Source organism: Micromys minutus, assembly GCF_963924665.1.
Source record: "Micromys minutus genome assembly, chromosome: 7".
In the NCBI taxonomy this organism is placed as follows: Eukaryota; Metazoa; Chordata; class Mammalia; order Rodentia; family Muridae; genus Micromys; species Micromys minutus.
In genome coordinates, this window is record NC_137976.1 from 73,869,446 (window position 1) to 73,940,605 (window position 71,160).

At 48.9% G+C, this 71,160-nt stretch overlaps 1 protein-coding gene across 1 annotated transcript; it reads left to right on the forward strand.

The window, feature by feature from the left end:
• Nucleotides 1–2,401: 2,401 nt before the first annotated feature.
• Nucleotides 2,402–57,223, forward strand: GNB1L (G protein subunit beta 1 like). The gene is made up of 7 exons (XM_080918842.1): nt 2,402–2,422; nt 34,742–34,882; nt 35,289–35,414; nt 38,322–38,484; nt 42,487–42,585; nt 46,463–46,678; nt 56,918–57,223. The coding sequence occupies exons 2-7, from the start codon at nt 34,758–34,760 to the stop codon at nt 57,167–57,169; spliced, it is 981 nt and encodes a 326-aa protein (XP_080774968.1). The 5' UTR covers nt 2,402–2,422; nt 34,742–34,757; the 3' UTR covers nt 57,170–57,223.
• Nucleotides 57,224–71,160: the final 13,937 nt, after the last annotated feature.

The following is a 71,160-nucleotide window of genomic DNA, read 5'->3' on the forward strand; positions in this document are numbered from 1 at the left end:
GGTGCCTGGTCTGAACCACCACGGTCCAACTCGTTCTCGAAATTCTCTTCCTTTGGTGGTTTATTACTGCCTGTTCTCTGCCTCTGTCCCGGGGTATTTCTGTACCCCAAAATCCCACACAAACACAACTCTATAGCCCAATAGCTTTTCATACAGGTTTATATGTTCGACTTTCAATCTGCAAACCCTCTACACAACAAAATTGCATCAAATAGACAAAGATACAAGCTGCCCTTCATATAAGATGATAGACCTTTAAAATCCTTAATGTTCATAGCTATTTAACACCAATTAGTAACACCTGGGTCCAGCTGGTCCTTGGGAAACTCCATGTTTCCATGACCTTCCCCCTCCGTCCTCTGACCTCCTCAGGCCTCTCAGCCCTCTCCACCCCGTCCTGCCCAGTCACTGGCTTTCCTTTATTTTACTAATTAAAATGGGAAGGTTAAGTTGGAGTCAGTAACTAGGCAGCCCTTCTTGGGGAAGTGGAATTAACATTAAAATACAACAGCTTCAGGACAATCTACACTATTCAAGTGCAGTCTTGGCCTTCTCTGCAGGCTTTCAGTCAGCCCTTAAAAAGAAGGCAATGCAGGTACATGCTAGAGCATGGGTGGACCTTGAACATTTATGAAATTAAATGCATTCACAAGTGGACAACATTTTTGTGAGATACATGGGGTACACAGTCAAAGTCAGACTCAGAGCATCGGGAGCTCAGGGTTAGGGGTGAGGAGTCATGCGATCAAATAGTTCTGGAAACGGGGGTAGGGGTGGTAATAGCTGCACAGCCTTGTGAACACGTGTATTAATGTCACCTCTGCTCTGCCTTACAATGGTTACTATGGGACATGAACACTGTCCTGAACATCTGAGGTGATGCCCAAAAATAAAGCCCAAAAGGTAATTTGGAAAAAGGCTTGGTGGTGTAGTCTTTTGAACAAGCCTACAGTTCCCTCTCTGTTAACTGGCCAAGCTGCTTGGGGCCTGAGGGTGATCGGAATTTACAGAAACAACTCTTCCCTCCAGGGAGGAAGTTTAAATTATCAGGTCAATTAGGAAAGATACAACTGAAGAAAAAAAGCCAAGTTTCATTCACACTTCAAGGAGGTGTTTCCTGGCTGGGTGCCACTTTTATTGCTTTTGGCCCAGGCTACTGAAAGGCCCACAGACCCTTGGAAGGTACAATGTGATCTTTGATTCCAGTATCAAGGATCAAAGCGAGTGAGTTTGGGTGTAAATGCAGATAACATTTCAGAGATCTTTCATGAAAGGAGTCACCAGAGCAGAGCAAACAGGGAGGTGGTGTGTCATGCGTATGCTTGCTTTCAGAAGTATTACTATGCAGCAAAGCCCTCTGTTCCTGGTCCAAGGCCCATCTAAACACACGTCCGGGTTGTGGGAAGGATGACACCACAAGAACACCGAGGAGCTACACGGACGAACCATGCACAAGCATGTGAGGGGCACATGGGCTCCTCTCCTGGACCCTCTAAAGTGTCAGTTCTGTGCAATGCGCTGGCCTAAGAGGGGTAACACACACACACACACACACACACACACAAACACCACCCCACACACAGTCACACAAACACACCCCACAAACACACAAACACCACCCCACACATTCACACACACACCACACAAACACACCCCCACACATATTCACACACACACAAACACACACCACACACACACACACACACAGATAAGCCACAGTTCTTGTTTGCTTGCAGCTGCTAGACATTCAAGTGTAGGGAGAAGACTCAGACACACACACAAAGACACTGACACTTGCCACTCAGGAAGATATACTCCCCAGGCCTGAAGGCTCAGCAGCCACTCAGTACCGGAGGCCTCATGACGCCCTCAGGCTTTAGACCCACGCCGGCCGTGGGCAGTCCTCCAAGACTGGGAAGGCACGGGAACCGCCCCTACTCCGGTGGGACCCAGAACTCCCAGCGCCTGCGCATGAGGCCTCTCTGCTTAGTACCCAGCGCGCGCTCCCATCACCCCCTGCGCCGGCGCGGTGTGGACGTCCCCGAGACTGAGGCCTCGCTGCTCAGGGCGCAGGCGCGGCGGCCTGGGCGTGCGCGCGCAGCCCCGCGAAAGGCTAACTTAGGGCGTGCGGGGCGCCGGAGTGGGCACCTCGGGGGTGGCCGCGCTAGCCGAGGGGGCGTGGCTGACAAGGCGACCGTAAGATCCCAGGAGCCAGCCGGGTCACGCTCGCGTCTCCGCGGCGGGGTCTGTGCGGCGGGGCGAGGTGGGGCGCCCGGGTGGAGGCTCTGTCGTGAGGAGTCCCGCCCCGCTCACCTGGTCTCGCTCTTCCCTTTGCAGGTGGCTGTGGGATCCTGGCCTCGGAAGGACGCCCCTCTGCCTGGAGTTCTCAGCGGATCTGGCTGCGTCCCTGGCGCATTCTCTGGTAAGTGGGCTTCATTTTCCGGGACTCCGAACGTCCTGCATGGCGGCTTCTGGCGGAAGGGCGGGCGGTGCAGGTAGTCTGTCCTCCACTCACAGTTTGACTTTGGGCAAGTTCTGTTCCCGGGTCTCCTGGGTCTCAGGAGGAGAGAACTCAGCCAGCGTATTAGCTATTGCCTGGCCTGCGGAGGAAGATTACTGTCCAATCCGGGAAGAGGAGCGAAATTACCTAGTGCCAGTCTGGAATGGCGGAGAGAAGCGAGAGAGTTCAACAGACAGATATGCAGAGGACCACATGGGATGATCATGAGGCTCAAAGTTAGTGACTGGCGCAGGGTTAGGAAGAAGCAGAAGTTGGCTGCCTCACTCAGGGTAGGGGCTCTTCTTCTAGGTTGCCAGGGTCACTCAGGCATGCACGTGAGTCGGCAGATAACATCTAAGGTTTGAAGTTGGGACAAGAGGTCTTGGTGCCATACTGGCCTCTGGGCATGCAACATGGTGTTTGTGGGCAGCCTAACTTTGGGATTAGGGCCTGGCTTGTGGGCACTACTTTTACTCACTGAGAGACTGCATTTGGCTGATAATTTATGGTGTGAATCCCAGGTCAAGGCCTGTGCTTTCAGGCGTGAGTCAGGGGTCTACCTGGGATGTGGTAAAAGTAGGTGCTGGTGGTGCTGACTGCTGAGTGTTGCAAGCCACTTTGGAGGTGCTGGTAGAAAGATCAACCTTGCTGTACCTGTTTGGAGAAACGGACTCTGGGTTGGGGGTAAACACATGGAAAATCAGGGTATGAAGACATATGCAAAAGTTGGTGCTCCTAGGAGAGTTTTGGAGAGTTGGGCTATGTGTATCGGGATGAAGCAGAGAGTTGAGAGGGGGGTCTCAAGTAGTGGGCTTCTCTCACTAGAGAGACTGGAGCAGAGTGTGAGAGCCCCAGAGGAGGGCTCCTTGTCCCCTTTCCTTGTGTGGCCTCTGGTGACTACAGCTTGGATTAAGGGTGGGTTCAGCCATCAAAAGGAAGTTTCTAGGCTCAGCCCAGGTTTTGGTGGTATCACCAGGAGACCTCCGAGTGGAATCTCGGAATTTCACTTTTGGCAGGGATGAGGAGGAGGGAAAAGTGTGCATGATTGGGCAGCTTTGCCTGCAGGTGGTCTCTCTGGAGATCCTGGGAGCAGGAGGAAACAGATAGGCAACCCGCTCCTGTCAGGGGTGCCTGGTGCTGTATGCAAGGAAGTTTTGGTGTGCTCTGTTCTTAGCAGTTTATAGTGTTCAGGCAGCTAGAAACCCACTCATTCCACTCTGAAGGGTGGTCCGTAACCTTCAGAGTGGCCTGTTGCTAAGCTTGTCATTGCAACCAGGCTCTGCTCCTCTGCTGCTCTTTACTAACCGGTGTGTGACTGCACACACGTCACTTTGCCGGTCTTCTTGGCAATGAGAATGGCACCCAGTTTGTGGGTGGTGTGTGGTCAGCATTCAGTACAAAAGGAACAAATGACAGTTGGACAGTCACTGCCCTAAAATTTCCCGATGTTCTGACCTGGTCCTTGCTACGATGGACAGCATCTGTCATTATACCTGGAAAGTCACAGGCAGCATTTGTCCGTTTCCAAGTTCCAGGGCCTGCCCCTGGGTCCCTCCCCCAATTTAGAGCAGCTAGTCAGGTTCCTGAGGGTTTTCCGCCTGCTGCCTCTTCCTGCCAGTCAGGTGATGGTTGAGCCTGGTTCCTGCTCTTCCCACCTTGTTTTTGGACAGATTTCCTTGGATGATGGCCTGCATCTGACAGCCCCTCTACTCTTACTGGCTCAGCTCCCCTGGTCCTCAACACTTACCTGGAATAGCAGTCTGCCACATGCTGCCCAGCTGTTCCTTGGCCTATTCCGTTGTGCCTGCCTCTGTCCACACCAGATCTTCTGTGGGCACTTCTTCCTTTGCTCCTGGCATGCTTCGTGGCAGGTGTCACTGTCAGAATCCTGATAATCCTGATGGCAGCCACTTTCACCAATGCACATCCTTGGCAGCAGATGGATGGTACTTCAGGACGTGACCCCTTGGCGGATTCCTGGATTGAGAGGCCCTGCTGTGGGAACCCCATGTGTGCGTGCACCACCGTGGAGCGGAATAGTACAGCTAATCATTCTGGCAGCAAGCCTGAGGAAAGGAGCCCTCCAGCTGGATGCATACCAGACCCGTGGCCACTCAGGACAGCCGTCCACTGGGTTCCTGACTCTGCCCTTTGATGGTGCTCCATCACTACTAGCTGCTATTTTGGCTCAGAGCCTGGGTGATTATGTGTCTTCCACTTTGAACACTATTAGGACAATCTCAGCTCTGTCTCTGAGAGCCTCAATTGACTGATAGACCTAGCTTGGGCCTGGGTCGCCCCCTACTACAATAGGTACCTTGCCTGATGATTATGAACTCTTCTGCCAGGATCTGTGTTATTGAAGTTACTCAGAACAGTTTTGTTGAGTACCATGCCACTGTCTGCTGCCTTCCACATCAAGCCAGCCACCAGTGGCCCCATAGCTGCCCACAGTAAGGCAGTACTTAGTTAGCTGCTCTCAGTATCCCTAGCACTTAGTATGGGTACTCCACTCTCTTGAGGCTCCTTTAGCTCCTCCCTCTAAGCTCTGTTGGTTGAGGTCTGACCCTATATCCAGAAGTGCCTGGTGTCAGCAGCAGCTGGCTAAGGAGAGCTCCCCGGGACCCTGAGAGTCCCGGTCCCAGTCATTAGTATAGTGCTGAGGCCACTTGTCTCCCATCTAAAGGAGGCAGCCCCCAAACTTGTCTCAGTACCTTTAAAGTGTGTTTAACTCCTCTTCTTGGAAGCTAGAACCAGCTTATCAGGAGACCTTAGAACCTCAGAAAACAGACTGGGAGTTGTATGTGGGTGCCCCATGGTGTGTGAACAGTGTCCCAGAGATCCCATAAGAGCCAGCCACCCTGCTCAGTACTCTAGCCTGGCAGCAGTCCCCTTTGAGGCCATGCATAGTGAGGGAGGCTCCCCAGCTCCCAGACAGAACAGTGCTGTCTGCAGGTGACTCCACCTACCCTGTGGCTGGATAGCTAGACAGAAAGGCACATGACCTCTCCCTGCTGCTACAGGATTCGGGCCTGTGTTGGGCTCCTAGCTGAGTTCCTGCCCCACACCTGGAAGTGCTGTTGTACCTGGCCAGTTTTACAGGAAAGGCTCTGTGGTCAGTCATCAGATTATAGCACTGTGCACAGATGCTGCCCCCACACATAACCTTGGTGTTTCTCCACCTCTGTCGTGCTCTCTGTGACTTCTGCTGCTTAAAGGAAGCTGTTGCTCCTTTGAAAATATTTTGGTTGTTTTGTTGTTGTTGTTATTGTTTTTGAGATAATGTTTCACTAATCTTGTCTGGAACTTGATACATACCAGGCTGGCATTGAACTCTCAACCCTCTGCCTCTGCCTTCTGAGTGCTGGTCTAACTCTTTTTCTTGTTTTTAAATGGCATATCTATGAAGTATAATATAATTGGATATATAGATTATACCCAATCTGGTGATTACCGTTTCCTTTTGTAAATGTTGATACTGTTTGTATGGGATTGTATTTGCACTCCTCTCATGGTCCCTTATAAAAGATAAAATATGTTTTTGTCAGTTCTTAAGCGCATGCTGTGCTGTGGAAGGTCTAATCTTCTGTCTCTTTCTGGTCTTTCCTGTCTTGTTACCATTATTTGCCTTCTGCTGCTGTCAGATCAACTCTGATAGTTTTCGAATACAGATACAGATGCCTGTGGCATTTGTCTCTACCTGTTTAGTTCACTTCACAGTGCCTTTGGTTCCATGTTGCTTGAATTTGTTTCTTGTTTTGTTTTTTTTTTAATGGTTAAATAATACCCTATTGTATGTGTATACTGTCTTTAAAAAAACCACTCAATCTGTCACTGCCCAGTTTGGTGGATTTCATTTCTTGTAAGCAGTGCAGAAGCAGCCATATTTACCCTTCTGACGATGACATCTTGGCTGATAACCACACTTCCTGTGGCTTATTTGAAGCCCTGGGCAGCTGGGAGGTTTGAATGCAAGAGGTTGGTTCTACTCTAGTTGTTGCTCTTTTTACAGGGCAACGTTCTCACTATACCCGGTTATGCTGAAACAAAGAAGCCCCTACCCAACCCCTGCTCTGCAGAGTACACACAGGCACACGCACGCAGATTGAGCCTCTGTGTCTGTCTGGCGTAGATATGTATCTCTGGAAGAGGCATTGCTGATCTCAGTTGACTGCTGAGTGTGTGGTGGCTGCGGACAGTTTTGTGTGTGAACAGAAATTCTGCTCTCAGTCAGCGGAGCCCAGTGTCACAGGTGTGCGGTGGTTCCCGGTGGAGCCTGTGACGGTGACAGTCTGATGGGAAGAGCTGAGTTGAAGGGGAAGGAATGCCAGGTGTTGGGTGGCCTTGGGATCTGACTTGAGAGCTTTAGGTAGCAGATGGGAATGTGGGGCCTGGGATCGGAATGAAGAAAGACCAGTTCTGCACAAGGGTGAGTTTTTAATGAGAACTGAGCGTGCAGGCTCCTTTGAGCCAAACTGGTGTGAGGGCAGGGACACAGCTGCCCAGTACTCACTTAGAAGTGCTTAGACAAGAGCATCACTCTTTCAGTTTTACAGCTGTGTCTAGAGGAAACCTTTCTAGACACTTAGACAACCATAGTTTGGAAATACAGCTGGCTACTCTAGGACAGGCCATGATGAGCAAACATTTGGTGAGGCTTGGAACACGTTGAATTGCTTACTAAGATGCTTTGGGTACCGGTGGTTTATTTGTGGTTATTTCAAAGCACAGAGCCCGTGTACATGAAACAGCTGGCAGGTTGGTGACAGAGATGGTCTTGTAGTAGCACAAGGTTTCTATTTCTATTCTAGTTGGCCCAGCTGCTCCCATGATTGCTCATGGCTAGGACGCTCTCTTATTCTTATAACTGGCTGTGGCTGGCCTGCCTGTGACTCTGATAGTGGACCCTGGAATACCCTCTGAGATGATTTCTCTAATTACTCACTGGCTCTTGCTGTGTTGCTGGCCCCTAATGCCTCTGCCTTCCTCTCTGCTTGAAATTGCCATCACTCCTGCCGACCCTGATGTCCTGGGACATCTCTTGAAGGCTTGGGTAATCTGCCATGTTTGAAGGCCTACCACATAGCATCTATGGTTGGTAGGCTTGAGAACATTCAGCAGAGGCTAGGTAACCTAGAAAATTAGGCTGGGTCCTCTTTAGAAGTCCACTTAACTGTGTTGGGTTCTGAGGAAAGGAGGCCTTGTGGTAGCAGTGACCGAGTTGTCCGCCCCTGGCCTTCTGTAGGTAGAACAAAAGATTGGATTGTGGTCTTCTAGACCATTATAAAGTAGCTTGTCAGGGCTAGAGAGATGGCTCAGCAGTTAGAGCATTGGCTGCTCTTCCAGAGGTCCCTGGTTCAGTTTCCAGCAACCACATGACAGCTCACAGCTTCCTGTGACTCCAGTTCTGGAGGCTCCAACACTCACACAGACACATGCAGGCAAAACACCACTGCACATGAAATAAAATTTAAAAATTTAAACAGTGCCTTGTGTCTAGTGACGTCAGCAACAGTGGCAACAGCATCTAGCTTTCCCCAGAGTCAGTGACCCAGGTGATCTATTCCTCAGAGAGAAGGCTGTATCAGATTAGGCCTGTGTGCAGGGCCTGGGGTCATTTACCCATGCTGCAACTAGGAATGATGACCCAGAAGAGAATTCCCCTAGAGCTAGACACAGTGACAAGCATGCCGTTGACTAGTGTATGCTGCTAACTTCCCTAGGAAATACCCTGACTTCTCATCTCTAGACAACAGGCCATGGGACCTATCAATAGGTTTTTAAAAGACCAATCTCTGGGCTGGAGAGATGGCTCAGCGGTTAAGAGCACTGTCTGTTCTTCCAAAGGTCCTGAGTTCAGTTCCCAGCAACCACATGGTGGCTCACAACCATCTGTAATGGGATCTGATACCCTCTTCTGGTGTGTCTGAAGACAGCAGTAGTGTACTTATACACATAAAATAAATAAATCTTAAAAAAAAAACAAAACAAAGACCAATCTCTAAGGAAACCAGAAAGTAATGGCAATAAAGTCCCCAGAGACGTTGGAGTAGTTTGTAAAGCTGCAACTTTTGAAGTACTTGGGCATTAGAATAGAGAGAAACAATAGACAAACCATTTAGAACCATGTATGTTGAAAATTTGGTACATCGTTGGGTGGTGTTTCAGATGAATGTCAGAAAAACCACTTAATAACTGGTTGGCTTTCGGGAACGTAGTAGGGCTGGGTGCCTACATCGATTTAATACACACTCCAGATGTATTAAAGATGACTTTTGTTTTTAAGGTCATAAAAACACTTGTTAGCTTCCTTTAGTAACATGTGCTAAGATAATCATTTTGTGAACAGGAAAGGTTTGGGGTCAGACTGCCTCATTGGTGGTTCATCATGGTGTAAAAACACTCACTTCATGTCCTGTATGAGAAGGTAAAAGAAGGAGCAGAGGTCCCAGTATCCTCTTCAAGGGCACACTTGTAACTTGAAACCTTCCCTGAGATCCCACATAGGGCTCCACCACCTCTTAGCAGAGTCAAGATGGGGACCAGTCGTTTAACACGTGTTTTGCAGAGCATTTGAGATCCAAACTAGAGCAGTTCTGCAGAAAAAACATGAGTAGTTCTAAGATTAAGTTTTACATGTGCAGGGTTATGAAGGACATGGCAGGTGGGCTCCCTCATGCTATTGGTGGGGATATAAAAGTTTTCATTTGTCCTCACTGGCTGGTCAGGAGGATGGGGATGATATGTACTGTGCCCTGGCAGAGACCTAAGCCCCTGTGACTCTGTCGTCACATTATGAACAACAAAATGAGAAGAGTTAATGCTTCTAGAGTCTAATTGCAGGGACCAGGTGAGTAAAACTGCCATTCTTACAGCTTCTGTCAGTATCAGCTAGAACTTAAAAGTCTCAGAAACCTGAGTGGGCACCTGTCTTTTGCTGTTCCTCCCGTGTGTCTTGGAATGAATAGATGTGCTCTGCTTACTGCTACATCTCTGAGACACCAACAGGTCTCCCATCAACAAGGACCACAGAGTTGGTGTTATGGGGAACCATGGGTCATAGGAGGCATCACCCAGCCTCCAGTACTGTGATCAAAGGAAGCCACACACATCTGTACCTGAGTTACAAAGGTTCTCTTCATGTGGGGTGGTGTCTTAGTCTCTGTTCTGTTGCTGTGAAGATACACTAGGACCAAGGCAACTCTTTTTAAAAGAAAACATTTAACTGGGGGCTGGCTTACAGTTTCAGAGGTTTAGTCCATTTTCATCATGGTGGGAAGCATGGTGGCCCACATGGCAGTGAAGCTGTAGCTAAAGTAGTTGAGAGCTGCATCCTGATCTTTAGGCAAAGAGGGAGATTCTTAACATAGGCTGATAATGACACACTTCCTCCAACAAGGCCACAGCTCTTAATCCTTCTAATCCTTTTAAATAGTGCCACTCCCAGGTGACTAAGCATTCAAATATATGAGCCTATGGGGGCCATTCTTCTTAAACCATCACAGGTGAGCTGCTCAGTACTGAGCTGAGTAAGTAGCCATTCACATTGGAGGCAGCCACTATGGAGAAAGAATGAGCCTGTAATCTATAGTGTACATACTCAAACCAGAAGCGTGTCTCCCCTTGGAGTGGGGAAATCAAAGGTTAAATTGTGTAGGCAGCATGGTTTTTCCTAAAGCCTCCCCTTGGTTTGTGGGTGGCCATCTTCCCTGTGTCCTTGCCCAAACATTCCTCTGAATGCATTTCCATGTCCTTATCTACCAGGACACCAAGCATGTTGGAACAGGCCTACCCAAAAGGTATTTTACCTAAATTACCTTTTCTAAGTACCCTATTCAGATAGAATCATTTTCTGTCATATAGTGGGGACTGAGACATCAGCTGAAGAATTTGAGGTACTCCCAAAACAGTGCCCAAGATGGGTTTCATTTTCATTTTGTAGTTTTCAGCAGTGCTGTGGGCAGCCCTTTGTACTCTGTGCAGGGCCTTTTGAGGCCAGTGCTGAGGTGTGGGATTTCTCGTCTCTGCCCCAGTAGGCTGTTCTTAGCTGTTCCGTACACGGGCTTGTCTCATTTATTATTTAAGAAATTTTTCCCTACATGAGGGTTCAAAGGCACTGTCCTGTTTTCCTAAAGTCTCATATGTTGCCTTTGACATTAAGCCTGGAGTTTCCTTGTTAGTGTGACTGGGATAAGGGAGGGTCTGCTGTCAAGGCCTGTGATGGGCAGAGACTCTGACCACCATAATGGCTATGTAATCTGAGCAAGCAATACATTTTTCATGTGTGAGGCCACTGAGGTAGGAGTGTGTGTGTGTGTGTGTGTGTGTGTGTGTGTGTGTGCGCGCGCACATACCCGAGTACAGCCTGTCGTATCTTGATTGACAGAGGATTTTGTTTCTCCCTTTTCCATGGAGCATAGACTGGGTCTGGCCTCAGCCACTCACTGCTCCCTGACTACACTCTGGTACAGTGTATCCATAGCTGGTTTTATAAGAACCCACATTTGGTCCCAGGAGAGAGGAAAGTGTGATGGGCTCTGGTGTACCACTCACTCAGCTCTTTCAGCACTTAGACCTCACGTCCTGGGACCACCGTATCCGTGGGCAGCCTGCTCTCTAGAACAGTAGCAGGCATGAACTACCTTAGTGTCTTTGAGCCACAGTGTCCTCTGTAGCAGGCACAGAGCCCCTGAGGGCCCTATGGGTGGCTGATGAAAAGGGACATCTATCTTCTATCTTCTTCCCTTACCACAGGCTGTCCCTTGTGATTACAGTGCAGGAGCCCAGATATCTGTGGCTGAAGGGCAGATTTCCCACCACCCTGGCTAAGGATACCTTCTCCAAGGGGCCTTGGTTACTGGGCTCTAGAGCTGGTTCTAACACAAAGGACGATCACACTTCCTGTCGAGAAGCAAGAATTTCCATGTGTTGAGACACAGAAAGGCCTCATCCTGGCTGGGTTCCCACTTTTGTCTGTAAGTCCTCAGAGCAGGCATCCTTTCTGATACTGCTTAGGCTCCTTAGACTCCTCTTAAGCTGTGGATAAATATCCTTGGGTGCAGCTTGCGGTGCCTGTTTTTGGAGAATCCATGTTTGCCTTGCAGCTCAGGAATTCTATCCTGGCATTAGCTCTGAGCTCAGTCAGTGATGGAAGCCTTTATAAATAGGGTTGACCAGTACTCTGTGTCTTACATGCTCCAACCAAGAGGCTTCTAAAGAGCAAGGATGAACACTACCTCATGTACCCAGTTCCTGGGACCCACTCATGCTACTCCATTAGCCTGGCCTGGCCACATGACAGTTACTAGACATGAGGATTCGACAGGGACTTGATTGTGGTACTGCTAGGGGGAAAGAGATAGCAGTGTGGGCTGGCAGGAGGGCTGAGGTGCTCTGCTTGCTTCCTCACTTATCACACCGGCTGTATCTCCAGCAGGCAGGCCTGCTGAGGAAATAGGACTGTAGCTGGTCTGTTACCTCCCTAAGTCATCCGGGCCTTTGCGAGCAGGCAGTGAGACCTGGTGGGATGAGTGGCCAGGAGGTGTGGAGAACTGGGACTGGACACTGTCCCAAGGGAAGTAAAGCCATGCACACGTCCAGCTGGGCAGCATCACCTCAGAACTAGGCAGTGATTGGCAAGTGGTTGGGTCTCTGTCATAGAAAGAGCAGCAACCTATTTCTCCTGTGGAGAAGTCAAGGCTCTGGCTCAGGCTGCAGGGGTAGGCATGTCTGCTCACTGCTTTCAGGAATATGGTGTCAGCTCAGCATGGAGATTACTCCTGAGCAACCACACAGGCTAGTTAAGCGCTTCCCTGGCTTGCAGGCCTAGCTGTCTGCCAAGGCTGCAGCCTGCCTGTCTTCTCATGGAAGATGTCTCAGTGTAGGCCCGGGGTATCTTGCCCTTCTCGGGAAAGAGCAGCTGTCTACACATTCACAGACTGACGGTGGTCAGCCCTGGAGTAAGCGAGGTGAGACAGTGGCTGGAGTGTCCCCTCCAGGTCCCGGGGAAGGTGCCAGTTCCCACGTTGGCACTGGGCTTCAGGCACCCACTTTCTCTGCTGTTTTCCTTATCTTCCTGCCATCCTCCTTACCTCCCTATTGCCCCAGAATACTTCCTGGGTTCTGTAGCTTTGAAGCTACTGCCTCCCTGCCTGCCTGAGTACTTCCCAAGGCGGAGACTGACAGAGGATTCAATGAATCGAAGGTCGCCAGTTGGGGCGTTGACAGATGCCCAGCCATGATACCATTTCTGATTTAATAACCGAATGGGAGGCTGGCCCTTTGTAATAATTAGGGCTAATTACTGAGGAGGTGTTGACAGACAGGCTGAGAGGAAACAAACTACCTTTATCCCGTGGCTTAGAGTCAGATTACTGGCCCAGTGCTATCTGCCCCTCAGAAAGTAGATGCTTCAATCACTCAGCGAGGCTTCAAAGGGGAAAGGCCCTGACAATGCTTGGGATTTGGAAAGCAGCAATGAAGTGCGCCTTTGACTCTGAGTCTCCAAATGGAGCCCCATTCCAGGAATGGTTTCTTTGTGCAGCTTGAGTTACCTCTGTAGACCTGCTTCCCGCATACTTGAGGCAGGGAGGGGCTGCAGGGGCAGGTCCAGCCTCCCGGGGTCCTTCCTGGGCTGAGCTGCAGCATCTGTAGTAAAGACCCAGGTCTCTGGATGTCAGAGCCGCCTGGGAGGATGTCCGGTTCTTCGTGGGACAGGGAGTACAGCTCTGCTGCAGCACATGGAAGCAGCCGTCCCTCTCTGGAAAGGACTGTGTTCTTGGTTATTTATGGCAGGACCGACCCTCAGAAGCTCTGAAGTCTCTATAGAGGCTGCTCTACAGGCAGCATCCACCCTTGTCATGGGCTCAGAACCAAGAGCACAAAAGTGTATCTTGTAGTGGGCTGTCCAACTCCTGACTGAGAAGGCGTGGGGGCTGATCTCTGATGGGCTGTGTGGAACCCACCATGTGCTGATCACCCTGCACTTGACAACTCCAGAGGGCTGTGCTCAGTTCTTGGTGCCTGGGTTGTGAGCCGAAGCACCAAGCAACACGCCAGTCGTCTAGCTGGACAGCTCAAGGCTACAGCTGCAATAGAGCCCCATGGAGGAGAGCAGCCAGCACACTGGCCAAAACTGCCGAGTTCTCCCATCAGAGCTCTGCTCCAACTAGCACTGTTCAGGAAGTGCCGTCCTTGTTCTAGGTACAGCCAGGAAGTGGGAAGAATCCCTGCACCTTTGTGTCCCCTGTGTGTCTGCTTATGACTGTGTTCTTTCAGTCCTGCCATGCTGGGGATCCTCTCTCCTTATGACAAGTCCCTGGGCTGCAGGGAACAAGCTGACCTTCCTGGCATACTGCATGGCATGCAAACGAAGCGCCTTGTGTGGCTAGCAGATGGCTTGCTTGGCTTGCTGCTCTTGTGGAAGACCTGGGTTTGGTTCCTGGCGCCTTCATGGCTCGGGTCCCGGGGGTTCTGATGTCTTCTTTGGCCTCCATGGGCACTGTATACATGTGGTTCTCATACGAGCATGAAGGCAAACACCCATATGTATAAGATAAAACAAATACCCAGCCGTGATGGCTCACACCTTTAACCCCAGCACGTAAGGCAAAGGCAGGATGCTGGCTGTGGGTTGGAGATCAGCCTGTTCTACATAGTGAGTTCCACAACAGCCAGGGCTACACAGAAATGTCTTGTCTTAAAAACAACAAAAACATGGTGAGACTGTCTAAACAACAAAACAAAATGAGGTGTTAAGTCTTACAGTGATCTTGAGCAGAGCTAGGGGTTGCTCAAAAGCCAGAAATGTCTAAACAAGAATTGAGTTTTTATCATATAGTAGTGGCAAATTAAATGCCATTAGCCGAAGTACAAGAAAGTTACTCCACATATATTGCATAGTGTGTTTTATTTGAATACTGCCTTACAGAGGATGGCCGGGTGAGCAGGGCTCATCATGTTAGTGCACACAAAAGAGCTCTCTCGCTCATTCGGCTCTTAGGCACCACTGAGGACTAAATCCAGGCTGAATGCAGACTCCTGAAGTGAACCTAATGTTCTTTTCCGCCCCAGGACCTCTCCTTGCACACCTCCCCTGTCTCCTCGCCTACTGACTCTGACAGTCTCTTATACTTCTTTTTTCTTACTTTTATGTATATGATCTATTATCACAAATACCAGAAGCAGAAATCAGATCCTACAGATCCTATTACAGATGGTTGTGAGCCACCATGCAGTTACTGGGAACTGAACTCAGGACCTCTGGAAGAGCAGGCAGTGCTCTTAACTGCTGAACCGTTTCTCCAGCCCTTTACCCTGGGCATTGTTGATAACCTTGGCAGTTGTGAGGCGCCATAGTCTGGCTGGTCCTTTGAGAACACTCCTCAGCTGATTTCTTAACTTGTTTGCCTCATGATCACACTGAGGCCCTAAGTCTAAGGAGGAGGAGTACAAAGATAAAGTGCCAATATTTTCACATAAAGTCATTGGTGTGTGTCATCCCTGCGCCTCCTCGCTGCCAACACTGACCTTGGTGGGCTGGCAGAGGTGGCGTTCCCCAGGCTTCTCCACTGCGGTTGCTCTTTTCATCCTGCTCTCTAAGGAAGGGAGTCACAGCATAGCCAGAATGTACATCAGGTGGGACCCCGTGGGAGATCACCTCCAGGGTCTGGCCTGTGATCCTCTTTCGACAGTGCTGGGATCTTGACTGTATCTCTATGCTTGGCTTCCATCAAACGTTGACCTCACAGATACAGAGCAGTAGCAGTGTTTTTGACTAGTGAGGCTTAACATGACTATAGCAGCGTCTGGCTGCAGAAAACTCATCCCGCCAACAGCCTGTTGATGTTGAGGTCCTTCCTCCCCCTCTGACCCTAGTAGCTACTAATCTCTCCTCCCTAGCTCCACGTCTGCCTTTTCCAGACTGCTCTGAAGCATTACATAAATGTTAATAATTACGTAAACAAATAATAAATGCAAAATCACATAAACAGAACACTTATTCTTTTACTTTTACTAACTAGTGGAAATTAATCCACACTGCTGGATTTGTCAATAGCTTGTTCTTTTTTGTAGCCCAATTAATTGCCTGAGGAGAGTCATTTGTGTTATTTTTTGTGTGCAGAGATTAGGAATGAAACTAAACATTTGTGTGTGTATATAGACTTTTGTTTGCACTTAAGTTTTCATCTCTCTTAAGACCCTAGAAATGGAACTGCTGGGTAATTGCTTTGGTGTGTACTTAGAAACTGCCACTTTTCAGTGTTCCCGAACTGTGCCTTCTCCAGAAACCTCCGTTTCAGTGGGGACAGTGCTGGCAGCACCTGGTTTCCTCTGTGTCTTCCCTAACGTTTAGCTACTTAGTAGGTACTTACTGGCCTGGGTTTTGGCTTAATTTTCATGTCTCTAATGGCTATAAGTGAGCAACCTCTTCTGCTTGTTTACTGTTTGCACATCTTAGATGGTGTTTTGTGGCTTGTTTTTTAAAATTATTTTAATTATTATTTTATTTTTACGTGTATGGTGTTTTGCTTGCATGTATGTGTGTGTGCCACATGTGTGCTCGGTGCCTGTAGACATCAGAAGAAGGTATCATGTCCCCTAGAGCTGGAATTATAGGCGATGTGAACCACTATGTGGGTGCAAGGAACTCAATCCAGGTCTTCTGCTAAAGCAGCAGGTGTGCTTAACCACTGAGATATCTCTGCACACACACACACACACACACACACACAAGTACACGCACTAAACTGAACATATTTACAGTCATTTAACAGCTCGATAGTTTTCAACACCTGGGCTAATACACCACTGTGTCTTAAGCACAGTGGGCACACTGTCTTCAGAGCTTCCTCCTGCCCCTTTGTACGCCTCTCCCCTCCCCCTTCTCCACACTTCCCTTCCCTAGATTCCCAGTAGGTCAGTTAGCATTTCCTAGAACTTTGTATAAATAGAATCGGAGTGTTTACTCTTTCTGATTATTTTGAGATCCATTCACGCTGACGCGCGTGTGGGTCCTTCCTACCCTTTCCAGTAGAGTGTGCAGTGTGTTCCATTGTGTGGATATATACGGCTGTTTGTTCAGCTGTTGATGGATGTTTGGGTTGTTTCCAGTTTGGGACTGTTTTTAAAGAAATGACTAAACTATTTTCAAAGTGGTTGTACCACTTTATAATCCCATTACAGAGTATGGCTGTTTCTGCTGCTTCACACATTTTCCAGGAAATAGTGTCAGCTTTTCCACTTTAGCCATTCTGGTAAGCACACAGTGGCCCTTTATTACAGTGCTTCCTTAATGACAGTGACCAAAGACTCTGTCTTCATGCTTTCGTTTGCCCACCACTTGTTTTTGGGTCAAGTATTGGTTTAAACATTTTTACCTAGTTTGAATCTTGTTTAAATATCTTTAGACATTGTCTAACTTTGAAAAATGAAGATTAGTTTTGTTGTTTTAGTGTTTCACCATACAGGTTCTGTATGTATTACAGGCTAGGGCACTGTGTAGTGCAGGCTAGGCCAAAACTAAGATCAGCTTCCAGTGTTGGGGTTACCGTTGTGTCTCACTCTGACCAGCTAATAATAACTTTTTTTGACCTGTGCTGGGATCAAACCCTGCATGGTAGGCACATGCTATGCCACCAAGCCCAGTTTAAGCTGCAGCGGCAGCATTGAATTTACTAGTTACTCTGTTTTTTTGATACAGTTTCTCTAGGTTCTATTATGTATCCTAGGCTGGCTTTCAACTTACTCTATGGTCAGCTGACTTTGAACTTTCAGCATTCCTTCTGTATTAGCCTCCTGATCAAGTTTACATGCAGTCTGACACTGAATTATATCATCCTTTTTCATTTCATACAGATTACTCACCAGATATTCCATATATGATTTGTAAAGCCTTTTATTTTCTTATAGTATTTTTAAATTTCTCATACCTTGGGCTGGAGAGATGGCTTGGTGATTAAGAACTATTACCGCTCTTGCAGAGGACCTGAGTTTCCTTCCTACTACAACGTCAGGAGGCTCATAATTACTTGCCTGTGACTTCAGCTCCAAGGGAACACACACATACACAAATAAATATTCAAAAAGTTGCACATGATTTTTCAAGATAATTTGTTTTCATTTGTGCGTGCGTGTGTGTGTGTGTGTGTGTGTGTGTGTGTGTGTGTGTGGGTGTGTGAGCACCACATGTACTGTGCCTGTGCAGGTTAGAAGAGGATGTTAGATTCTCTGGAGGTGGAGTTACAGGTGGTGATGAAACGCACAGGCAGTTTTGAGCCTCCTATAGAGGTGCTGGGAACCAAACTTGGGAGCTCTGGAAGAGCAGTGAGGGCTGTTTAAGGGACAGGCTGTCTTGCCAGCCCATCTCGGTACTTTTGTTTGGTTTGGTTTTTTGAGACAGGGTCTTCCTTTGTAACCTTGGTTGTTCTGAAACACATTATGTAGACAATCCACAGAGATCTGTCTGCCTCTGCCTTCCAAATGCTGGGATTAAGGGTGTACACCACCATGTGCAGCCCTTATAGTATTTTTTTAAAGAGCAAAAGTTAAAGTCAGATTTATTATTTTCTATTATGATTATGCCTCCTAAAAATTTTTTACAATTTATTATTATTGTGTGTGTGAGTGCCTAGTGTGGGTGTGTACACACACTTGTCATAGCATGCATGTGGAGGTCAGAGGACGGCTTAGACCTGGTCTCCTACATTTACATGCGTTTTGGGACCAAACTTAGATCGCCTGACTTAAGTGCCTTTATTTGCTGAGCTATCTTGTCAACCCTGAACGTTTCTTAAAAAACATGGGTGAGTAATGAACTTTCCCAGTTTGATCTCTGTCGGCTAGTATGATTTGGCACTTTTCTTCAGTGTTTTGTGTTTATATCAATTTGCTTTTGAATATTGGGTCAACTTCCCACTCCTGGGATAAACTGTAGGATGGTGGCATGCATTCTTCTGTAAGGATGGGCTTTGCTAATTTCTGTAGGACTTCTTATTGTTTTATTCTGGCGTTGTTTGTTTGAAATAGGGTCTCATTAGGTATGCTTGGCTGTCTGGCCTGGGGCTTCCTATATAGACCAGGTATGAGGGACATTGACCTGTGTTTTAGGGAAATAGTTTAGAACTGTTATTATTAATTATTACTGTCATTATCACCACCGTTATTATCTGTTAGTTTTGGTTTTGCTGGAAGACACTGTACAGAACCAATGTCCTGTGTTCCTGTGCTTGGTAAGATGTGTCAGAAGGTCACAGTATGCTGGGTTACTGTGTATATTTTGTTTTCGCAAGGATTTAAGCAGAGCATGTAGCGTGCAGGTTAGCAGTGAGCACGTTTGCCCTGCTTGCAGCAGGCCCTGAGTCTTACCCTCAGTGCTGCAAAACAAACAGAGCTCAGAGTGCAGCCACCCCTTCAGTTGGTGTGGCTCTTAGGAGTCCTTCTCTAAACTGTGCTTTTTACAGGGTAGAAGTGTGGTTTATAGAGCGTCATGTTTTCAGTGTTCAGCTGTCTGAAGCATAAGCCCTTTTGGTCACTGTTGAATTTACTCATCTCTGTCTTAGCACTGTTCATCTGGAGGAGTTGCCTGTCTTCCTTATCTGAGTCTCCCAATCTAGTCCTGTGGCTCTCCCTACTTGTGCTGTCTCTCTTTTTCTCTCTAATCTTATTGCTTCTTTCCTCTGGTGTTTTGGTATTTAAGCTAAGTTACTGATTTGGCGTTTGAAGACTGGCTTCTTCCCCTGTATCTCTCTGAGCGAGGCTCTTACTATGTAGCTCAGGGTAGGTTGGAAGTCACCTTATAGTTTTGTCTGTCCTCTAAATTCCATGATCCTCCTGCCTCAGCCTCTCACATACTGAGAGTATAGATATGTATTACTATGCCTGGCTTGGAGACTTCAGAGATTCGTAGTTTTGTATATGTGTTTAGGCCTGTGCGTGTCATGTGCACGTGGGAAAGTAGACAGACAGCCCATGGTAGTCAGTTCTCTTCACTGCATGTGCCCAGGATGGAGCTCACGTTCCCTTAACTGACCCTCATCTTCCCTTCTACTGTCTTGTAATGCTTTAACCTTCCCTCTAGAAGAGATGTCAACAAGAAGGTGGACAGAAGTGACTATATCCCACTGCAGGGACTGACAGCATTGTTTGGAAAGGAGTAGAAACAACAGGACCCCTGGGGGACACAGAACCCAAAACCATAGAGAGGAGAGGGCTGTGTCTGGCTTCTCCCAACTCAGACCAAGGCAACTTCTACTTACAAGGAGACCTCTGAGTCCCTATTGTCTCTGTCGACAGACTTCCATAGCCCTCCCAGAACCCGAGATATTCAGAGAGTAGTCTGGGGTTCATAGGGCTGTCATGCCACAGAGTTAAGAGCTCATGTTTTTACATACACCCCACACACGCTATGCCTAAGTATCTGTGGTCTTATAGTGTCTGAACCTACCAGTGTAGTGCATCTCATCCTGGAAACCAGCAGATGTTCTGTGTCTGTTCTTGGGGACCTGCCATTACTACTTTACACTTGTGATCAGCTGCAGCACTGTAGCCCCAGCTTCTGAAAATATGGACCTAGCAGAAGTGTCAAGGCTCTGGCTTCTAAACTGATATGGCACCAGGGAACAGAGTGGAAAGTGACATTGACCACAAGCCTGAAGTGCCTGTGAACATTTGTGCATGACTTGATAGCCAACCAGGTGGCAGCCTCACTCCGCCCCTGTGAGCCAGCTCCTTAGCTGCCAACTCACAGTGCCCCCAAGTCTACAAACTCAGTCTGACAGCCCCACCCACTGGAGACCCTGCCACACAGCCACCAGCCTGTGGCTCAGCAGTCTGCCCAGCAGCAGATCTCTCCCTGACATAGCTGTAGCACACAGCTGTATCACAGACTCCACAAGCAGACCATTGACACAACCACATCTATCACCAGTGAAGAAACTACACTACTGTGTCCACTAGCAATATGCCACACTGGTAATGTACACCTACAGGGAAAAGTCTCTCTTCGGGGAAAAGGAGCCCCCTTTAAGGGTGAAGGAAACTTTAAACTCTACTTCTTGTGTAAAGTCATAGGTCGAAAGTGAAGGACTAGAAAAAGATACTTAATGCAGATAGAAAGAAAAGCCTGTGAGAAAATGAAGATCACTGTATAATGATAAAAAGTTTCAGCTCATCTATTGATAATGCATGTATCCAACACAGCACTGCCCAAATGGGACCAGGTCTAAAGGGAGAGATAGAATCTTGCACACTAATGTCTGGGGTGTCAGCTTCCCAGGAGACAGATTACCCAGGCACAAACAGTGCGACACCAGAGTTAAGCTATCGCCTAGACCAACTAGTCTGCCGTACAGAGCGCTCTCTCCAGCGGCTGCAGAGCGGACTCTTTCCTCAGCATATGCTACTCACCAGTGTAAACCACGTAGTAGGCCACAAAACAAATCTCAATGAGTTTTTTAAAATTAAAATAATCTCTTTTCTGATCACAAAACTAGAAACCAGCAAGAGGAGCTATGGCAATTATAGAAGTGAAAACTAGACAGTGTGCCCCTGAACAACTAGTGGGCTAATAAAGAAATTAAAAGGGAAATATAAAAATGTCTTGAGATATGTGAAAATAGAAATACAGCCAGGCAGTGATGGCCACACCTCTAATCCCAGCACTCGCGAGGCGGACACAGGCAGATCTCTGTGTGCTTGGGGTCTTCAGAATGAGTTCCAGGACAGCCAGGACTGCACAGAGAAATTCTGTCTCAGAAAAAAAATAGTATTCAAAAAATATGTGGGGCACAGCAAAAGGCGTTTTAAGATGTTTGCCACCAAGAATGCCTCCATCATCAAGAAAGGCAGAAAGGCTTCAGATAAGCATTGCGTGACAGTGTGTGGCTCAGGAACTAGCCCAGGGAGGGTGACTCAGCTGCCGACCAAGAGCAAACCCCAGAACCCATGTTCCGAATACTGTAACAAAACCAGGAAAACAGATGAGGTGCTGGGTTTGCAGTGCCAGCATGCCTGTGGTGAGACGGGAGGTGCAGACAGGAAAACTGCTTAGAAGATTGTAGGGCTGCTTTCTGGGGTATTCGGCAGAGCAACAGGAACAAGAGAGACCTGGTCTCAACAGGATAGAAAGGATGGAAGATGCAAACCAATGCACAGTCAGACCCGTGTCCCTGTATGTGTATACACACACATGCACAGTCAGACCCGTGTCCCTGTAAGTGTATACACACACATGCACAGTCAGACCCGTGTCCATGTATGTGTATACACACACACATGCACAGTCAGTCAGTCGGTATATCTTTAAAAGAACTAATCAGCCAGGTGCTTGGAAAGCAGAGGCAGGTGGATCTCTAGATTCCAGCCAGCCAGGGATACAATAGTAAGACCTGATCTCACAACAACAGAGAGATCTAACGAGTCCACATTAGGAGGAGAGAATAAAGGTCTGGAAAGATAAAGGAACTGAGAAAAATACAGTGCAAGACATCACTGAAACAAAGTTTGTTTTTACAGGGAAGCATGATTAGCACTAAGAAAAAAGCCTAGAAAGATTAAGTCAATGAGAAAAAAAAAGAGACATTACCATTGGTACCACAAAAGTAATGTGAAAGCTATATGCTAGCACACCAGAAAATAGGTATGCTGTAGGTGCAGAGTACTTTATAAAAATGAAACATGAATACAAAACCTAAACAAACGAGCAAGAACAGTCTCAAATCTTACTTAAAGTTAAAGGAAGGGGATTCTTCCAAGTTCATTGTGTGAGACCAGCATTCATAACAAACCACTGAATGAAGTCCTAATGAATGTGTGTGTGAATATGCTAGCCAGCTGAGAGGTTTGTTTTTTTGTTTTATTTATTTGTGCATATGTGTATGTACAAGTTTCCGCAATGGTCAGAAGGTGAACGTTGGATCTTTTGGTGCTAGAGTTACAGGGCTTTGTGAGCCACCCCAGCGAAGGTACGGGGTGTGAGCTCCAGTCTTCAGATGGAGCAGTGAGCACTCTCCACTGAGCCATCTTTGCAGCCCCTGCTTTGTGTTTTGAGTTGGGTTTCTTACTACCCTGGAATCGCTGAGTAAGCCAGGATGGTTGGCCAGTGAATCTTAGGGATCTGCGTGTCTCTGTTTCCCCAGCACTGGGAGCCCATGCCTGGCATTTTTACATGGTCCTCAGCCTCAGGTCCTCAGGCTTGTGCAGCAAGCCCCGCCCACTGAGCTGTACCTGAAGTTAATGGAAGCGAAAGAGTGCCCTGGAAAAATGACAGTCTCTTCAGCAGATGCATTGGGAAGACTGGGCATCCCCTTTGCAGAGATAAAAGAAAGACTGTGCCTCCTACCATGTATTAGTCAGTTTTGCTTTAACATAATAAATACCAAAGTTACAAATTCAAACACACCCCTTCCTACAGTTCTTCCTAATTACAATTCCATCTACTTTCCTCAACCAATCAATTATCATGAGAGTTCTTTCCTTCCTTCCTTCCTTCCTTCCCTCTCTCCTTCCCTCCCTCCCTCCCTCCCTTCCTCCCTCCCTCCCTCCCTCCCTCCCTCCCCTCCCTCCCCTCCCTCCCTTCCTCCCCTCCCTCCCCTCCCTCCCTCCTTTCCTTCCCTCCCTCCCTTCCCTCCTTTGACATGGACAGGGTCTCTATACATATCCCTGACTGTCCTGGAGCTGCCTCTGCTTCTGAAGTGCAGACATATTAGTATATCACACAGGCTCTACACTCACAAACATAATAACTGACATATCATCATACACAGAGGTTTTATACACACACACACACACACGTGGTAACTGACATGTCAGTACATACACAGAGGTTTTACATGCATACACACAAATGTGGTAACTGACATATTAGTACATACACACAGGTTCCACTCACACATCCATGGTAACTGATATATTAGTATATACTTATACTCAAGTTCACCTCACACACACATGGTAAGTAACATTAGTACATACATTTAGGTCCCACTCATACACACAAATACTTTGAGGGTCTCTTTACTCCTCAAAGTAGTTAAAGAATATCTTATAGAGGGTCTACTTACAATCTTTTTGTTTGTCTGTTTGTCTGTGACAGGGTTTCTTTGTGTAGTCCTGGCTATCTTAGAACTCACTCTGTAGACCAGGCTAGCCTTGAACTCAGACATTCCCCTGCCTCTGCTTCCCTGGTGCTGGGTTTTACTGTTTTCATAGAGGGTCTAGCCTTGGAGAGTGATTGTTGTTGCAAACAGTATTCTCCTCTCAGGGGAGGACTGCAGATAGCGCCTAGTGCTCAAAACATCAGCGTTAACAAACAGCACCTAAACCCGACTAATCTAGTCCTCCTGAATAGTGCAGACATGTTACTGAGAGAAGAAACCTGACTTCAAAAACATTAACAAGTCCAGATTTGCAACTCCAAAAGCAAAAGAAGCATGAAAAACCAAGAGAGCATGACCTATTCAAATATTACCAGCCCCATAGTAATGGTTCCCAATGTAGTTCAAATTCTAAAAGACCATATGGCTGCCAGTCCAGACTACCATAACTAATAAAACTGTCACAGTGGAAAAAATTAAAATAAAAGAGTTTTGGGTTGGTTTGTTTTACTGTGTAGCTCTGGCCAGGCCACTGTAGGCTCACTCTGTAGCCGTTTATTTTGTGGACTCTTGCAGGAGTTCACCATTCTCTTCAATCTGAAGAGTTCCTTACAGCAACCTCTTCAGAGCTGGCTTAATGATTGTAAATGCTTTAATACTGCTTGTGTCATGGGGAGTTTTTCTTTCTTGAAGTGTGCATACCTTTAGTTCCAGTACTCAGAAGTCAAAGACAGGTGGAAATCCCTGAGTTTGAGGCTGGCTTGGTCTACAGAAGATTCTGGGCATCCTGTTCTAACCTGCTCTATCTTAGTCCCTTGAGCTAAGCTGTCAGCCAGCATGTCCCAGTGACTGTGTCTGCTCCCCACAGCACTGGGATTTAGGTGTGCAGTGGCCAGCTTTTTACACAGGTGCTGGAAATGTGAATTCAGGTCTTCACACTTTTGTTATACAAGCTCTTACCCGGGGAGTCATCTTCTCAGCCTGTCATTGTTACAATTTGTGTTTTTCCTCAAAACAAACAAAAAATTGTAGATTTTTTTATTGGATATATTTTATTTACATTTCAAATGTTATCCCCTTTCCCAGTTTCCCCTCCATAAAACCCCCTATCCCCTCCCTCGGCTTCTATGAGGGTACTCCCCCACCCACCTACCCACAACCTCCCATCTCCCAGCCCTGACATTTCCCTACACTGGGGCATGGAGCCTTGGCAGTACCAAGGGCTTCTCTTCCCATTGATGCCCAACAAGGCCATCCTCTGCTACATATGCAGGCGGAGCCATGGGTCCATCCATGTGTGGTTTGGATACTAGGAGCTCTGGTTGGTTGGTATTGTTGTTCTTATGGGGTTGCAAACCCCTTTAGCTCCTTCAATTCTTTCTCTAACTCCTCTATCCAGGACTCTGTTCTCGGTTCAATGGTTGGCTGTGAGCATCTCCCTCTATTTGTCATGATCTGGCAGAGCCTCTCAGGAGACAGCTATACCAGGCTCCTCTCAGCATGCACTTCTTGGGGTCAGCGATATTTTCTGGGTGTGGTGGCTGTATGTGGGCTGGATCTCCAGGTTGGGCAGTCTCTGGATGGCCTTTCCTTCAGTCTCTGCTTCAAACTTTGTCTCCATATTTCCTTCTGTGAATATTTTTGTTCTCCCTTCTAAGAAGGACTGAAGCATCTGCACCTTGGTCTTCCTTCTTGAGCTTCATGTGGTCTGTGGATTGTATCTTGGGTAATCTGAGCTTTTGAGCTAATATCCACTTATCAGTTAGTGCATACCATGTCTGTTTTGTTGTGATTGGGTTACCTCACTCATGATGATGTTTTCTAGTTTCATCCATTTGCCTAAGAATTTCATGAACTCATTGTTTTTAATAGCTGAGTAGTACTCCACTATGCAAATGTACCACATTTTCTGTATCCATTCCTTCGTTGAAGGACATCTGAGTTCTTTCCAGCTTCTGGCTATTATAAATAAAGCTTCTATGAACATAGTGGAGCGCATATCCTTGTTATATGTTAGAGCATCTCTTGGGTATATGCTCCGGAGTGGTATAGCTGGGTCCTCAGGTAGTACTATATCCACTTTTCTGAGGAAACTTCAGACTGATTTCCAGAGTGGTTGTTCCAGCTTGCAGTCCCACTCCTTTCTCCACATCCTTGCCAGCATCTGCTGTCACCTGAGTTTTTGATCTTAGCCATTCTGACTGGTGTGAGGTGGAATCCCAGGGTTGTTTTGATTTGCATTTCTCTGGTGGCTAATGATGTCAAGCACTTCCTTAGATTCTTCTCAGCCATTCGATATTCCTCAATTGAGAACTTTTTGTTTAGTTCTGTACCCCATTTTTTAATAGGGTTGTTTGATTCTCTGGTTATTTGAACTACCTTCTTGAGTTCTTTGTATATATTGGATGTTAGCCCTTTATTGGATATAGTAATTGAAGCCTTAACCAGAGCAATTAGACAATAAAAGGAGGTCAAAGGGATACAAATTGGAAAGGAAGAAGTCAAAATGTCATTATTTGCAATTGATATGATAACATACTTAAGAAACCCCAAAAATTCCACCAAAGAACTCTTACAGCTAATAAACAACTTCAGCAAAGTGGCTGGATATAAAATTAACTCAAACAACTCAGAAGCCTTCCTCTACACAAAGGTTAAACAGGCTGAGAAAGAAATTAGAGAAACAACACCCTTCACAATAGTCACAAATAATATAAAATACCTTGGTGTAACTCTAGCCAAGTAAGTAAAAGATCTGTATGGCAAGAACTTCAAGTCTCTGAAGAAAGAAATTGAAGAAGATCTCAGAAGATGGAAATACCTCCTATGCTCATGGATTGGCAGGATTAATATAGTAAAAATGGCCATCTTGCCAGAAACAATCTTCAGATTCAATGCAATCTCAATCAAAATTCTAACTCGATTCTTTATAGAGTTAGAAAGAGAAATTTGCAAATTTATTTGGAATAACAAAAAACCCAGGATAGTGAAAATTATTCTTTTTTGTGTGAAAATTATTCTTAACAACAAAAGAACTTCTGGGGGAATCACCATTCCTGACCTCAAGCTGTATTACAGAGCAATAGTGATAAAAACTGCATGGTATTGGTACAGAGACAGGCGGGTAGATCAACAGAATAGAATTGAAGACCCAGAAATGGACCCACACACCTATGGTCACTTGATCTTTGACAAAGGAGTTAAAAATCATACAGTGGAAGAAAGATAGCATGTTCAACAAATGGTGCTGGTCCAACTGGCAGTCAGCATGCAGAAGAATGCAAATCAATACATTTTTATCTCCTTGCACAAAGTTCAAATCCAAGTAGATCAAGGACCTCCACATTAAACCAGATACACTCAAACTAATAGAAGATAAAGTGGGGAAGAGCTTTGAACACATAGGCACGGGGGAAATGTTCCTGAACAGAACACCAAGGCTTATGTTCTAAGATCAAGAGTTGACAAATAGATCTCATAAAATTGCAAAGCTTCTGTAAGGACAAGGACACTGACATTAGGACAAACAGCAACCAGCAGATTGGGAAAAGATCTTTGACAATCCTACATCTGGTAGAGGGCTAGTATCCAATATATACAAATATTGTAGATTTAAATTTTTTCTGTATCTGTATGGGTATTTTGCCTGAATGTATGTCTGTGTACCATATGCATGCAGTGTCCACAGAAGCCAGAAGATGGCATCAAATACCCTTGAATTAGAGTTAGAGCTGCTAGTGAACCATTGTATGGGTGCTGGGAACTGAACCCTGGGACCTCTGGAAAAGCATCCAGTGCTCTGAACTATCCAGCCCAGCGACAGCCCCATGGCTGCTTTGTTTGTTTGAGACAGGGTCTCTCTACACAGGCCTCGTCCATGGAGGCTGTCCTGGAGCTCAGTATGTAGATGAGACTTTGAGCCCCTGCACTCCACCCTCCCTCTGGCTCCTGAGCCTGGGATTAAAGGTTTATTGGTGAGGACTGGAGGGGTGATAGAGGCCTCAGCACTCTTCTTTGTACCTTGGTTCAGTCCCCAGCACTCACGTGGCAGCTCACAACCCCAGTTCCAGGGGACCTGACACCTTCTTTGGACTTCTGTGGACACCAGGCACACGTGTGGCACATAGACACACCTGTTGGCAGAACATACATATGAAGAGGCCATTCCTGTTCACTGAGTGGGTGAGGAGAGACTTTTACATCCACCCAGGTGTCTGTCTTTTCTTCTCAACTTTCCTACAAAAGGCTAGAGAAAAGAAAAAAATAATTTTCCCTATTATTCCTGATCAGGTAGGTATCAAATTAGTATATTATATTTAAATTATATTTGCTTAATTTTTAAAATTATTGTTTGAGTTGATGATTTGAGTCTAGTTTAATTTGTTTAATAAAATTTAGCTTGGGATTGGGAGAGAATTTCCAACAATGTTTAAAATAACCCTAAACATACTTCTGCCATTTTGTGGCAGTGGTATTGACAGTGGTAAAAGTTAAGTTATCCTTTCCATCTGAAAACATTGAAGATTCTCTATATTCTGTGATGTCAGATGTTCAAGCAAGACAAGTTTTATATAAAAATAGGCATATTCATCTTATTAGCCTGCAATCTTGCTTTTATCTTTAATAAATGTACACCCAGAAATTGCTTTAGAATAAATTTATGCCTTACTATCAGTAAATCTATTATGTGTATTTATAGACCCAAGGCTGTGAAAATTTCTCAGGTGTGAAGGGCTCATGAGTAGAAGTGTAAGAAGGCTTGGTGTCCAACCAGTGAGTTCACACGGAGAGACCCAGGGCCCAGGTGCATATGCAGCAGAGGACAGCATTTTCTGGCATCAATGGGAGGAGAGGACTTTGGTCCAGTGAAGGCTTGTTTTCCCCGTGTAGGGAAATGCCAAGGTGCTGAGGGGGGAGAGGGTGGTTAAGAACTGGAGCACTTTCATGGAGGCAATGGGAAGGGGAGGGGATTGTGGGAAGGAGATAACATCTGAAATGTAAATACAGAGGATATCCAAAAAAAAAAAAAAAAAAAAAGAAAGAAAGAAAGAAAGAAATTGGCCGGGGGGAGAAGGCTTGGTGTCATAGGGTGATGTTCCTTACTACAGTGACATGCTTGAGGAAAGCCAGCCTAGAACAAAGGGGTACTATGTGGGGAAGTGGGCAGCCTCAGTGGTGGGCTCTGGTGAAGAGCTGTGGAGATGACATCATGTTGCATGTGTGTGCAAGAGGGAATGAGCCCATCACCAGACCGGGGTCCAGATTGCTGCTCAGGTGTGAGATTCTCGCTCAGGGAGTGCGCCCATGTGACCTGGAGGTTCTTACTCCCTCTACGGTGAGTCTGAGTTGTTATAAATAGGTTCCACACGTAAAGGCTCCAGCACTACCTCGGACTTGGCTTTTGTGCGTGTCCTTGGGAGAGAAACTACTTGCGGGCAGCTGTCTCCGGCCCCTGTGCGTGCGTCCTTGGGGGAGAAACTACTTGCGGGCAGCTGTCTCCGGCCCGGTGCTGTTCCTGCTGTTTTTCAGAATTCAATCATGATGTACACATCAGTGCGTTTACTGTATCCTCGCTAAATGCTCGTCTTTCCCGAACTTTCACTTACTGTGTATTTCATTGTTTTCCTCCTCTCTGACCTCTTCTCTCACTTCTTGGACTTTATGCCCTTAATGTCTCTGCTTTTTTAATAGTTTATTTCAGCATTTTTTGAATTTCTTCTATTGATAAGTTTTAATGTTTCCTGTTGTTTCCTGGTTTCTTACCAAGTTAAAAAACAAAGCAAAACAAAACAAAAACCAACTAATACACAGGGAGATGGCTTAGTGAGTAAGATCACTTGTCCTTGCAGAAGATCCAGGTTCAATTCCTAATACCTACATGGTGTCTCATAACCATTCACAACTCAAGCTCCAGGAATTTAATGCCCTGTTCTGACCTCTGCAGATACTAGACATGTATTTGGTACATAGACACATGCAGGCAAACATCCATAAACAACAAAAAATTATTATTTTTTTGGGACAGTGTTTTTCTGTGTAGTCCTGGCTGTCCTAGAACTCACTCTGTAGACTAGGCTGGCCACAGATCTGCCTGCCTCTGCCTCCCAAGTGCTGGGATTAAAGGCGTGTGCTACCACCACCCAGCTTAAAAATGTTTTTTAAATTTAAAGTACGTCACACACACACAAATCATGCCATATGATCTGTTGCCTGTGCCCAGACTTTCTCAAATATCAGCAAAAGCAGATGTCCCCAAATATCCATCATGGCTCTCCCCTTGGCTTTTACTTATTATGTACTTAATTAAATTTGTATGTATGTGAATGATATGAGGGTGTTGTTGCATGCATGTAGGGGTTGGAGAATGACTTTGTGGCTTTCTCTCCTACCGTGTGGGCTCTGGGGCTCAACTCAGGTTGCCAGACTTGTGTGGAAAGTGCCTTTATCCACTGAGACACCCCTGATGGCCCTCGCCTTCCTTCTCTTTTTTCTCTCCCCAGCCCCTTTCCTCTTTTGAGAGAAGGTGTCTCTGTGGCTCTGTCTATCCAGCGTGGAACTCCGTAGACCAGGCTGACCTTACACTCACAGAGATCCACATGCTTCTTTCTGCCTCCCACATGATGGATTAAAGGCATGTGCCACCTAGCCCCTCTGTTGATCGACCAGTATCTGTTTTAATATCCAGTATCTGAGGTTTACATGCTGCAGTGGGTTTTGATCTACCCCCTCCTTCTCTGTGTATGTGTGCCTGTCTGTCTGTGTGTACGTCTCACATACATAGGAGAGAGGTGAGACAGGGTTCTCTGTGTAGCCCTCACTGTCCTAGAACTCATTATGTAGGCCAGGCTGGCCTTGGACCCAGAGATCCTCCTGCCTCTGCCTCCCAAGAGCTGCTCAGCTGGTTTTGCTATCTCTTCAGTCTATTTTAAGATGGAAGAGTTGCTGCCTTTTGTTTCTGTAGTTTCTCTTGACCATGGCCATTTCACAGCCTAAGCTACACTGTTTTGTACAGTCTGTGTCTGTTTCCTCATGGCCAGGCTCATGTTTGAACATTGTCAGCATGGGTTCCTGCAGATGGTGCCATATCTTATCACACATCAGGAGATAAGCTGACCTGCTGTTCACCAGCCTGTATCATTTGGGGAAGGTGATGGCAGCTAGGTGTCTCCATTGTAAAGGCAAACTTTCCTTTGGTGATGAGTAACCTTAAAAGAGTACCTTGGAAACCTATTTCCTATCAACCTTTTACCAGATTGAGTCTTTTTCAGATCTGATTTGGGATATATCCCAAACTGGAATTAGTTTGTTTTCTATTGCTGTGATAAAACTCCATGACTAAAAGCAACTAGGGGAGGAAAGGGTTGATTTGGCTTACTTGTCCTGTTCACAGACTGTCATTGAGGGAATTCAGGGCAGGAACTCCACGGAGGAACACTGCTTGCTAGTTTATAACTCCGAGGCTTGCTCAGCTTGCTTTTTTATGCAGTCCAGGAGCACCTTCGCAGGCTTGGTACCACTGCCAGTGGGCCGGGCCTCCCACAGCAATCATTACTCAAGAAAATGCCCTCCATATACTTGCCTGTAGGCATTTGCTCCATGGGGCTCCCTGTTCCTGGACTATACTAGCTTGTGTAAAGTCATAAAACCAGCAGTAGAGTCACTGAGAGGGAACCACTCCTGGGGAATCCCGAGGCCTCTAAACAAAGGCTGCTGTGGTTTGCCCAAGGGGGACACTGTTATCATTTAAGGTACGGGTATGGAGCCGAGGACCTTCTGCGCTTCCAGGGCACTTTGTAGTAGCATTTATAGGAAAGGTCATCCATTTTCCAAATCACCAGGATGTCTCTCCTATAGATTTTTAAGTAAACTGTCTCACTTGGGCATCTTGAAGAACCAGAATGTACTCTGGATTTTTTCTGATAGTTTGCCTTCCCACGCGTTGAGGAAGAGATTGGGTCAGAGTCGTGCAGCAGCCCAGTACATGGGCCAAGCACAGGGGCTGCAGCCTCCACCAGGGACAGCCAGTGGCCAGCGGCCAGGAGAGATAAGATAATACAATTATTCTCAATTAGATTAATAAAGAATAATTAGATGTCATAAATCAAGTAATCATAGGATATTGTCATAGGAAAAATATGTAGGTAGAATTAATTAGTTTTCAAATAAAGCGTTTATTTTAATTGCCTGAAATGATGGAGCCCTTAATTGTTGATGCATCATTTTGGCCTGAGCTTTTCAGCTGTTGTAACAGCGTGACGTGACGGGTTTGTTCCCTGCATTTCTGGGGAGACAATAGAGGAGACCTTGATTTCATCACCTTACAATGAGCCTTTTGCTGTAAGATTCTGGAAACTCCCACCATGCCGCAGGCAGGTGGCAAGTGTGGGCTGAGCTTCAGCTGGCACTGCCCAGGGTCATGGTGTGAGAACTCTTATGCGTATGTGTGTATGAATGTGCATGTGAACACAAGTGTGCACACATGCTTTGGTGTGCGCCTGGGGGGTCTGTATGCCCCCGAATATGGAATACATATGAAGAGGGTGTGTCCATGTGGGTAGGTGCTTATGTTTGCATGCATAAGTGTGAGCCTCTAGGTGTCTATGTATATTCGCATGACTACAGTATGTGTGGAATCTGGATTGTACCATGTGACTACAAAGGTAGCCTGGACCCATGTGGCAAGATGCCCCGACTGGTCTTGGAGCTTTCTTGCTGGGTGATCTGAGTGATGTTGCTTTAAAAGATCAAGTTCTTGATAGTGGTGAAGCTAGGGCCTGTGGACCTGTATCAGGCAAGAACACAGCTGGGTTTCAGAGGACCAACAGCTGCCCTTTGACTCTGTCCTTTGAGGCACCTGCTTGAGGCAGTTCTTTCAGCGTCTGTGATTTGGGATGTGTCTGTGAACAACAGTGTGAGGTCCTGTCTCTCCTCTAGCAGAAGTAGAAGTCACCCTCATGTTTTTGAAGATTTAGTCAGCTTTTAGCAATTTTATTTAGCCAAAGCTCCTTCCTGTTCACCCTCCCTCCAAAAAGGGGGATTTGGTAGTTTGTATGTGCATTCCTGTGACCTCATTTTCTTTGAAAGCCCTTGAGGGAGGTAGAGACAGGGTCCAAGGGTAGAGTTAGTCCAGGAAGGGCTTGACCTGGTGGGACCTGCATCAGGTCAGAAGGACTGGATTCATGTCTCATCTCTTGCCACTGGCATGGGTGCAGACCTCACTGGCGTGGCACAGCCCTGATCATAGCCCCATCCTGGTCTACCCTCCACAGGACCTGGTGACTCCCTGGTGGCCTGATTTTGGCTGTTGTGTGTCTTCTTCCACTGTGGTGTGGCTCAGAGCCCGTAGCTTCATTTCTCCTAACAGAAGAAAAGGTGAGGGCACAGGACACTTTGGAAGCAGTACCTGGTGGGATGGCCTCAGGAGGCTCCCCATTACAGAAGGCTTCCTCAGTCTGGCTTCTAACAGCTGGGTGTGGCGTCAGCCCGTCTCTCTTCCCACATTCTGCAAAGACTTGGAGCCCAGTCTCCTCTCTACGAGAACCCTGCCTAGTAGCTCCTTTGCTATGTTCCTTTCCTTGCTGTGTTCTTTTGATAGTTGCAACTGCCACCCAAGTTGGGCAGAGCTGCCTTTCCCTGCTGTTCCGGCTGCATATAAGTAGAGTAGGATTTGCCCTGCCCAGTGGAAAGGCTCCTGAAACAAGCTGCTGCAGGCCCCCTGCTGTCTCCCTCTGGCCTTTTCCCCTGTACCCTCACCCAGCTTGTGGCTTGTCAAGAGCAGCCAACTGTAGGACTGGGGTGGTGCAAGGAGGGTGGTCTGCAGAGGTTCAGTGTGTGGTCTAGGGCACTGGAAAGTTTGCTGTTGCAAGGTAGACCCTAACAAGTCTTAGTACAAGTCCTGTGATTCGAGGAGTGGTCTGCCTGCTGGGGTAGCAGCTCTGTGGGTGTGGTCAAATGACTTGGTCCTGCCCCTTCCATGTTCCCTTCCTGACTGTTCTGCCCATTCCCAGGAATCTAAGGCAGCTCACCCCGATTTCTGCCTCAGTTTCTCAAAAAAGAAAAGTGTGCTATGCAGAGTGGATGTAATTAGAAGATTTGGCAGGGTGTGATCCAGGAGGGCTGTTAGTAGCTTTCTCAGGACTCCAGGTAGCTCTCACTTGCAAGCCCATGTCTGCTGAGCCACTGGGTGCAAGGCAGGGGCAGCGCAGTCCACACTCCTTTCACTAGCCATGGAGCAGGAGTGGGAGTCATCATACAAGCACATCATTACTGTGCTTTAGGGAGGAAAGAAAAATACTCCATAGGGGAGAGCTTCTGAGAGAGGCACAGAGTAAAGCCTGCTTAGGAAGGGACTCAGCCCAGGCTGTGTCAGGATGTGTGCTATGAGTTTGCAGGGCCCTTGTGGGAGGAGACAGTCTGAGTACCTGACTCGTGGACTGTCTCAGAGTCAAGGACCATGACAGTGGGTTCTTGTGAGAGAAAGAAATTAGGCCTAACTTTGCAGGAACAGTAGGGAAGTGCATGGAAAATAGGAGGGAGGAGGCAGCAGCCATGGGGATTTGTGCTGAAAGTGGTCAGGATAAGCAAATGTTACTTTTGGTGGACAGTAAAGGCTGAGGGCCCCCATCATTTAGAAAGCATTCAAATGATAGGTATGGGTATGATTTTAAACTGTCGTAGAGGTTTTGCTAAAGTATTCATGTGTGCCTATAAGAATGCCTGCAAACCTGAGTCAAGTTTGGCCAAGCAAAGGTTCCTTTTCTGTTGTGGTACAAGGAGTGAAGCCCAGGGCCTTGGGCTCGCTAGGCAAATACTCTACCACAGAGGCAGCAAGGGCTGTACACAGTACCCAGGCTGTGCATGCCAAGAAGGGCAGGCTTGGACCTTGGTAATACCAGAGCTGATACATAAGATGGGCTCCAGGGCAGGAGACACCCATCAGGAACAGTGATGGGCACTTGGGGCAGTCCTGTGGCCAAGACCTGGCTATTCTTTAGCCACTGAGCCTGTGTGAACTATGGAGAGCAGTATCCTTTTTCCAGAAGGAGCAAAAGTTGGGTTCTGAGCCAACAGCTTTTTAGATGTCTCTTTGCAGCTGCCTTCTAGAGGTATGTAGAGCACTCTTGGCTCTCACGTCTTCCCTTTACTCCAGGACTGCATTTACCCACATGGCAGCACTGCTCCCACCGCCGCCTAGTCCCAGCTTTGTCCTCCGAGGCACACACTCAGCCGTGAACATGCTGCATTTCTGCCCACCATCCCAAGCTGCAGAGAACCCACTCCTTTTCTCGGGGTGAGTAACAGTTGTCCTGCCCCAAGCCCAGGGTGAGGTCCAGCCTGGGGCTGCATAGAGCATAGTGCTGTCTGAGGTGCTGGTAGAGGGCACTGTGCAGGGAGTGTGTGCCTCGCTTTCAGAACCAGACCGACACTGCGTTCTGAACTCCCTACTGGGGCAGAATCATGGCTCTTTGTCCCACAACACTGAGTTCTGATAAAGAATCCCCATCCCCTGGCCCTTCTGGCCACCTTTGCTGGAAGGGATGCTTGTCTGACCTTTGGTTCAGAGCCAGCCACCTGTTTCAGTCACGTCTTCTCCAGCTGAAGTATCTTCATCCACTGGCTGTGTGTGGTGTTGGCCGGGACTGAGTTCAAGACTGCTCTAGCCCCTGACCTGCCTGTTCCTGACTCCTCTCCAACAGGTCTCAGAATGGCCTAGTGCACATCTGGAGCCTGCAAACAAGAAGAATAGCTGCCACTCTAAATGGTCATGGGGGCCAGGGTGTAATCTGGCTGAGGACACTGCAACAGGGACAACAGCTCCTCAGGTGGGTTACAGCATCACAGGGCGGTCCCAGGGGACTTATGCTGGGAGCTCTTTAACAGCAGAATGGCAGTGAATGAGAGGGGAGGAGACTGGATCTAGCCTGCTTGCTTGTAGCTTGTGGACAGTGTAGGGCCAGCTCCAGCCTTCAGACAATTGACTTCTGTCAGGTGGGATTATCCTCTTCCCTGGGGCCCATTTTTGCCCTGAGACAGGTGTGGGGCTGCAGGGTGTCATCTGAGGTAGCTGCTACCAGCCCAGCAGGCAGCTGAGGGAAAGGCTATGGCTTAGAAGTGGGCGGAGGTACCAGCAGGGACAGATAAGGCAGGACCAAGCCTACTAGCTTGGAAGACATGAAGGGTAGCCTGGGGTGGATACTTTTAAACATCTTCCCTCCCACCCAGGGTGGTACAGCTGCAGCCCCTCCTGCGGTCCCCACTGAGGGTCAGGAGGCCTGTGGTTGGGGCCTTGGGTGTGGAATGCCCAGGTGCATTTGCACTGCACTGGAGACCACAGCCTACCAAAGCTACCTGGCCTTAGATGTGTTTGAGTCCAAGTTTCTTCAAGAGGCCCTGGAAGGGGCGGTGGGCTTTTCATATCCAGCAAGGCTGGAGGACCCCAGCACTTTCAAGAGCTGCACCAGCTGGTGTTTCTTTACCTTTGTCATTGTGAAACTACATGTTTCCAGGCCAGTTCAGGAGTACGCAGACCCTTGTGGCACCTGAGTAACCACTTCGCAGTCAAGGACAGCATTGGAGCACCGCCCACTGTTTGGCCATGTTGTCTTGAAAAGGAGATGATTTTATGAGTTTTTCTAAACTTTAAGTGAGGAGGAAAAAAAAACCTAAAAGACTCCCAAGTATTTAATGCCTACCTGTGGTCTCAGTGCTCTGGAAGCCAGACAGGAGGATTGCTGAGACTTGGGATAGCACTGGTTTCTACCCATTTTTTTATTGTACCAGTTGCATTTTTCTTATTGACATGTGAAGTCCTTTTTATATTTTAGATAGAATCAATATTCTTCTATCACAGATAATCTCTGCATCAAGATGGCAGAGATATCATTTCACTCTCCTGGGGGTGTCTTTTGGAGTCACACTGGCTAGGCCTTCTCCCATGTGGCCAGGCTCCTGGGTCAAAGAGAAGCCCATGCTAAGTCATGGATGGACATCCTTACCTGTCTCCAGAGCTCACTGTTGCTTCGTTTAGATCCAGTTTCTCTGGAATGTGCTGCTGATGTGGAATTCAGGCAAAGCCTGCCTTCCGGTCTTCCCCTGTAGATTCAACCCTGTTGACATCAGTATCCAAGGCCACGGACAGGAAGAAAACCCTAGCAGCTACTTGTGGGCTCTGGGACTGGTTTCCTGTTTCCCATGAAACACTCATGAAAGTACTTCTCAAGTGCTCTGTAGGGTAGAACGCCCCTAGACTGAGGACAAGACTGAGGTCCTGGGTTCAGGGAGGAGGCCAAAGCCCAGTGTGGTAACTGCCACCCTTGTGGCGCTTGGAGGGTACATGAGTCCCTGGGGCTCCTTGGCAGGAGAGGCTGGCTTTGGTCACACAGGTGGACGGTGTCTGCTGGGCCCACTGTCAGCACCCAACAGATTGAAGTTTGTTTCTTGTTCATTTTGTTTGTTCGATTTTGAGATAGGGGGTGCGTCCTCACTGTGTGGTTCTGGCCAACCTCCATTTCTTATCTTGTAGACCAGCCAGGTTCTGAGTCTCTGCCTCTGAGTGCTGGGACTAAAGGCATGTTCCACTGCTCCCTGTATAAAGATCTGAAATCAATGAGTCTTTGGAAACCTGGCTGTTGTGTTTAGAAAACCAATGACCCTGGTTGTCCGTGGTAGACCTACATTGCCCATACAGTCGTTCACCTATTTTCCGCTGTGTGTTCTATCTGTGTGTACCTGGACACACACATGTTGACACTGACCTGCATCTACCACTGGCTCTGCTCTGTCAGAGAGGGCAGAACTGATGCATGTGAGAAGCCAGGCCAGCTCGGGGCCACTGTTTATATGGTTCTGTGTGCCTTGGGTCCACTTCTGTTTGAGCTTCCTGGCCCAGTGCACTGTCATCCACACAGCCACAGTGCTGTCCCTCATAGGCTCTGGCTCTCACTCAGCTGGCTGGGGCTGTTTTCATTGTGCACAGTGACAGTCACACTGTCTGTGGGTCTGTGGGTTTGGCACAGCACTGTCCTGTGTCCATTTCCCCAAGGCCACATTAAACAGCCTGCCATCCCACAAAGCCCAGAGCTACCCACTGTGGTCAGTCCTCTCCTGGTTCTCTAGCCCTCCTTTCCTAGAATGTCACAGGAGTGTAGTTACATATAGCAGAACCTTCAGATCTGGCTTCCTTCACTTAGCAAATCACAACTCAGTGTCCGTCTAGCTGTTGCATGTCAGCAGTTGGCGCCCTCCCTTGCTGAGTGGCACTCTGTGGCACAGCATACTTGGCCATTCTTTTGTTGCAGAGCAGTTGGGTTGTTTCCAGCTCAGGTGATGATGCACAGAGCTGCCGTCAACATGCTTGCGTGGCACTTAAGTGACTGCAGGTCTCAGATCCACTTGGGAAGAGACCTGAGGGAGACTTCTGAGTCCTTAACGACAGTTTACAGAAAGGAAAGGGGTACAAGGTATGCTTTAGCTACACTGGGACGGCAGGAGACTGGCCATAGGGGTGTGCCTCAGTGTCCACATCCTTAATCTACTGACGGTCCTACCTCAGCGCCCTGGGAGAAGCCCTCCTCACCGAGGCCTGAGGCCTGGATGGTGGGAGGCTTACCTAGCCATCTTCTAGAAATATGGCTACATTCAGCATTGAAGGGCTAAGGACCAGATGCTGGTCCAGGTAGGCACATACATGTTTACAGTGTCTCAACAGACCCCTCCCTTTGCTTTGTCAGCCAGGGCCGGGACCTGCGCCTTTGCCTGTGGGACTTGGCAGAGGGCAGGAACACCATCACGGACTCACTTCAGCTGGACAGTGTGGGCTTCTGCAGGAGTTCCATCCTGCTCAGGGGACAGCTGTGCTGGATGCTTGCTGTGCCAGGGAAGGGCAGCGATGAGGTAAGGACCAGTCCTTGGAGCTCCTTCCATACACTAATGACACTGGGTTTGTCTTAGCCTGCACACTGTCCTCCTACAGTAAGGAGGGCCTAGTACTGCCACAGGACTCTGCCAGCTGCAGGCCTCTGGCTTACCTACTTCACTGCAGCTTCAGCAGCCTCAGGCTACTCATCTGTGATGCCGTCTCCTTTAAGGGCAATGGTGAAAATCAGGAAGGGATCAGGCAAACCTTGAGACTTAACACTATTCCTGGAGGAAGGCCACTTAGGGCCATGTCTATATGTGTGCACACATAAACAAACATACATACCTATTCACATATTCATGTGCATACACAAAAATACAGAGAGGAATCCACATAGACAAGCATACATATATCTATTCATGTGCGCGTGTGTGCTCGTGTGCGCGCACACACACACACACACACACACACACACACACACACACACAGAGGAATCTTCAGAAATTGGGGCCTTGGTGCACTGCCTGTTGGTGAGGCACCAGAAACATCAATCTAGTGACACAGTGAAGAAAACTGGAGCAGCAGGGGGACAGTGGGGGACAGAGCTATGACATTGTGAAGACTGTGGATTCTGGAGGCTGACTGAAGATGGGAGTGGCCACATACCTGGGGAAGGGAGGATAAAGCCTGAATTCAAAAGCCAGAACAGGAGCAAGTCTGGAGGCAGCAAGAGCTACAGGGGAACTCCCAGCACCCAGGCCTCCTGTGAAACAAACTGTTCAAAAACTCTGGTAAAAAGGAAAGGAATAGGAAAAAAAGATGTGTGAAAACCACAACCTAACAGCAGTGAGGCCAGAGTAATGGGGAGTCCAGGAGATGGAGTCAGGATACAGCTCTGGACCCTCTGCTTTCTGTGAGGATAAACTAATCCTGTCGTAGGGCTTCTTTCTATAGAATCAGCCATCACCCTGTTTGCATGGTTACAGGCACAAGGCCTAGCCCGTGATAAACAGCCTGTGCTCCAATCCAAACGCTGCACTCCACACACACACACACACACATTCTGAGGAGGGTAGTGCAGCAGCCTGGGGATGAGGAAGTCAGATACACAATCTGCACAGCCCACAGGCCATGACAATAGTCGTGAGAGCTTAGACCCCATTGTGATAGCAGGGAGAGGCTGGGTGGCAAGGAGCCTCAGGTAGGAACTGTTCAAATTTGTTCTCAGGATAAGAAGAGGGACAGCAAGCCCAGGACTGTCTAGGAGTCTGATCAGGAGAGTGTATTAAGAGTATAGAAAGCAGGCTGGAGAGATGGCTCAGCGGTTAAGAGCACCGACTGCTCTTCCAGAGGTCCTGAGTTCAATTCTCAGCAACCACATGGTAGTTCACAACCGTCTCTAATAAGATCTGATGCCCTCTTCTGGTGTGTCTGAAGACAGGGACATGTACCCACATACATGAAATAAATAAATCTTTAAAAAACCAGAGTGTAGAAAGCACAGTAACCATCCTCTGTCAGAAGAGCAGGATCAGGTCAGACCCAGGGCCGATACCTTTCCTAGCCTGATTCCCGGGCCTCTTGGAGCCTCCTACAGACACTGGAGCGCTCCACCTGGCACCCAACTCCAGCTTTTTTTTTTCCAAAAGGAAAAATGCTAGGTTTGGGCAAGTGTGGCCACCCAGACAGCCGTGAGGGGTGGGAGCAGGCTCCCAGACCTTGTTTGGGCCTAAGCCAGCTATGGTTTCCCAGGGCCTAGTTTAGGCAGATTCCAGGCTGACTGAAAAACAACCATTTGCTCAGGATGTGCTGGCTGCTTCTGAAAATGCAGTGTCCGGCTGTTGACATGGCTCAGTGGGTAAAGGTGCCTGCTACCTAGGCTGACATCCTGTGACCCCACACAGTGAAAAGAGAAAACTGATTCACAAAAGTTTTGAGCACAGACACACACACACACACACACACACACACACACACACAAATAAACGTAATAAAAATTGTTTTGAAAATACAGTGCCACCTGCACTGAGGGCGAGGGCCGGGAAGCTGGTTAAAACAGAAGCCTGTGACCTCCACAGAGAAAGACTTTACTGATCCATGGCCTGAGGGTGGCTAAGCCCTCTTAACCCCCAGAGTGGCATCTTGTGTGTCTGTGGCTTGTGGTGACCTAGTACCACCTGCCTTGCTGTAGAGGAGGAAGCAATTCTCCTGCCCCTCACATTAATAAAACTTTTAACAGGTTTTTGGCAAACTAGCAAGAAAAGTGTATGTAGCTCCTAATTGGTGATTTAAATGCAATCATGAACAAATAAATGCCTGTTACTATCTCATTATTTATGAACTAGATCTGCTTGGAGACAAAATGACTTTTCTTGGGCAGGAGCCAAGCCTAACCCAGTACACCGGCCTGATCTGCCAGCGCCATTAGGAGCTGCCTACTCAGTGCTTCTGGCTGTAGAGGACCATGGGCCTGAGGAGGCGGGGCTCTGGATAGGAGCCGCTCCCCTTTCTCTCTGCCTTCCATCCTGGGAGCAGTTCTAATGTGGGCTTGCAGGCCCACGGCCACACTGTCCATCTCCACTCCCCTGCAGCAGCTCTGTCTTGACTTTCTCCAAACATAACCCCTTCCCTTACCACCTCCCACAGGCAGCCAAGGGTTCTTCAGACTCCAGTCTGTCTCCCAAAGGCCTGAGTATATTTTCCTGCTACTATAAAGGCAGAGGTTATTAGACTCACCTACAGCAGATGGGACAGAGAACTTTGAACCATTTCTAGTGCTCAACTTGGGTATCAGAAGTCCAAACACTGTGGGGACCCTGGTGAGATTGCCCTGGTCACCCACTCTGAGAAGTGGACACAGCAGTAAGACTCTAACTGACAGAGCAGGCTATGTGCTTGGCATTCTACTCTGCCTGGAAGCTATCCCATAGCACTCAGCTGGCTGATACAGGATCATCTCTGTGGCATAGGTTGAAAGGGCAACATAGCTCTTACCCCTCAGACATCATCCCTAGTCTGGCCATACCAGGGATGTGCTGTGCAGTTGATGCCTTCACCTTTTGGAGCTCTGATGCGGTGTGCATGGAGACTAGGGCATATATCTGTGTTCTTGCTCTTGCTAATATCTGGAGAAGCTCATGGATTCCAGAACCCACACAGCCCCATGACACCAGAAAGTATACATAAGCCCAACAGTGCAGTAGAACTCCTCGCAGATAAAAGGCATAGGAAACATCTGGTTGATGCTAGGCTGCAACATGTCATGTGGGGCCCTTCTGTTCCCTGAGCTCATGAGAAAGGTGTTGTATCCCCCCAAATGGATGAGGGTACAGGGTTAGTACCTTAGAAACAGGGTGTCTGGGAACCCAATCCAATCTGGGCCTTGGGCCTTGGCCATCCACTAAGAATAATGCTGACCAGCATATAAACAGTCTTGGATTTCCTACGTTGGAAGCTGGGCCATGTGGGCCACAAGACCCATCTCAGCCTAGGCACTGAAAAACCTGGGCATCTCAGTAGCCTGGGTTGGCAAGTCAGGTACTTGGGTATTAGGAAACCAGAATTCAGTGGAGCTGGCCTTGGCTCTGGGTAAATGTTGATTTCCTAGGTTGGTCCGGGCCTTCTACACAGATTATGTATCATTTTACATGCCTGAGATTATTCAGAGAGGGCCCTTGAAAATCCTAGCCAGGCAAGAGAGACAAGCAAAGGAGAGAGAATGACCAAAGTAATCAGGACCACGTAGACCAGGCTTTGCCCAGATGACAAGATGGAGAAAGGCATTGTGCTAGCTGCTTGCTGGTGAAAGGTTGGTCATTCAGGAGTGATATGAGCATTTGTTTTGTGAGGACCCCAGGAGCATCCAAGCCCTCTAGCCTATGCAGACTAATTAGGAGGCTCTGCTCTCAGGTCCCTACAGGGAGAGGAGCAGACAGAAACTCGCAGCAGCCTTGGCTAATCGCCTTAAACGTCTCTTGTTTGCATAGCATAGACTTGGCTTGGCATCAGCCCAAATCAGCTTGTTTTCTCACTGTCAGGTTCAGATTCTGGAGATGCCATCCAAGACGTCAGTGTGCACCCTGAAGCCGGAGGCAGATGCCAAGCCAGGCATGCCCATGTGCCTGGGGCTGTGGCAGGTAAGACAGCATGTGCCAGCCACACCCAACAGCCCTGAGTCATGCCCCACTCAGGGTTGGATTTGCCATAAAATCTATGGTCACTGTCCCTTACATACTATGTACCTGCTCTCCTCTGTGGCCCAAGACATCAGGTTCCCCAAAGCTGGTGCTGGTGCTTGGAAATCACCCCAAGAGAATGCTCAGAGAAACCAGGTGTCCATATCCACCCTCCACAGACTGGCCAGAGCATACAGGTGCTCATATGTGGCTGGGAGGAGGGATAGTTGGGTCAGCCGTGGAACCTGCTCCCAGAAGAGTGTGCTCTCTCCTTCGGTACCTTGGTCCTTTGCTCTGCTGAAGCTGCGTGAAAAGCTAACTAATGCCAGCAAGCCTGCCTAGACCTTGCTGTGCCAGGTGTTCATTTGTTTCCACTCCTTGGATTTGCAGAGGTCCCAGGGACATCAGCATCATTTCTCCAGGGCCATTCCATGGAGGTCTACCCTGCAGCCGTTTTCTTTCTTTTTTTTTAAATTATAGATTTTTTTTCCTCTTGATTTTGCTATTTATTTATTTATTTATTTATTTATTTATTTATTTATTTATTTATTTAATGAGCACACTGTAGCTGTCTTCAGACAGACCAGAAGAGGGCATCAGATCTCATTACAGATGGTTGTGAGACACCATGTGGTTGCTGAGAGGTGAACTCAGGACCTCTGGAAAAGCAGTCAGTGCTCTAACCACTGAGCCATCTCTCCAGCCCTGCAGCCATTTTCTTCGTTCTTGACTTTTTTATTTTGTTGGAGAGTGGAGAGTCAGGTGCTGTCTCCTGGGGCTGCTGCAAAAACTTGGGCCTAAGTAGACCTCACAGCCTAGGATCTGGAGTTGTGCCTCCCCCAAACACACACACACATAGGCCCAGACCTTTTCAAGGTGAGGCTGTCCCTGGCCTTATTTTTACTTCCTGGGTCACATCCATTTACTGTATTTATCTGCAAAGAATTCCAGAAGCCTCAGCATCAGTGTCTTCATTGATACAGACACAGGGATGGGAGGGTCACAGGGTATCGCCCATGTTGAGAGGGATTTGTAGCCCTTTAGCCATTTTCCCAGTTCTTGTTGGTAAGTTCTGCCTCGTGGCTTGCTGCCTCTTTGGATGCTTGTGAGCTGAGATGGGCTTGTTCAATTGGAATTGCCGCATGACCCACAGGCATGGGAAGGGCATCTGTGCCTTCCCCAAGGATTCTGTCTTGTCTGGATGGCACAAAGATTTCTGGCCTGCTTCCAGTTGGCTTTCTTTGCAATTTCCTTTTTAGTTTTTATCTTGCATGTATGGGTATTTTGGCTACATGAATGTGGGTGACTTGTGTGCCTGGTACCTATGAAGTCAAAGGACAGCTCAGATCCCTGTGTCTGGATTACAGACAGCTGTGAGCTGCCAGGCAGGTGCCAGTACATTAACCACTGATCCATTCCTCCAGCTCCTTGCAGTTTCTTAACTGAGAAGGTTGAGTTAGATTTGGAGCGTTCAGTAAGCTGATCCTAGTGTCTTTGCTGTATAGCTTCCTGGCAGAGTCAGGGCAGACCCTGTTTGACAAAGCTCCTAGGGCCTATAAATCTGCAGCCTGACTCAGGCAGAGTCTAGTTCTTGCCTCAGTATGTTCACAGTTCCCCAAGAGTTTCTGGGCACTTTCCTGGGAAAATAAATGTACTCTTATCTTTCCCCCCAACCTTCCTCACACTGAGGTGTCCAGGAAAGTGACCATGGTACACAGTCCTGGCACAGGCACCTATAGCTGCTCATTCCTATTCTGTGCCCTGGAAAACATAGGTCATTGCACAATCGTGTAAAAATTCCATCAGGAAAAAAATGTGTAGAAAGGGATGTACAAACTTGTTAAGGTAATTAATATGGCTGACAAGACACCTCGCTGCCTTGCTGGTGATGCAGATCCAACATGAAGCCCGCAGCTGCAAGAAGCCTCTGGTTGTAAGAACGCTCTTTGTTTCTCCTAAATCCAGAAATCCTAGAATATGAAATCTCTAATCCGAGCGTGGCAAAGTACCCTGACTTGGCAGATTTCTTCCTGAAATACTCGGGTCTATCTTTAGTTTGCACCCTAAAGTAGCTGCGCTGCATTGCCGCGGTAAATTATAGGATGAGCTACCATCAGCACCCACCCTTAGAAGGTTCCCAGGCCGAGTCTTGGAGCCTCTTCCAGCTGAGTTCTAGCACAACTTCAGGGTTGCTTTTGCCCCTGGCCTACGACCATCTCTCAGGCTGTTCTTCGAAGGGCAAGAAAAGCTGCAGTTTTTTGTCTCTGGGTCCCAGCTTAGGGCAAGGAAAGCTGCTAAAGAGGGCAAGGCAGTATGACTTCAGGTCCCGGGCCTGCAGCATCAAGGCCGTGACCACCAGAGGCTACAAGGACACGTGTCCAGGATATGGTGCCTGTCACTGGAAGGCTGCAGTGACCAGGGCAGATTGAGTAACGTGGCCAGGTACTGGGCTGTGGTGACAACTGGCAGGTGCTAAAATCCTAGGTGTACCTTCTGGGCCAAGCAGGCCCCTGCTCTGGCCACCAGGCAGAGGGATTTTTCTAGTGGCTTCTGAATAATCTGTGGCTGCTCAAAACTCATAGTCACGAGCATGTCGAGAAACACAAGCAGGGAGCTCATCGCTGTGACAAAGCTCAGGAACATCAGTGCAGCCAGGGCCCCTGCAGAGCCAGGCAGAGCCACTGTGCTAGGTAGGCGCTCAGAGACCTGAGACAACCCTGCCTCTAGGGTTATGGTCAAAGTGCACAGTATGGGCCCTGGGCCTAGGGGAGAGGGACTGAAGATGGTGTTGAAAATAAATCACCCGGAAAACAGGAAGCTTCATGCCTCCTCCCAGGTACCTCATTCCTTCCTGTTTCATATGTGTGGACTTGATCACCAGCAGGACACAACCAACTTACAGTCCATTTCTAAAGTCAGAGATAACCTCTATGACCACTTTGGCCTTGGCAAGTTCACTGTACTTGCTGAAAGCCTGGAGATTGTGTACTTTCCTTGCTGTGGCCGTCCCTCCACATGCTTGTCTACAGTGGGCCCTCCCCTCCCCTCCCACCAAGGTATCCTGGGCACCTCAGCCACAGCTTGTGGTGTTCTGAGAGCCACCCTGGTCCTCCCTCATGCTGTTTGATAGCTGCATGCCATAGGCCTCCAGCCAGCCTGGGCCTCCTTGCTCAGCCCTGTTCAGTTTCTCTCAGGCTGCTGTGTGCAGGGACTGATGGCACGTCCCCGAGGGTGACTTGGAATCCTGCAGCACTCTTCTTTTGTAGTTGTTTCAGAGGCTAAATAAACGAGCGTCAGCCCAGGGCGCAGAGCCCTCTGACCCTCATCCTCATCCATCACGACAGTGAGGGCCTCTCACATCAAGCTTCCAAGGGTGGGGGCTTCTGCACCTCCATTAACAAAGCCCAAAGAGGCCTTCTCACTGAGTGCTCAGTTTTCCTGCCTGGTTCTAGATGACTGGCCTCAACAAGGAGTGGCCAGTGAGGAGGAATGAGGCCATCCCTAGCCACCCCAGGGTGCTGGTGAGTGCCAGTGGGTATCATGTCTTCCCTGATTTGGACAGGATCTAGTGCAGGTAGCAATGCATGAGTGTGTGAGGCCTCTGGACTCTACTTCTAGCTCCTCGGGTACTAAGCAGTGGCCCTACGAGCCCCATGAGAGGGGTGCAGGAGGCGGTTAGGACGTGGAGCCTAGGCTGGTGGCTATATGGAATGCAAAGGAACTGTTCTCTGGGCCAACCCACTTCTGGGCGTGGCCAGAGAGACAGCTGTTCCCACAGCCCTAAAGCTCACTGAAGACAAGATCCTTTGGGATCCAACCACTGTGCCATTCTCCACAGACCAACTCCAGTCTCCGCCCCCTCCTTCTGGCTGGCTTTGAGGATGGATCGGTAACCCTGTGGGACATCTCAGAGAGGAAGGTGTGCAGCCAAATCACCTGCCATGAGGAGCCTGTCATGGGCCTTGACTTCGACTCTCAGAAGGCCAAGGGCGTCTCAGGCTCTGCCGGGAAGGTACTGGCTGTCTGGAGCCTGGACGATCAGCAGTCCCTGCAGGTCAGTGCACAGGCCCGGGCCTCATTTATCCTGCTCTGCACTAACAGTCTGATAGGCCGAAACAATATTTAGGCATGAAGAGGAGCCGCTGCAGTTCCCTAGCTAATTAATCACTCAGAGGCAGTAGGGGAGCAAGGGCCAGTGGGCGTGGGCTCACCATTCACATGGTTTGGGTTTCTCCTGGACCTCGGGTTAACAGCCATCAAGTCTTGTCCGTCTAGAGAAAGGCACGGAGTGTCCAGGCAGACCAAACTCCTTTGTGAAAGCTCAGAGGAATGTGGTCAGTAAGGAACTGATTAATCAAAGGGGGAAAAAAAGAAAGAAAAGGAAAAGAGAACTTGGAAAGCCCTGAAAAGCCATGGCCTGGTAGGATCTATAAGCTGGTCCTAGGGAGGCTGCTGGTCACGCGTAACAGGAGAGCCCACAGGAAGGCCTTGGCTGAGCAGGGCTTGCTAGAGACAACCCCACAATGTCTCATGGACCATCCCAGTTGTTATGGCCCCAGAATTGCCTCTGTCCATCAGAGTGCAGCATAAGGGGCCTAGCTGGCTTGTTCCCCATTTGGGGTGGAGGGCTTGTGGTAGGGGTTGTGGAATATGTATCCAGCATTGCTTTTTTGTTTTTTTGTTTGTTTGTTTGGTTTCTTTTCTTTCTTTTTCTTTCTTTCTTTTTTTTTTTTTTTTTTTTTTTTTTTTTTTTTTTTTTTTTGCAGACCTGCAAGACAACAGGCTGCCAAGCCCCCAAAGGTGGCTGGGTTACACAGACTCAGGGTGGGAAATGAGCCTGTTCACTTAGAAACAGCCCTGGCAGGAGAGCTGCGTGCCCTATGGAATATTGTGTGGCCATAGCCCAGTTTCCAGCCTCACTGGACTTAGCCAGAGCACCGGAGATAGAGCTTAGGGGACCCTACCAACCCTACCAACTTAATGGTTCGGGTTGCCTCCATCCAATAGGAGGTTTTCTTACAAGTCATTCCTGCCACCTTCCCAAAGTAGGAAGGAAGCCTTGCTCAGCAGCCTCACACTGCTCAGCTCAGGCCTTGCTGCTGAGGACTGGGTTTGCTTTGGACATCAGGTCTTGGCCTAAGTGCCTCTTACCTAGTAGGGAAGGCAGGTGGGCAGTGAGGCCCACTGGTAAGGCAGACTCTGAGCCATAGTTTTGAGCCAGGACCATCCCTGGGGGTCCAGTTGTTTGGGGTACATAATGGATTCAGAGTATCTGCTATGGGTAGGGTGTCTGGCCATGCATCTTTCCTAAGCCATTGTGGGTGGGTGGGTGAAGGTAGGGCTCAGTTGGTGCCGAGTGGCATGCAGGGTCTAAACGGCCTTATCATGAGGCCATTCTGGGAAAGGGAAGTCCTGGAGCAGAAGGAGGCTGATGTGGAGTAGAACTGTAAGAAAGGCCCAAAAGGTGACATGCCCTAGCCTGGGGTTCTGAGGGCAAGGAAGTGACTAAGTGGGGACAGATCCAAGAGTGCCCCCTGGGGAGCAGAGACAGCACAGATAACCCGGCCTCCCACCAGCAGGGCCTGGTAGGAAAGGGAGGTAGGCCCACTGGTGAAGCAGGCCCCTCTGGTCCATTGCTCTACACTAAGATCATTCCTGGGGGGTCCAGTTGGATTCAGAACAAGATTGCCCTATATGTCAATCTGTCCATCCTTCCCTCAGTGTCTGAGAGACCCACAGGTCCCTTTCTGTGAAGGGAGGGGCCTCCAACCTTCAGAAAAGTCCCTAAGTCCTCAGAACCATGGTCTGCATTGAGCATGTGGGAGAGCACAGAACTCAGCCACTGAGTCTGTCTGTGCTGAGCCCAGCAGGTAGGCTTGAGTGGCTCCTTCACCCTCCTGCCTCTGAAGCCTGGAAGAGAGCAGCAGCACCCCCTGTGGGCCCAGTGCAGAGGACTGACACCTTCCTACTCAGGCCCCTGGGGCCCCGCACCCAGGAGGAAGCCCTTCCAGCCCAGATACTTGGAATCTCCCAACATGTTTGGGAAACAGCTGCTGGAACTTAAGACTTAATTTATGGGCATGTTCCAGTCCAGAGATGAACTTTTACTCTACTAATGATTTGAAAAGTTAAAGCAGAAGGGGAACTAGGAACTGCAGCCTGGAAGTAGTTGGGGTGAGGTGGGCAGGGCCTGGCTCAGCAGTACACATCAAAGGAGGTGGGGAGCCCCAGCCCCCTGCTGAGCTTGCCTTCCTGCTTGGGAAGATGAGAATGGCTCCCAGGTTTGGTGAAAGCCAGGTGCTGTTTTGCCCAGAGTCAGGTCCAGTTCTACACAGCTCAGGTCTCTGGGAAGGAAGCATCCATCAATTTGCCAAGGCAAGCTATTTGAGGTCATTCTTAACACCTGAGGGCCATCAAGGTGACCTCTAGTCCACAGCATCCTCACTGGTGCCATGGCACCAAAGTATGGCTGCCTGCCTTGGCCGAAGCCCCACATTGGTTCAGACGTGCCTTCCTCACATCCTCCTGCTAAAGCCTCTGAGGAGCCCAAATCAATCTCCCAGCCACTTGGGACACAGATCCCTGGCTGAGGCGCCCGCAGCCTAGCATGGGTAATCAGAACCAGATGGCGCCGCGCCGAGCATTCCTGGCACCTGAGGTCATGAGTTGTAAGAGCCACACTGGTGACCAGAGATCCTTCTGGAGGGTCCTGAGCCCAGGCCAGAGCTCAGTCAGGGAGGGGCTGCTATGACCATTAGTATGCCTGCAGAAACGACCGGCTGGAAAACCTCCAGCCTTTCTCCCTGAGGTGGCTCCGCTGCTAGCCATCAAGTTTGAGCCTCAGGCATTGTCAGGTACAGGTGGTGCCCAGGCCCTGCTCCTTCTTCCGCCTTGATGCAGGGACTGATTTACAGCCAATATTTTAGATCTTTAAGTAATAATAAGGCTCCATGAACCCTGGGCCAGAGCAGCCCAGTTTGCTTAGCATAAGTGTGCCAGTCTTGTGTTCGCCTGCAGTCCTGGTTGTGCTATGGTCATGGCCCCTCAGAGTCACTGGGGGAAGCTAGTCAGAAAACCACAGGGTCATCTTCATGTGCACCAAGAGTGCCCATGCACACCGAAGCAGAGCATAGGGTTTGCAGTGGGGTTGTAGGCATGGTGCACACTTGTACTCACATGAAGAATATCGGAGCACAGGTCCTGACCATTCCTCCACGTCCCTGCAGATCTTTCTCATTCTCTGGTCTTTGTCCAGCTGAAGTTCCTAGTAGGCTCCTTGTCTTGCACCTTCCTGAAGATCCCAGTCCTCCAGCCAGGCCGTCTCTGTTTCCAAGTGTGCGTGAGGTGGGCATGGACTTGCTCCTATCCCAGAGGGCCATGGTTGGTCAGAGTTGGCAGATTGGCCCTCTCACATGAAGAACCAGTATGGAGGCAGGGGAAGTGAGTGTGAGAGCTACCCTTTGTCCCTGCACACCTCTGCCTCTGAGGATCAGTCAGGGCTCTGTTGGACCTCGCCAGCACAAGGAGTACTTAGCAGCTAGGCAAAAGCTTCTCTCTTCTCTCTGGGAATTGGCAGTGTTGATTAGCTCCTGGGACAAGGAGATAGCTGGGAAGTGTCCCCGAGACAGGGCTCTGAGTGGGTTTCAGTGGGAACTCTCAGTGCCCAACAGTCCCCACTCTACCTCAGGGAAAAAAGGGTAAAATTGTCAATCCAGTCTGCTGTGCAGGTTCCACAGGACCATAGCGTTCAGTCTGAGGACAACCGAGCCTGTCTGCAGGCAGGGTGGGCCCCACATGCTCAGGCGAACCACACCACAGCATCTGCCCCACATCCTGCCCCACTGCAGGCTTTGAGTGCAGCCCGTGTGTGGAGCCCAGCGAGGACAGAGCTATGTAGAAGGGGCGTTGGAGGGTGCGTGTCAGCCATCAGAGACTGCCTGAGCTCAGGGACAGCTGTGCTCTCCGCCCCTCTAATGCTTGTGCCGCACACCGGGGAAAGCTCTGTGCTAGGAGTGAACAGAAGACCCAGGACACACACAAGCAGCACACCCACAAGAGACAAGCAGAGGAGCTGGAAGATGTGGGCAGGGCCAGTGAACAGAGTGCCAGCAGGTCCAGGAATTGGAGGCAGGCACTGGAGAGGCGGCTGGAAGGGCAGGGGAGGGAACAGCAACAATTAAGCTGGAGGACCGAGTTGCTGATGGCACTGGTTGGAACCCAGACTGTCATATAAGCAGGTCACCTTGGATGGAACTCAGCAGGGAAGCCATGTTTCCCATTGTGTAGTGACAGGTTCTTACTGGGTGAAGTTCCGTCTGTGTCTGTGGGGGAAGAACTGTGAGTGCAGGCTAGGGTTTGATAGAGGTGTTTATTGCCTCTCCATGACTGACACGGGTTTTCTTTTTCTTTTATTTGTGTATGTGTGTTCATGTATGTACAGGTGTATGTGCAGATGTGTACAGGTGTGTGTGTGCACTAGTTTATGCAGGTACATCAGTCACTCCCTACTCACCGTATTTTAAAGTGTGTGTATGTGCATGTAAGCAGAGGCCAGAAGAGGGTATGGTTATCCTAAAGATGGAGTTACAGGCAGTGAATTACAAGCAGGAGTAGAACTTACTTATTCCTAGCTGCTGAGCCATCTCACCAACCCTCTCCACTCTCACTCTTTGAGACAGTCTCTTACTGAACCTGGAGCTCACCAGTTCACCTAGACTGGCTGCCAGGAAGCCCCAGGGATCTCCACCTGGGACTGTAGGCAGGCACCATTGCACTGGGCTTTTAATGTGGACGCTTGCAGTCCAGGCTCAGACAGACACTGCCGGAGAACCGTCTCTACAGCCTGGGCTTTTCTCCTTGCCTGTTGATTTTTAGTAAACGAGATTGTTGTTTTCCCTCTGGTATCAAAGCAGTAAAATGAAGCCTACCGTGGCAGTGTGTGCCTGTAGTGTCTGCTCTCCAGAGGCTGAGGCAGGCAGATCATTCCAGCCTAGGAAGTGAAAACCACTCTGGCCCAATAGTGAGACTCCATCTCCAAAAACAATAGTTCCGACCTAACTCAGAGCACCATGTTTTCTTGATTGCTCTGCTGGGTCACTTTGGGTCTGCCAGTTGACTGACAGCTGCCTTTTCTACCACATAGTCGTACTGATGGTGTTGAGGGGCTGAGAGCTGCGGAACCACCTCTGCTCTCCTGCTCAGTGGCTAAGTCTGTTTCTGTTTCACAGTTGCAGGGCTGGAGGTCCAGTGGAGGGAGGCGTGGGGCCTCTCTCTGCTCCATACACACTTGGTCTGAATTGCTTCAGTCTGGACTCTGCATGCTGGGCTTGAGATGGGGGGGGGGTGACAGGGAGATCATGTTTATCGAGATTTTAAACATTAATTGTAAAGACTTTGTAGTTGTTGGGGACAGATATGTGAACGTCAGTCACATTCTTCTTCAGTCCTATCCCTGTCTTTTCTTTCTCTTCTTACTGTCCTGGTGGCATACTTGGTCACGCTGGACATAGCACCTGTCAGACTCAGTTCCTCTGTCTGTGTTCCCGTACCTGTGACCCTGTAGCTGAGTTTCACACCCAGGTACCATCAGGCTTCACTTCTGGGCAGACCTGGAATTCGTTTGTTCCCTGGCCTCTGAGCTGAGCTGATTGGAGTGTTTTTATGGTTTCCCACCCCACACCCAGATATCTTTTAGTTTTCAAATTCTAACTTAATTACGTTGTGGTCTGAGAACAAGGTCTGGATGATTTCAGTTCTCTGAAATGCAGAGAGCTGGTTCCGTTTGCACAAGTGGACCACATATGGCTGAGAAGAATTGTCTCTCTAGGTACACAGTTGTGCATTAGATTCTGGCTAGGCACACATGCGGCCAAGGCCCATTGCAGAGGGCCAAGCTGGCCCTGTCTTTCCCCCTCTCCATCCCCGTTGTTGTTTCTCGCTTTATGCATTTGAAAGCTAGCTCAACAACAGCCAATAAAGTAATTACTTTCCTAGTTTTCTCCAGTCATCTTCTGGAAAAGAAGTCTGTGGCTCAGACCAAGGTTTAGGTTTTGTAAACCCTTCCTGGCCCTCCAAGATGTAGATGTGTCTCTTGTGGAGCTAGCTTTTGCCCTGCTGCCACTGTTTGTTCTCTTTCTTTTTCTTTTTTTCATTCTTTCATAATTTTTAAAAACATTTTAAAGTATTTGTATTTTATGTGTGTGGGTATTTTGTGTGGGAGTGGCTGTTAACGATGTATGCTCGGTGCCAGCAGAGGCCAGAGAAGGCGTCAGATTCCCTGAAACGGCTGCTACAGATGGCTGATGGGTAACATGTGGGTGATGGGAATCGAACCTGGGTCCTCTAGAAGAACAGCAAGTGCTCTTAATGGCTGAGCCATCTCTCCAGCCCCTGTATTTTAATTTTTGAGACAGTTACATGCAGACCAAACTTCCCCCAGTCACACTGTGTAGCCAAGGATGATTTTGAACTCCCGATCCTGCCTCTGTCTCCTAAGTACCAGAATACAATGAACTATCCTGGGTTGTTTTGTTTTAAGATACACAGTTTCTGTATATAGTCCTAGCTGTTCAGAAACTTGCTATTTGGACCAGGCTGGATTCAAACTCAGAGAGATCTGCCTGCCTCTGCCTCCTGAGTGTTGAGATTAAAGTCACATGCCACCATGCCCCATGCTGGGGCATTCATGAGCCATTCCCTCCCATAAATCCAGGCCATTTTCCAGTCCTCTGGTGGGATCTCAGGATGCCAGTGTGGTGGCCTCTGAGTATATGTGAGTGGATCCTGCTGTACCTGTGCTCTGGAATGGCCGCTGTGGGGGACACTCCTGGGTCCCACCTGCATGGGCTGCTGGCAGGTCAACCGTCAGCCTGCCTCTGCCTCAGGACTGGGATTAAAGATGCAGCACCTCTGCCTGGCTTAGAAAGTTTTGTTTTGTTCATTAAACTTAAACCACAGTATTTTTAAGAGATTTGTTTTAAAATTTTTGTTTATGTTGTGTGTGAGTGTATACTGTGTATACAAGTGCCTGTGGGACCCAGAAGAAAGCACTGGGTCACCTGGAGCTGAGTTACAGGTGGTTGTGAGCTGCCACATGGGTGTTCTGAAGGGGCAGTCAGTGTGCTCTTCCTGCTAAGCATCCCCTGCCCCACCACACACAGGCACTCGCACACATGTACCCGCCCGCACACACAGGCACGTGCAGGGTGTTTGGTATTTATCAGCTGTGGCCAGTGGTGGAAGACATCTCAGCCGCTGCGACCCCAGCTCCTCCCTCAGAGCAGCCAGGCCTCCCTCCTAGGCGGAGTCTTGTTCCTAATGTGAGCCTGATGTCCCGTCCTTAGCTCTCATGGTGACCTCTTACAGCTGTTCCATTCTAAAGCCTAGCGTCGGCCTCGCTGCTCAGCCTGTCATCTGCTCTGAACATACATAGCCAGCCGTCAGACAAGGCCTCCTAGAGAACCCATGTCTAGTCCTCAGCCCACAAAGCCCCTGCTCCCACCATTGCACCACCTTATCCTCACAGACCTCAGCCTTCTACTTGCCACAGATGTTGATCTGCCCGTCAGTTTAATGTGACTGCTATACTCCAGCTCAGTTCTGTCCCCAGGCAGAGAATGCTAGGCCCTGCCTCTGCCTGCCGTCCAGAGCCTGTAACAATTACTTTGTGTTTTGTTCACCTTTATGGTTGCTTCCAGCAAGGTGACTAGTAAGGCATCAGACACTTGGCTGTCACCACTTTATGAAGGATGAGCATAATCGCTGAACAGTCACAGCTCTTGAGTGTTGGGTACCAGGATTTCTCTTACTGCTTTTCCCAAAGGAGTCCCGCTTCTCTGCTTGTACCCTGGCTAATCTGTTGCTTAACCCTTTGGAGTCTCTTTCTTCATAGCCCAGACTTAAATTTAGCCTTGGGTAAAACTTAGTCATAAAGCCAGAGAATATATTTATTGTCTCAGATAAACAAGGCATTTCCCCTCAGGTGGGCGAGGAGGAGAAAGCAGAGCCACCATCATTTATGGCAGAGGTCAGATCACCTCAGATGACCACATCCTGAGCAGCACCTTCTTTCATATCCCCCACCCATGCTTCTGTTGGTTACATAACTGGTTTTCTAGCTATAATCCCCATGTCTGTGCCTAATCCTATAGGTAAGTACACTCAGTGCTGTGTGCCAAACTGTTAGCTACAGTGCTCCAGCCATCTCCCACAAGCTTGGAATTAGTCTTCTTGTTCTTCCAGAAGGACGTACGGGAGCAATGAGCTCTCAGCTCTTACATGTCCAAAAACGTCTGTCTACTGCTCTCACAGTCGAGCGACACTTTGGCTGGGTATAAAACTCATGGACCATACTCCCTTCTGCCTGTATGAGTGTTGCTCCGTTGTCTGCTGGCACACGTATAGCCCTGGAACTCTCTGGCGACAGCATCTTCTGTGCCCTCATCTTCCATGTGATTTTGGGGGGGGGGGTCTGGCTAGAAGAAGGTCTTTCTTCACTCTTGGCCCTAATCATTTTAGAGGATATCATACTGTTAAGTGCTCTTGGAACCTTTTCTTTGGCTTAGAGTCTAAAACTTTTGTGTCAGTAACTGGAAGTTGCCCTTCCGTTGCCCTCCATGCTTTCTCTGGTTCGTCTGAACTGTTCTGTCCTCACTGGAGTATTTTATAGTCACACTGTTCTCCATGTTCCATCCCCCTTCATTCCAGTCTCCGCTGCTGCTCTGTTCTCTTTACCACTCCTTCCTCCCTCCCTCTCTCCCTCCCTCCTTCCCTCCCTCCCTCCCTCGTTCCCTCCCTCCCTCCCTTCCTCCCTCCCTCCCTCCTTCCTTCCTTCCCTCCCTCCCTCCCTCCCTCAGTTCCTCCCTCCTTCTCTTCCTCCTTCCCTCCCTCCCTCCCTTCCTCCCTCCTTCCCTCCCTCCCTCCCTCCCTCCTTTCCTCCTTCCCTCCTTCCCTCCCTCCCTCCCTTCCTTTTTAAGGCAGACTCTAATTATGTAGTAGCCCTGGCTGGCCTGGAACTCTGTGTAGACAGTTTGGCTTCACATTCAGAGATCACCCATTCCTCTTCCTCCAGAAGAGGCACAGGGCACTATGCCCAGCCTCCTTGTCATCTTGTGGTGGTGCATCACTGTCTGAAAAGGGTGAGGCAGCCCTACTAGAAGGCACTGAAGACAAGGGGGACTAACAGAGAGTTTGTTGTTGAGAGGCAGGCCGCTTACAAGAACAGAGGCGTCAAGTAGCCTGCAGTGTTCAGGGTAGGCGGCTGTAACCAAGAGAGCTGTGTTCATTCCTAGAACAAAGAGCCTAAGGCAGGCTAACTTTATAAAGGCATTTTATTTAGCTTGAAGTTCTAGTGTTGTAAAGTTTGGGTGGTCTCATTGGTCTTGCATTCACTGCAGAGAATGTGTAGAAGAATAGGCCACACTGACAGAGAGATGGGGTCCCAGAGTCAGTGAGGACATCTATGATTTCTTCTGCCTCCTCCAGTGTTGTCTCTCTAACCCTGTATCTTATTCCATTTTCTATTACAACAAAATTCCTCAGACTGCTAGGACTGGACAGTGTATAAAGAATAGAAGTTTGGGGCCGGAGAGATGGCTCAGTGGCTGTAATTGCAGAGGACCCAAGTTCAATTCCCAGCACCCTCTTCTGGCCTCTCTGGATGCTGCAGGCACAGAGTGCACAGGTGCATGTGAGACAAAACACTCAGACTCAAAATGTAAAGGAAGATCATTTTTATTTAAAAATAAAGGTTTATCTGGTTAGTAGCGCTGAAGACCAGGAGGTTCAAAGCCTGCATCTGCTGACTGCCGGTCTCTGCATGGGAACTATCCCCAGACAAGACACAACAGGCTGTCAGCTCAGATCTCCTCCTAGAAAAAGCCACTAATAGGCCTTATGATTTCACATAGCCCTAGTTCCCTGCCAAATACCCCACCTTACATAGCATTAATAGGAGAATTTGAGAATTAAGTTTCTTCCTGTGAACTCCTGAGGGACTCATTCAAACCTTAGCACCCTGCCCTTCTCTTGGCTGTCCTGGAGCCCCTCCCACATCCCTGAGTCTTTTCTGCCTCTTGGTGTTATTTTTGATAAAATTTGTGTCACCCACCTGCCATAAGTCTCCATGGAGGTTCCTGCAGGAGAAACACCGACTGTGCTGTGTGGTGGCCTTGTGTTGCCCAGGAGGGCCCCTCCTATGACCATTGGGCTGGGTGAAGGCAGGATGGGGTGTCTATGGGTGAGGGCACAGCAGATCCAGGAGCAGCCTCAGTATTCCTGCTCTGCTTGCTCATAGGTGAGGAAGACTCATGAACTCACTAATCCCGGAATTGCCGAAGTCACCATCCGTCCAGACCACAAGATCTTAGCCACAGCAGGCTGGGACCACCGCATCCGTGTGTTTCACTGGAGGACGATGAAGCCACTGGCTGTGCTGGCGTTCCACAGTGCTCCTGTGCACTGCGTGGCCTTTGCTGCTAATGGCTTGCTTGCTGCAGGGTCAAAGGACCAGCGGATCAGCATCTGGTCACTCTACCCTTGCCCGTGACGTAGCTGTGGGACACTGCTGTCTTACTCCAGTCTTGACCCAGCCCTGGGGAAGATCAGGTCTCTCGACAGCAAACTGTGGCCAAAGTTCCGTGGGATCCACTTTCTTTGTGTTCCCTGTTCCTTTTGTGACTGTCATTCAGACACTTGGCACCTATAGCTTGGTAAGAGGCATGACTTAGACCTGGCAGGGTGGCCTGACTATAGGTATTGACAGTAAATTTCCCATTGCCAACCTGAAACCTCCACGAAAATACCCCCGTGTTTTTCCCTTAGAGTCAGAACAGATTGCCCAGCAGGCCCAGTGTCAGCCGTACGGTAAGCAGTAGTTCTGGGTGCAGATACTCAGCACTTGGCCTTGGGAGGCTTCCAATCCCACAGTGACTGTCTGCCACACCCTCTGGCACATTGCCCCAGACATGTTCAGGGACTGCTGGTGTCCAGGGCTGAGGACAGCTTGAGGAATGGATGAAACTGGGCTCCCTAAAGAGGGAGGCAGGAAAGAGTTAATAATGGGGTGACCAAGGTGGTCAGGGAAGGAGAAACTTGTAGAATGCAGTATAAGGCCAGATAGAAGACCAGGAAAAGAGGTCTGACGGTATAAGGTAAGGAACAGCCTGTCTCCTAGTGAGCCTGCAGGAGGCAAAGGAAAACCCCAAGACAGACCACGAGCTGGACCCTCTGTAGTGTCCAGGGTGCAAGCACAGGCATGTGGTGTGTGGAATAACAAGGCCTTGAGAGTCAGGAGGGAGCACCTGACACCTCTTCAGCATATGGCTGACAGGTGAGCAGGCTCCTCTGAGGGGAAGGGGAGTGGGGCTGTAAAGGTGAAGATGCAGCTAAGGAGTGTAGACCTCAGACCTTTTTCCTTCCATCACTGCCAGAAAAAATCCTGTGCCCCAAAGCACTGGAGCACCCCAAGTGCTGTCCTGCCAGACACTGCTGATCTTAGAATCCTAACTGCCCTTTGGGCCTCTGGTCTATACTTAAACACTACACCCTGTAGCCTGCTGAGGCTGAATGTGTCTGTGTTCAAAGTGTCACATTGCCACAGTTCAGCCTGGTGTTCCCAAGCTGGAGATTACATGTAGGAGGCCAGGAGAGGAGTGTGTGGTCCAGCAATACATGTAGCAAGAACTATGGCTTGCTGTCCCAGCGCCACAAAGCTGGTTGGATTGGTGGTAAGTTAGACACAGTTGAAAAGATGCATGGGAAGCTGAGAAGCCAGGTAAAGAAAGAAACCCAGTGGTTGGAAGATGGGAATGTGGCTTTGGAGGTGGTTGGGAGGATGTGCCTTTTGCCCCATACTGAGGTAACTGAGGCAGTTACCAGGGGAGCCCAGCATCCTCAGAGGGCCTCAGGGCTGCTCTCACTTTACACCTGTGAAGGATAGAACTTGGTGGTAAGCACATGCATATAGGAGGCCCTGGCTCCCACTGAGGTCCTGAGATGTTACCATAACAACTGCAGCCTCCAACTTGGAATCTCTAAATGGAGTGGTAATCACTGGCTGCCACATGGTGGGAATGCCCCTTGTTGTAGCCTATGAATTGGGAACCTGACCAGTAGAGTTCTGTGACTGGCTCGCATTCCTAGAGTCCCTAGAATGGCATGGACTTGGTCCACACAGGCAGAAGCATGCAGACCTAGCGAGGGGGGTGACCAGGTCACAGGCTCGGGCCTCTCCAGTCCCTTTGAAGGAAGTACCAGCCAGACACTGCTCATCCTTCTCCCGGAATCCCCCAGGGGTCCTGCCACCAAGTGCTCAATTTTATTACGATGGGGGTCAGGGTATGGGTGGGTTGGTTGCAGGGAAATTGGTGAGCCCATCCACGAGTGGGAAAGATAGCCCAGTTCTTGTCTGTGCCACACCCAGGTAGCACAGAGCAATGCTGTCCTGTGGGGTGTTTCAGTTGTCTTTTGGAGATGACCTCACGCCTGTGTGTATCAATGTTACAGCTGCCTCAGGGGGCCTAGCATCGGAAACCTCATCTCACACAAGCTCTGCCAAACCTTCCCCACCCTTCCTTGTTACCACTGGAGGGCGGTCGCCAGTGCACACCTGTCAGGTTTTCTAGGCCCCTTCTGTACATGAGCTGGTGGTGTATAACTATTTCCTCTAAAGTGAAACATTCTCTCCTCCCTCCAAGGAAGGAGGTTTATAAGACTCAGTTCTGAGATTCTCAGGCCCTTGGCCAGAGTTACAAAAGCAGTAACAATTACTGGGGAGAGGACGCTCTCCAGTGGACTGCCACAAGCTGGGCCAGGAGCTCCAGGGACACAGCTCCTGGGAGAGATCCCCAGGACTGGCCTTGGAGCCATGTATGCTCCCGAGAGTTACCCCAATAAAGTCACTGATTAACTAAGCTAGACTTGCTCTTTTTTGGGGTGGGGGGTGTCCTATCTGGAGTGTGTGTTCATGTCTCCCCAGGAAGACACAACATAGGGAATAGGACATGGAAGAACCACAGCACCTTTATCTGCCCATGTGATGCTCTGGGCACCCCCACACCCATGATGGGGGCACTGTGCATCTGAGCCTGTGGTTTCTTCTCAGTGCCCAAATGACTACTCAGATAGCTTGAACTGTTTTCTTCAATTTCCTTTAGGTGTCATTTTTTAAAAAGAATTATTTATTTTATGTATATGAATACACTGTAGCTGTCTTCAGACACACCAGAAGAAGGCATCGAATCCCATTACAGATGGTTGTGAGCCGCCATGTGGTTGCTGGGAATTGAACTCAGGACCTCTGGAAGAGCAGTCAGGGTTCTAACCACTGAGCCATCTCTCTGGCCCCTTTAGGAGTCATTTTAAATTGTACCATCCACATTGGCTAAGCCATGAGGCCTCCATGAAAGTTGTCCCAGTCTCCAAGTAAACAAGCAGCTTTCTTTGAGCTACAGGAGTCACACAGAAAGGACATGTAACCCAGAGGCAACCCCTGAGGTTTCATGGATAACCTGCATATTCCCAGAACAAGCCTGGGGAACTGTAGCTCCTTGCAGCAGCTAGTCCAGACCAGTAGTCAAGGGTACTCATCCCCTTAGACATGTCCCAGGTCAGCTGGCCAGTCACAGGAAAGACTGAGGCCATCCGATGTCTCTCCAGTGGCTGTCCACACATCTTTTGCATCATGGGAGAAAACTAGTGCTGGAAATGGTGGTGGGCAGTCTGTGCTCAGTGCTGATTCTGAGTTGCTGTATTCAACTGTGGTTCTTTCCATCTTGTTTTCCTTTGTAGCCCAGGCTACCCTGGAACTATGTCCTGTCTCTGTCTCCCGAGTGTGTAGGACTGCCTGCGTCCATCCCCTGCTGCCATACGTTCTTCCTGGATATCCCCTTGAGTCAGGGACACAAGCCCTCCTCAACTCTGCATTCCAAGGGGCTGCAGTCAAGTAGTTGGAGGATCCTTTCCTGTTCCTGTCAGACCCTGAACTCCCAGAGCTGCCCCGAGGCCTGCCCATGTTCCTCTAGCAGACAGAGCAGCCTTGAGAGTCGTCTGCTTGCTTACTGTGGTAACTTAGTCTAAGTGTTGGATGTAGAGCTGTGAGCTCTACCAGAGATGCCCAGCAGCTCTGGCTACTGCGTTGGACCTGGAAGGTTCACAGGAATCACGTCCTTGGCATTGTGGCATGGCCACCTGAATAGATTTCTTTGGACTTTGGTATTCCCACTTTCCCTAATGCATAACCACTCTGTGAGACAGCCACTGCTGGTCAGCACCTACTCAGCCCGTGCTGCTAGCCTGTAGGACAGGTGACCTTGGCGCCCCTGTCCCTGGAAGATTTAGTGTGCTGGCTGGTTGGTTATTTTGTTTGTCAACTTGACACTTTCATTTGAGAAGGATTCTTAAACTGAGAAGATGCCTTTATAAAGCAAGTCTGCCTGACACATTCTTGATTAGTGATTGGTTCAGGTGGGACCCCTGGGCAGGTGGTCCTAAGCTGAGCAAGCCATGGGGAGCAAGCCGATAAACAGCATCCCTCTTGGCCTCTGCCTCAGTTGCTGCCTCTGGGTTCCTGCCCTGACTTCCCTCCATGACAGATTTTGACATGAGAATTATAAGATGAAATAAACCCTTTCCTCCCCACGCTGCTTTTGGTCCTGGTTTTATCCAAGCAAAGGAAACTCTAAGACAATTAGGATCACAGGTCGTGTGGAGCTCTGGCCCCTGGGGATAAGCTAGACAGGCTGCATCTGGATTCAGCACTGGATGCTGAGGGTTGTCAGATGCCCTGAGATTATCCAGAGACAACTCACAGCACAGAGTGCAGTGCCCAGGGCTGTGCCAAAGGACCATGCATGTCTCTGCTTCCCAGGAGTGAATGGGGTTCACAGAGGTGCTCCCCACCTGTGTCTGCCAAAAAGCCACAGAACTCCCTCTGCACAAAAGAACTGTTTGCACAAAGAGAAAATATCCCTCTGGGGCTCTTTAGAAATGCTTGATTCTCAACTAGGTATAACTTCATGCGGAACCCCACGGTGGCAGACAGCGAGCTGGCATCAGTGACACCGTTAAAGTTGAACTTGCTGTGTGCTTGTGTCTTGCACAAACAAGGCGTAGAACCACCAACTCCACCGGCTTTGGGAAAGGCATGTTGCTGCAGGGTCTGCCAGGCCCGCCTCTGCTGTGAGGCCTCAGCCTGCAACCCCACCCCATCCCCCATAGGTGTTCAGCAGTTGCCTGAGGACTGGGGAAGTCTCAGCAGCTTGGCAGACGAGCTCTCCTAACACTTTGTTGGCTCCAGAAGGTCAGCAAGCCATAATGGCCTTCAGGGAAGCTTATGAACAAGGCAGGAAGGTAATGTCTGGGCAGGATAGATAGACGGAAGGGGCAGATAGCTCACCGGGTAGACTGGTGGAGTGTACTGGAAAGATTTCTCAGCTCTGCGTAAGGGATATGTAACCCCAAGTGAAGGGGACACCATGGACTATGGGGACAGTGTGTGGCTAACAGTATCAAGCTGAGCTTACTTCCATCACTAGGAACCGAAGGCAGGAGGTTCACAAGTTTGAAGTGAGCCTGGGCCTCACATCAAGATAATCCTGTCACCAACGACAGACAGACAGACAGACAAAGGGCCAAATATTGTGGCACATGTCTTTAATCCTAGCACTTGAGAGGCAAGTGGGTCTCTGTGAAGGCAGCCATTACTACACAGGATCATATAGTAAGACCCTGTTCCCCCCAAAAAATAAAATAAAAATGGGATGTAATGGGCTGTTTCAGCCAGGTGTCATGGAACACGTGTGTGGTCCTGAGTCGGAAGCTGCCATGCACTTCAGTAGAAAGTAAATAATGTCAGAGACCTGCTTTCATGGTCCATCCCTGCAGGGAGGGGTCCTGGGGAAGCCACACGCCCAAACTCTGCTGCATCCTGGGCACTGGCCACGGCCATCTTTTTTGTGGCCTACGGTTGCCCTGTGATGTCCAATCAGGGATGACAGAGTCCAGAGTCACAGCCAGTATTTACAAAGTATACCAGCCTTCATTTAAATACCCACCTCCACTACATGCAGACAAAGGGGGCCTGGCTGCGCCTACCAATCACAATGTTCCTCACAGTGACAGGCATCTCTGGGGCTTCCACATGGACCTGAGGAAGTCCAGATAGTAGATGGACACATTAGGAACTTTCACTCAAATGGGAAAATCTGGCCTGTAGGAGTGCTTGTGGGGCATGTACCCAGGGCACAGCCCAGAGGTCCTGCATTCAGTGTTTGCAAACAGACTACTGCAGAATTGGGTTGTTTTTCTTCACCCGTCATTGTTGCTGGATAATAGACTGATGGGTATAACAGCTGTCTGTTCACTGGCCAGGGCTCTAAAAGGAGTTTGGCCATGGGACTTGTATCTGCCACAAAGCAGTTGCATGACTGCGGTATCTACTCTCCCTCCTTAACCTCCAGCTTCACGTCTGTATCTGGCCCATTCATTGGCAGGGCCCTCAGTATAAACCATGCCTTTCTCTCTCCGTGAAAGTTAGAAATTGTCTTAGGAGAGTTACATTTCTTACATGGGGTCTCTAAGAGCAAATCTAACAGGCCAGGAGTAACCCAGCACTCTCTAAGATATGTGTACTCAGGACAGCCTCAGCTATGTATGAAACTGCTGTGCAGAGACACCATGGCCAAGGCAACAAGAAAGCATTGAACTGGGGGCCCATTTACAGTTTCATTGTCTTAGTTCATTAGCATGGCAGGGAGCATGGTGCTGGAACAGTAGCTGAGAGTTATATCCTAACACACACACACACACACACACACACACACACACACACACACACACACACGAGAAAGAGAGAGAGAGAGAGAGCACAGAGAGAGACTGGATCTGGTGTGGCCTTTTGAAACCTTAATGCCTATCCCCAGTGACACACTTTTTCCAACAAGACCGCACCTCCTAATCCTAGTAAACCTTTCAAATGGTTCCACTTCCTCATGACAAGTGTTCAGATCTATAAGCCTACAGGGAGCATTCTAAGTCAAACCACCACCTTCCAGTCCCTGGCCCCATAGGCTTCTAGCAGTATCAATGCAGAAATGCATTCAGTCCAATTTCAAAAGCCTCTGTGGTGTGTCACAGTCTCAACACTGTTTAAAAGTCCACAGCCTATTCCGAGACTCGCTGCAGTCTGTAAGCCACTGTGAAAATCAAACTAAAAAAGCAGATCACATACTTACAACATACACTGGCACAGAATATACATGACCATTCCAAAAGGGGTCATAGAACATATTGGAACAAAACAAGGCTAAAACCCAGGGCAAACTCCAAATTCTGCATCTCCATGTTCTGATGTCAAAGTAGTCTTCGATCTCTCTCTCTCTCTCCCCCTGTTAACCACTTCCTTTTGCAGGTGTCCCACAACTAACCTCTCTAATGACTTGGGGTCTCTGACACAATCCAGGCATCACCTTCACAACCTCACTAAAAGACCTCTCTTGGCCTTCATGCCTGGACACCCCTGAAACATGCCTGACCTCAGTGGCCTTCCTTAGTCACAGAGAGATATTTTACCTCTTTCTTGTATCCTTGATTCTATAGCCAGAACCATGTGGCCAAACCTGCCAAGTTCCGTGGCTTGATAGGGCCAGCAGTTGGTTTCCTTGTGCACTTCCATGTGTAAACACTTTGCATTGCTGATGGCTTCCTTCACTGCTTAAGTTCTCCTTTAATTCCTTCCCACAGGCTGGTGAGGTCTGGACAAGAAGTCACCACTCCCTTTATCCCAATCGGCATCAGACTTTTCCTTAAACTTTTATGTCTTGGAGCTCAACACTTGGCTCCAACAAAACATTTCCTGATACCCCTTTCTCCTCAAATTTCTTTTTTTGTCTGTACTTTTGTCCTTTTTACTTTAACCTGTCCATCTTACTCCTCTTCATTGTAGAGCTGCACACGAGTGATTACAAAAAAAGCCATAGATGTAGTCAAAACTAAACTACCTTGAAATCTCCTCTTCCAAAGCCATGAATTCAAAACTCTAATTTGGCCTCAGGCAGATTTGTAGGGAAAAAGCAAACAGCAGCCACAGTCTTTGCCAATCCCATAACTGGTCTCCAGGCCACTCACTAAAGCTCTTCCCTTCTGAAACTTCTTGAGCTGGGCCATCATGATTTACATTGTTCTCAGCACCACTGTCTTCCAGGTTCCTACTAGAATGGTCCCAGAAGCTCACTCGTTGTTCATCTGCTTTCCTAATCCAGAGTCTCAAAGCCTACATTGTGCCAACAAGCAGTACAGACAGGCCTGTTCCAGCAATACCCTGCTCCCCTGTATCAACTTCTGCCCTAGTCACTGCTCCGTTTCTTTGGAGAGACACCATAACCAAGGCAACTCTCACATAAGAAAGCATTTAACTGGGGGCGTGTTTACATTTTTCACATTATCATCATAGCAGTAAGCGTGGTGCTGGAGCAGTAGCTGAGAACTACATCTTGAGAGGCAAAGACAGACAGACAGACATACAGATACTGGACTTGGCATGGGCTTTTGAAACTTCAAAGCCCACCCTTAGTGACACACTCCTTCCAACAACACCAGACTTTCTAATCCTTCCAGACCTTTCAAATGGTGCCACTCCATGGTGACCAGGCATTCAAATGGCCTATTGGGACCATTCTTATTGAAACCACACAATACTGTCTCAAAAAAAAAAAAAAAAAAAAATCAAACAAACAAACAAAAAGGTTGGGCTGGATGTGGTAGCTCATGCCTATAATCCCAACACAAAGAATAGTGAAGTAGAAAGTTTGCCTTCAAGTTCAAGGCCAACTTGATCTATACAGAAAGTTTCAGACCAGCCAAGTTACATTGTGAGACCTTATCTTATAAAGAGAGAGAGAGGAGAGAGGGGGAGAGAGAGAGAGAGAGAGAGAGATCTTAGCTTGCAGACATAGCTCATTGGTAAAGCTGGTTCATTGTGCCCAGGGCCCCAACTTCCATCATAGCTCCATGAAAAACGGAAAAGTACAAGTTGGCCAGTCACGGTGGTGCACACCTTTAATCCCAGCATTCAGGGAGCAAAGGCAGGCAGATCTCTGTGAGTTTGAGGCCAGCCTAGTCTACATAGCGACTTCCAGACCAACCAGGTTTACAAAGAAAGCCCTTGTCTAAAACAAGCAAGCAAGCAAACAAAAAAACAAAAACTGCCTAAGTCATGTTTGTTTCCTGTAATGTTTTCTGAGGTTGAGGCTGAGGCAGTAGGATCTCAAGTTTGAAGCTAACTGGCCTGCGTAGTAACAGCTACTGAGAGCAGAGGCTTTTGCTTGGGTACTTTGAGTGCTGCTTGCTTGGCAGGTTTTTCTAAGTGCAGGATCAGACTTGGAGCCCCAACATGGCAGACACCAGGGTACTTGGCTCCAGCCGCACACTGTGCATGTGCTTCTACTCCGAGATTCACAGCACTCCGCTGAGTTAGCCCGTGGCTGGATAGAGGGCTGTCAGTCATGCAGTCTCCTAACCCAGGGCGTTTACTGAATGACTATCTGGCATGGTATGAATGAATGAGATGCCGCCCGTAGTCTAGGCATGAACTACTTGGTCCCCTTACCTATCTTATCTATCCTCAGTGTTGAACAAAGGCCTTACTCCTAGCCCCTTCCAGTAGCTTGTCCTTCGGTCTCTTCAGGACCTGAGATATTGAAAGGCTGGCACTTGGTTAATCCTTGCCCAGCATTCATGAGGCTCTGAGTTTGATCCTTTGCGCAACAACAACATCATCAACAAATAATAATAATATCCCAAACACACTGTGAGCCTCAAAATGAACGGCTTGGTTCATTTTCTGTTGCTATAACAAAATAGTAGAAACAAAACAGGTTGTATAGGGACTGGAGAGATGGCTCAGCAGTTAAGAGCACTGGCTGCTATTCCAGAGGACCCAGGCTCACTTCCTAGCACCCACATGGCAGCTCACAACTGCCTGTAACTCCTGTTCCAAGGGATCTGACGTATATACAGTCATACCCTCATACAGATACATATACAGTCAAAACAGCAATGTACATAAAATTTTAAATTATTTTAAAAATAAAAGACAGCTTATATAGAAAAGAGGCTGGCAAATCCAAGATTGTGTAGCTGCATCTAGCTGGTCTTGTGTGACTTCAAGCCGTGGCACAGGGTAGATGGATGCAGCCATGGGCCACAGCAGAGCGCACTGCAGCCTCCCCTCCCTGCCGCTCCCACCCCTGCAAAGAACAGGAATCTTCCAGCACAGGAGCTGCCCATCCGGCAGGATGCCTGTCAGTTTGATCTTATAGCAGGAGAGGAGGAAAGGGAGAGGAATCGTCCTCTGTCACCAGCCAGTGTGTGTGTGTGAGTGTGTGTATGTGTGTGTGTGAGAGAGAGAGAGAGAGAGAGAGAGAGAGAGAGAGAGTGTGTGTGTGTGTGTGAGAGAGAGTGTGTGTGTGTGTGTGTGTGTGTGTGAGAGAGAGAGAGAGAGAGAGAGAGTGTGTGTGTGTGTATGAGAGAGAGAGAGAGAGAGAGAGGCACTCATGTTGGTTTAAGAACAGACACACACACCTGCTCTCTTCTCATCTTATGTTCTGAGCAGCAGAGAGCAGAGTCTTTCCCTGAACCCTGAGCTCATATGTTCAGCCAAGCTGACCAGCCAGTGTCCCCGGCTCATCCTGTCTCTAGGTCACTGGAGCTGGGGTCCAGGCCTGTGCTGCTTCTTTCTGCTTGGCCTCTGGAGCTCAAATTCTGTCTGTGCAGTGAGCACTTTATAGACTGAGCCATTGCCCCAGTTTTGACAAGGCTTTAACAAAAGTTCCATTTCCCAATCAAATCCTCCCGCCCTGCCGTGGCTGGCCTTTCCCACGCCTGCGGCACTTGGCACAAGCTGATCCTCACCATGGCTTTGCCCTTTCTGCGTGGCATGTAAGTGCAGTCCTGCAGCCAAGCGCCACCCAGGCCTGGCTCCTTGACTCAGCCCCATGGCTGGAGCCTCCTGGAATCACCTTCATCAGCACTTGCTCCTATTTCAAGGCTGAGTTGTTCTTCCTCAGTCACCACGCCGCTACCATGGACACCTGGATTGGACAGGGCCCGCTCTGACTCTTGAGCACACATCTGTATGTCTGTCCCCCCTCTTTGTATAATACTTGCTCTAAGTCTCACCTGCCATGCAACTTGCCAGCTGTCCCCAGTCTACTGCCTGGTTCCAGCCTGATGCGAACCTGATGTGTGAGGATCCTGGTTCCCTACACCCATCCCCTACCCATTCCTCCATCCTGCAGACCACAGAGGCCACGATAACCGAACGTTAGCTTTCTCCTCATGGACACAGGTGGCTCCTCAGAGCAGAGGCTGTGACTCCCAACACTGTCATTGTGTGAAGGCCCCATGCTCTACACTTTTGCCATCTCCTTACTAGGGCAGACTGGGCCCATCTAGAACAAGGGGTGTCACTACTGTGTCCCTGCGTCCCTGCATTAGCTATGATGCTCAGTGCTGCAGGAGGGACTGAGAACTAGATAGCACCGTGCCTCAAGTGGCCAGGTGCTGTGTGTGGATGAGAGCTTTGCCTGCTTGTATGTTTAAACACAACTCGTGTATCTGGTATCCCAGAGGTCAAAACCAACCCTGGGATTGGAATTACAGATGGTTGTGAGGCACCATGTGGGTGTTGGGATCCTCTGAGAGAGGACCCAGTGTTCCTAACCACTGAGCAATCCTCTGATTGCCTCTTCTTCCTGGCATCACCTAGTTCTTGTCTAATCACTGGCCTGTTTGCTCAAAAAGCTGCACAATTCATCAGTTCTGTCTTCCAAGTCCCCGTCCCTGTGAGGGCTGGGAGGTACTCCATTGCGTGGGTGAACCACATTTAGCTTATTTATCTACCTCCCAGAGGCCATGGGAGTTGGTTCTGTTTCTTGGTGCTTGTGAATGATGCAGCTCTGGACACGGCCATGCACATGCATGGTGGGACCCCTCTCTCAACAGTTTTGAGGGTGTCCCAAGCTTCTCTGTGTACTCCTGCACCTGAAATACAGGACAGCTGCGACCCCTGAGCTCCTGCATCCCCCGTTACTTCTAGCCCACGCTGGCCTCACACTTGTGTCTACCCCACCTCAGCCATTTGGAATACAGCTGTGAGCCACCACAGCTGGCTTGTTGGCTTTGCTTTTGTTTTTGCAGAACTGAGCATTGAACTGACCTGGGTGCTGTCGCTCGGGTATTAGGCATGGGCCATATCTGAGCTTCACTCTCAGCTGCTTCACTTCATTGCTAATTTTTGTTTGTTTGTTTGTTTTTCAGAATATCAGTCTTGGGGCTGTAGGGATGGCTCAGCACTTAAGAACACTGGCTGTTTTTCCAGAGGTCCTGAGTTCAATTCCCAGCAACCACATGGTGGCTCACAACCATCTGTAATGGGATCCAATGCCCTCTTCTGGTGTGTCTGAGGACAGCTACAGTGTGCTCACATAAAATAAATAAGCAAATATTAAGAAGAAGAAGGAAGAGGAGGAGGAGGGGGGAGGAGAAGAAGGAGGAAGAGGAGAAGGAGGAGGAGAAGAAGGAGGAGGAGAAGAAGGAAGAGGAGGAGGAGGAGGAGGAGGAGGAGGAGGAGGAGGAGAAGAAGAAGAAGCAGAAGAAGAAGAAGAAAAAGAAGAAGAAGAAGAAGAAGAAGAAGAAGAAGAAGAAGAAGAAGAGAATTATAGTGTTAAACTGGATGGTGGTGTCACACACCTTTAACCCCACACTCGGAAGGCAGAGGCACTCTGAGTTCAAGGCTAACCTGGTCTACAGAGCGAGTTCCAGGGCTACACGGAGAAACTTCTCTCATAAACCAAACCAACCAAACAAGAATAGCCAACCTTGTGTGTGAGATAGTGTCTCATTGTAGCTTAGCCCAGGCTTTCTGTTAGTGCATGCCAGCCTTCGGCAATTGGGAGACTGCCTTCCAGATAATTAGTCTGGACAGAGGCAAGACACTTCTAGACTAGGGATCAGTGCTGGAGGGAAACCCAGCACCAAGAACCAGGGGACAGTTCTCAGGGACAGCCTGAGACTGAGCAGATGTTAGGCCATAGGCAGGAGCCAGAGGCCATCCTGACCCAGAACCTGGTTCTGTGGAGGCCAGCAGCCTGTAATAGGAGCAGCACTGTGCTTGGCCTCTGGGTAGAAGCCCTTTGATAGCTTCTTGGGCCAGGAGAGATACAACCAGTTCCAGTAAGGTGGGCTCTGACTGTGAAGACTCACACCCTGAGGATGGAGCCTTCACCACAGGAGTCCAGGAGGACCAGAGGCTGACAGGACAGGAACAGCAGGGTGGGAATCTATGCTCCCAAGTGCACCAGGCTGTTTCTCAGCTGTACAGGAAAGGGCTCTATTGCACCCCCTCAGAGCAGAGTCAGGGCCTCTCATCTCAGGAGCCTGGGATGCTTGTGAGGATAACACAAGAGGAACTGTGTCGTGGGGGGATCTAAGAGTTTATTTCATTATTATTATAAAAGCTAGGTGTGGAAGGCAGAGTGCTACCATGAGCCAGAGCCAGACAGGCAAGAAGAGCAGGGAATATGGGGTATGTTTGGGGAGAGGCCAAAGGTACAAGTCTGCGTCATGTCCTAGACAGGAACACTGTGGGGCTGAGTCCTGATGGGGTCTGCAGAGAAGGTTCTGGGCTGGCCCAAAGTCCAGGGATGGAGCGGGGGTGGCAGAAGAGAATGGAATGAGAACCTAAAGTGGCAAATGAAAACTGATAAAGGATGTTGCAGTGCCATCCCCCACAATTAAGAGGACAGCTTAATTCCTGCTGTGAGAGCTTACTGTCCCCTCCCCCTTCTGAGCTGCTGTTAGCACAATACCTTTGCCTCTGCTGTTTCCCCACACACAGACCTGGCAGCGGTAAGCAGACACGGAGTCTCCAGACTTCATCTGAGGAGCCCATCTGGTTTGAAGTAATACAACAAGCAGGAAGGGGAACCCAATCAAAGGCTTGATGTGTGGTTAGGGAAAGGCAAAGAACGTGAGACTCACTGCCAGAGGAGGAAGGTCCCATCTGCCTACAGGGCCAGGAGCCCAGTCTCTACTTGCTCTGGGCTAGACCCACAGAAGGATGTGAGGTGGCTGGAGAGATGCAGGAAGAGTGGCAAGGTGAAGTGAACTCCTTTGTCAAACCTGGCTGGGACCTCAAGAAACACTCACAGGAGAGAAAACATAAAACATGAGAGTTCCAGTGCCGGAGTCTACATGAACCACACTTAAACAGATCCAGTGCCCGGAGTCTACATGAACCACACTTACACAGATCCAGCATCAGCACAGCACATGGGGAACTAAGGCACACAAGCCTGTCCTGCCACCACTGGCCTCCTGCCTGCCAGTGCCACACTGGCCCTGCTCCCTCTCATCCCCACTTTGATCTGTAGCTCACCTCATCCTCCACACTCATCACAGAAACCCCACACTCCTGACTTGCCCCAATGGGGCTAGAGTTTGGAGTTGCAGACCAGCGGGGTCTCTGCCTGTCAGCACCAC

Excerpts from the sequence above, each read along its gene's own strand:
- GNB1L (XM_080918842.1), top strand. The coding sequence starts at position 34,758 with ATGGCAGCACTGCTCCCACCGCCGCCTAGTCCCAGCTTTGTCCTCCGA. Across the intron at positions 35,415-38,321 it reads CAGGGACAACAGCTCCTCAG|CCAGGGCCGGGACCTGCGCC; the intron begins GTGGGTTACAGC and ends TTGCTTTGTCAG. Across the intron at positions 42,586-46,462 it reads TGTGCCTGGGGCTGTGGCAG|ACCAACTCCAGTCTCCGCCC; the intron begins GTAAGACAGCAT and ends CATTCTCCACAG.